The sequence below is a fragment of the Panulirus ornatus genome, chromosome 21, assembly GCF_036320965.1.
Source record: "Panulirus ornatus isolate Po-2019 chromosome 21, ASM3632096v1, whole genome shotgun sequence".
Classification (NCBI taxonomy): domain Eukaryota; kingdom Metazoa; phylum Arthropoda; class Malacostraca; order Decapoda; family Palinuridae; genus Panulirus; species Panulirus ornatus.
In genome coordinates, this window is record NC_092244.1 from 802606 (window position 1) to 868645 (window position 66040).

Consider the following 66040-nt stretch of genomic DNA (forward strand, 5'->3'; position numbering starts at 1 on the left):
AGGGCCACACCGTACAAGTTATACTAGTGCTACATCGTACAAGTTATACTAGGGACACAATGTACAGTGGTTACATTAGGGCCAAACCGTACAAGTGATACTTGAGCCACACCATACAGATTATACTAGGGCCACACCGTACAGGGGTTACATCAAGGCCACACCGTACAAGTAATACTAGGGCCACAACGTACAGGGGTTACATCAAGGCCACACCGTCCAGGTTATACTAGGGCCACACCGTACAGGGGTTTACATCAGGGCCACACCGTACAAGTTATACTAGGGCCACATCGTAAAGGGGTTACATTAGGGCCACATCGTACAAATAATACTAGGGCCACACCGTACAAGTTATACTAGTGCTACATCGTACAAGTTATACTAGGGACACAATGTACAGTGGTTACATTAGGGCCAAACCGTACAAGTGATACTTGAGCCACACCGTACAGATTATACTAGGGCCACACCGTACAGGGGTTACATCAAGGCCACACCGTACAAGTAATACTAGGGCCACAACGTACAGGGGTTACATCAAGGCCACACCGTCCAGGTTATACTAGGGCCACACCGTACAGGGGTTACATCAGGGCCACACCGTACAAGTTATACTAGGGCCACATCGTAAAGGGGTTACATTAGGGCCACATCGTACAAATAATACTAGGGCCACACCGTACAAGTTATACTAGTGCTACATCATACAAGTTATACTAGGGACACAATGTACAGTGGTTACATTAGGGCCAAACCGTACAAGTGATACTTGAGCCACACCGTACAGATTATACTAGGGCCACACCGTACAGGGGTTACATCAAGGCCACACCGTACAAGTAATACTAGGGCCACAACGTACAGGGGTTACATCAAGGCCACACCGTCCAGGTTATACTAGGGCCACACCGTACAGGGGTTACATCAGGGCCACACCGTACAAGTTATACTAGGGCCACATCGTAAAGGGGTTACATTAGGGCCACATCGTACAAATAATACTAGGGCCACACCGTACAAGTTATACTAGTGCTACATCATACAAGTTATACTAGGGACACAATGTACAGTGGTTACATTAGGGCCAAACCGTACAAGTGATACTTGAGCCACACCGTACAGATTATACTAGGGCCACACCGTACAGGGGTTACATCAAGGCCACACCGTACAAGTAATACTAGGGCCACAACGTACAGGGGTTACATCAAGGCCACACCGTCCAGGTTATACTAGGGCCACACCGTACAGGGGTTACATCAGGGCCACACCGTACAAGTTATACTAGGGCCACATCGTAAAGGGGTTACATTAGGGCCACATCGTACAAATAATACTAGGGCCACACCGTACAAGTTATACTAGTGCTACATCATACAAGTTATACTAGGGACACAATGTACAGTGGTTACATTAGGGCCAAACCGTACAAGTGATACTTGAGCCACACCGTACAGATTATACTAGGGCCACACCGTACAGGGGTTACATCAAGGCCACACCGTACAAGTAATACTAGGGCCACACCGTACAAGTTATACTAGGGCCACACCGTACAGATTCTACTAGGGCCACAGCTAGTGTCTCCAGTAGCGGTAACCAGCATATCACATCATCTGTAAATAATTATGAGTGTGGCCTTCCTTTCTAGGCCAGAAGATGGTTGGCCAGCCAGGGAGGAGTCTGCCATATTGGTCTATTTGTCAACAGTGGCCACACCCAAGGTATCATCACACAGTAAAGTTCACATAACAAATTAAACAATTTATAGTCCTGGTATTCAAAATACGCAGACGACATATTCTCTCTTAAATCTAAAGAAATATATGGCTAAAGTTCTTACTAGTAAATAAATCCAGATGCCGTCTTGTATGTTATGTGGGTTGTGCCCCATCCACAGCCAACAACACAACATTACACATGGTTCTTTTTCACATACATTCTTCATCATTTTTTCCACGACATTAAGTTTTCTTGAGTTATCATTACAAACATAAATTTCATCCATTATCATTACAAACATAAATTTGATCCATTTAGTACAAACACTTACATTTTATAAACAAAAGTTAAACTTGTTTAAATAGTCCAACAAATAAAGTGTACAAAAACATTATTTGCTGACCTATGATGTAATGAGTGGGAGGGAGGTGTCTAGTGGCATTATGTTCATCATTATGAGAGGGGTGTCTAGTGGCATTATGTTCATCATTATGAGAGGGGTGTCTAGTAGCATTATGTTCATCATTATGAGAGGGATGTCTAGTGGCATTATGTTCATCATTATAAGAGGGGTGTCTAGTGGCATTATGTTCATCATTATGAGAGGGGTGTCTAGTGGCATTATGTTCATCATTATGAGAGGGGTGTCTAGTAGCATTATGTTCATCATTATGAGAGGGATGTCTAGTGGCATTATGTTCATCATTATGAGAGGGATGTCTAGTGGCATTATGTTCATCATTATGAGAGGGGTGTCTAGTGGCATTATGTTCATCATTATGAGAGGGATGTCTAGTGGCATTATGTTCATCATTATGAGAGGGAGGTCTAGTGGCATTATGTTCATCATTATGAGAGGGAGGTCTAGTGGCATTATGTTCATCATTATAAGAGGGATGTCTAGTGGCATTATGTCCATCATTATGAGAGGGGTGTCAAGTGGCATTATGTTCATCATTAAGAGAGGGGTGTCTAGTGGCATTATGTTCATCATTATGAGAGGGGTGTCTAGTGCATTAGTTCATCATTATGAGAGGTGTGTCTAGTGGCATTATGTTCATCATTATGAGAGGGATGTCTAGTGGCATTATGTTCATCATTATGAGAGGGGTGTCTAGTGGCATTATGTTCATCATTATGAGAGGGGTGTCTAGTGGCATTATGTTCATCATTATGAGAGGGGTGTCTAGTGGCATTATGTTCATCATTATGAGAGGGGTGTCTAGTGGCATTATGTTCATCATTATGAGAGGGGTGTCTAGTGGCATTATGTTCATCATTATGAGAGGGGTGTCTAGTGGCATTATGTTCATCATTATGAGAGGGGTGTCTAGTGGCATTATGTTCATCATTATGAGAGGGGTGTCTAGTGGCATTATGTTCATCATTATGAGAGGGGTGTCTAGTGGCATTATGTTCATCATTATGAGAGGGGTGTCTAGTGGCATTATGTTCATCATTATGAGAGGGGTGTCTAGTGGCATTATGTTCATCATTATGAGAGGGGTGTCTAGTGGCATTATGTTCATCATTATGAGAGGGGTGTCTAGTGGCATTATGTTCATCATTATGAGAGGGGTGTCTAGTGGCATTATGTTCATCATTATGAGAGGGGTGTCTAGTGGCATTATGTTCATCATTATGAGAGGGGTGTCTAGTGGCATTATGTTCATCATTATGAGAGGGGTGTCTAGTGGCATTATGTTCATCATTATGAGAGGGGTGTCTAGTGGCATTATGTTCATCATTATGAGAGGGGTGTCTAGTGGCATTATGTTCATCATTATGAGAGGGGTGTCTAGTGGCATTATGTTCATCATTATGAGAGGGGTGTCTAGTGGCATTATGTTCATCATTATGAGAGGGGTGTCTAGTGGCATTATGTTCATCATTATGAGAGGGATGTCTAGTGGCATTATGTTCATCATTATGAGAGGGGTGTCTAGTGGCATTATGTTCATCATTATGAGAGGGGTGTCTAGTGGCATTATGTTCATCATTATGAGAGGGGTGTCTAGTGGCATTATGTTCATCATTATGAGAGGGGTGTCTAGTGGCATTATGTTCATCATTATGAGAGGGGTGTCTAGTGGCATTATGTTCATCATTATGAGAGGGGTGTCTAGTGGCATTATGTTCATCATTATGAGAGGGAGGTCTAGTGGCATTATGTTCATCATTATGAGAGGGATGTCTAGTGGCATTATGTTCATCATTATGAGAGGGGTGTCTAGTGGCATTATGTTCATCATTATGAGAGGGGTGTCTAGTGGCATTATGTTCATCATTATGAGAGGGGTGTCTAGTGGCATTATGTTCATCATTATGAGAGGGGTGTCTAGTGGCATTATGTTCATCATTATGAGAGGGTGTCTAGTGGCATTATGTTCATCATTATGAGAGGGATGTCTAGTGGCATTATGTTCTCATTATGAGAGGGGTGTCTAGTGGAATTATGTTCATCATTATGAGAGGGAGGTCTAGTGGCATTATGTTCATCATTATGAGAGGGAGGTCTAGTGGCATTATGTTCATCATTATGAGAGGGAGGTCTAGTGGCATTATGTTCATCATATGAGATGGGTGTCTAGTGGCATTATGTTCATCATTATGAGAGGGGTGTCTAGTGGACATTATGTTCATCATTATGAGAGGGTGTCTAGTGGCATTATGTTCAACATTATGAGAGGGGTGTCTAGTGGCATTATGTTCATCATTATGAGAGGGGTGTCTAGTGGCATTATGTTCATCATTATGAGAGGGTGTGTAGTGGCATTATGTTCATCATTATGAGAGGGAGGTCTAGTGGCATTATGTTCATCATTATGAGAGGGTGTCTAGTGGCATTATGTTCATCATTATGAGAGGGTGTCTAGTGGCATTATGTTCATCATTATGAGAGGGAGGTCTAGTGGCATTATGTTCAATATGAGATGGGTGTGTAGTGGCATTATGTTCATCATTATGAGAGGGAGGTCTAGTGGCATTATGTTCATCATTATGAGAGGGGTGTCTAGTGGCATTATGTTCATCATTATGAGAGGGGTGTCTAGTGGCATTATGTTCATCATTATGAGAGGGAGGTCTAGTGGCATTATGTTCATCATTATGAGAGGGGTGTGTAGTGGCATTATGTTCATCATTATGAGAGGGAGGTCTAGTGGCATTATGTTCAATATGAGATGGGTGTCTAGTGGCATTATGTTCATCATTATGAGAGGGAGGTCTAGTGGCATTATGTTCAATATGAGATGGGTGTGTAGTGGCATTATGTTCATCATTATGAGAGGGAGGTCTAGTGGCACTATGTTCAATATGAGATGGGTGTGTAGTGGCATTATGTTCATCATTATGAGAGGGAGGTCTAGTGGCATTATGTTCAGTATGAGATGGGTGTGTAGTGGCATTATGTTCATCATTATGAGAGGGGTGTCTAGTGGCATTATGTTCATCATTATGAGAGGGGTGTGTAGTGGCATTATGTTCATCATTATGAGAGGGGTGTCTAGTGGCATTATGTTCATCATTATGAGAGGGAGGTCTAGTGACATTATGTTCAATATGAGATGGGTGTCTAGTGGCATTATGTTCATCATTATGAGAGGGAGGTCCAGTGGCATTATGTTCAATATGAGATGGGTGTGTAGTGGCATTATGTTCATCATTATGAGAGGGGTGTCTAGTGGCATTATGTTCATCATTATGAGAGGGAGGTCTAGTGGCATTATGTTCAATATGAGATGGGTGTCTAGTGGCATTATGTTCATCATTATGAGAGGGAGGTCTAGTGGCATTATGTTCAGTATGAGATGGGTGTGTAGTGGCATTATGTTCATCATTATGAGAGGGGTGTCTAGTGGCATTATGTTCATCATTATGAGAGGGGTGTGTAGTGGCATTATGTTCATCATTATGAGAGGGGTGTCTAGTGGCATTATGTTCATCATTATGAGAGGGAGGTCTAGTGACATTATGTTCAATATGAGATGGGTGTCTAGTGGCATTATGTTCATCATTATGAGAGGGAGGTCTAGTGGCATTATGTTCAATATGAGATGGGTGTGTAGTGGCATTATGTTCATCATTATGAGAGGGGTGTCTAGTGGCATTATGTTCATCATTATGAGAGGGAGGTCTAGTGGCATTATGTTCAATATGAGATGGGTGTGTAGTGGCATTATGTTCATCATTATGTATCACACTGCTGCTGCTGCTGCCACCTGTCTGTATACCACCTGCTGTTGTCTCATCTATTGATAGTGTACCAATCTCAGAGAAGAGAGAGAGAGAGAGAGAGAGAGAGAGAGAGAGAGAGAGAGAGAGAGAGAGAGAGAGAGAGAGAGAGAGAGAGAGAGAGAGAGAGAGAGAGAGAGAGAGAGAGAGAGAGAGAGAGAGAGAGAGTAGCAGGTAGGGAGCCGTGTGTCAGTCAGTCAGTCAGTGAGGGATCGTGGTGGTGTGCAGCAGGTACGTACCACATAGATGGCTCGTCGTCTACCATGGCTTCTTGTATGTACCTTACCATCAGACCGACGCCTGATCTCTGGTCCACTACTGTACCACTCTAACCTACCATGTCATCCACTACTGTACCACTCTAACTTACCATGTCATCCACTACTCTACCACTCTAACCTACCATGTCATCCACTACTGTACCACTCTAACTTACCATGTCATCCACTACTGTACCACTCTAACCTACCATGTCATCCACTACTGTACAACTCTAACTTACCATGTCATCCAGCACTATACAGGTCTGTAGTACCATATCATCCCGTAATTAGGGACAATACAATTTCTAGGTTCATACGTTGTGTTTTGGGAAGTAAGTTCAAGAAAATTGTTGTTCTCCCAATGTCAATGTTTCTTGTGCAAGTGGAATGTTGTATACACATGACTGCCCTACTAACTCAAGTCTTGTGCTAGTGGAATGTTGTATACACATGACTGCCCTACTAACTCAAGTCTTGTGCTAGTGGAATGTTGTATACACATGACTGCCCTACTAACTCAAGTCTTGTGCAAGTGGAATGTTGTATACACATGACTGCCCTACTAACTCAAGTCTTGTGCTAGTGGAATGTTGTATACACATGACTGCCCTACTAACTCAAGTCTTGTGCTAGTGGAATGTTGTATACACATGACTGCCCTACTAACTCAAGTCTTGTGCTAGTGGAATGTTGTACACACATGACTACCCTACTAACTCAAGTCTTGTGCAAGTGGAATGTTGTATACACATGACTGCCCTACTAACTCAAGTCTTGTGCAAGTGGAATGTTGTATACACATGACTGCCCTACTAACTCAAGTCTTGTGCAAGTGGAATGTTGTATACACATGACTGCCCTACTAACTCAAGTCTTGTGCTAGTGGAATGTTGTATACACATGACTGCCCTACTAACTCAAGTCTTGTGCTAGTGGAATGTTGTACACACATGACTACCCTACTAACTCAAGTCTTGTGCAAGTGGAATGTTGTATACACATGACTGCCCTACTAACTCAAGTCTTGTGCTAGTGGAATGTTGTATACACATGACTGCCCTACTAACTCAAGTCTTGTGCTAGTGGAATGTTGTACACACATGACTACCCTACTAACTCAAGTCTTGTGCAAGTGGAATGTTGTATACACATGACTGCCCTACTAACTCAAGTCTTGTGCAAGTGGAGTGTTGTACACACATGACTACCCTACTAACTCAAGTCTTGTGCAAGTGGAATGTTGTACACTCAAGACTGCCCTACTAACTCAAGTTTTGTGCTAGTGGAATTTTGTATACACATGACTGCCCTACTAACTCAAGTCTTGTGCTAGTGGAATGTTGTACACACATGATTGCCCTACTAACTCAAGTCTTGTGCAAGTGGAATGTTGTATACACATGACTGCCCTACTAACTCAAGTCTTGTGCTAGTGGAATGTTGTACACACATGATTGCCCTACTAACTCAAGTCTTGTGCAAGTGGAATGTTGTATACACATGACTGCCCTACTAACTCAAGTCTTGTGCTAGTGGAATGTTGTACACACATGATTGCCCTACTAACTCAAGTCTTGTGCAAGTGGAATGTTGTATACACATGACTGCCCTACTAACTCAAGTCTTGTGCAAGTGGAATGTTGTATACACATGACTGCCCTACTAACTCAAGTCTTGTGCTAGTGGAATGTTGTACACACATGACTGCCCTACTAACTCAAGTCTTGTGCAAGTGGAATGTTGTATACACATGACTGCCCTACTAACTCAAGTCTTGTGCAAGTGGAATGTTGTATACACATGACTGCCCTACTAACTCAAGTCTTGTGCTAGTGGAATGTTGTACACACATGACTGCCCTACTAACTCAAGTCTTGTGCAAGTGGAATGTTGTATACACATGACTGCCCTACTAACTCAAGTCTTGTGCAAGTGGAATGTTGTATACACATGACTGCCCTACTAACTCAAGTCTTGTGCTAGTGGAATGTTGTATACACATGACTGCCCTACTAACTCAAGTCTTGTGCTAGTGGAATGTTGTACACACATGACTACCCTACTAACTCAAGTCTTGTGCAAGTGGAATGTTGTATACACATGACTGCCCTACTAACTCAAGTCTTGTGCTAGTGGAATGTTGTATACACATGACTGCCCTACTAACTCAAGTCTTGTGCTAGTGGAATGTTGTACACACATGACTACCCTACTAACTCAAGTCTTGTGCAAGTGGAATGTTGTATACACATGACTGCCCTACTAACTCAAGTCTTGTGCAAGTGGAATGTTGTACACACATGACTACCCTACTAACTCAAGTCTTGTGCAAGTGGAATGTTGTACACTCATGACTGCCCTACTAACTCAAGTCTTGTGCTAGTGGAATGTTGTACACACATGACTACTCTACTAACTCAAGTCTTGTGAAAGATAGACGACTTAAAGTTCATACAAGTAATTAGTTTAAAAAAAGAGAAGGTTAAGACATGATCTAAAAGAGGTATTTAAAACAAATCAAAAGCTTTCATGATCTCAATGTAAGAAATGACATAATAAATGATAACATTGTTAACATGGATGATATAATTTATAACTGTTACTACTACTACTACAAGGACCAAACCTTGGGCGGCTCCGCTACTCAAGTTTAACTAGTAATGCTGAACCTTCATATGACATGTCATGGTTGTTAACAAGTGTTGTTATACTAACAACAGGTAGTAAACCATCATCATGTGATGGTTGTTAACAAGTGTTGTTATATGAACACAAATGTTAGTTAACAAAGTGTTGCCATATGAGCACACATGTACAACATATGAGCACACATGTACAACATATGAGCACACATGTACAACATATGAGCACACATGTACAACATATGAGCACACATGTACAACATATGAGCACACATGTACAACATATGAGCACACATGTACAATATATGAGCACACATGTACAACATATGAGCACACATGTACAACATATGAGCACACATGTACAACATATGAGCACACATGTACAATATATGAGCACACATGTACAACATATGAGCACACATGTACAACATATGAGCACACATGTACAACATATGAGCACACATGTACAACATATGAGCACACATGTACAACATATGAGCACACATGTACAACATATGAGCACACATGTACAACATATGAGCACACATGTACAACATATGAGCACACATGTACAACATATGAGCACACATGTACAACATATGAGCACACATGTACAACATATGAGCACACATGTACAACATATGAGCACACATGTACAACATATGAGCACACATGTACAACATATGAGCACACATGTACAACATATGAGCACACATGTACAACATATGAGCACACATGTACAACATATGAGCACACATGTACAATATATGAGCACACATGTACAACATATGAGCACACATGTACAACATATGAGCACACATGTACAACATATGAGCACACATGTACAACATATGAGCACACATGTACAACATATGAGCACACATGTACAACATATGAGCACACATGTACAACATATGAGCACACATGTACAACATATGAGCACACATGTACAACATATGAGCACACATGTACAACATATGAGCACACATGTACAACATATGAGCACACATGTACAACATATGAGCTCACATGTACAACATATGAGCACACATGTACAACATATGAGCACACATGTACAACATATGAGCACACATGTACAACATATGAGCACACATGTACAACAACATAACAATACCACGTTATACTCACAACAAATTCTAAGCTTTGGTATAACCAGGACCTGTGACCTGGAGGGCAGACCAGGTATGACCAGGACCCAAGGCAAGAGCACCAGGACCTGTGACCTGGAGGCCGGACCTGGGACGACCAGGACAGAAAAGGAGAGCACCAGGACCTGTGACCTGGAGGCCGGACCTGGGACGACCAGGACAGAAAAGGAGAGCACCAGGACCTGTGACCTGGAGGCCGGACCTGGGACGACCAGGACAGAAAAGGAGAGCACCAGGACCTGTGACCTGGAGGCCGGACCTGGGACGACCGGGACAGAAAAGGAGAGCACCAGGTCCTGTGACCTGGAGGCCGGACCTGGGACGACCGGGACAGAAAAGGAGAGCACCAGGACCTGTGACCTGGAGGCCGGACCTGGGACGACCAGGACAGAAATGGAGAGCACCAGGTCCTGTGACCTGGAGGCCGGACCTGGGACGACCAGGACAGAAAAGGAGAGCACCAGGTCCTGTGACCTGGAGGCCGGACCTGGGACGACCGGGACAGAAAAGGAGAGGATCAGGACCTGTGACCTGGAGGCCGGACCTGGGACGACCACTACCGAAGAGGAGAGCACCAGGACCTGTGACCTGGAGGCCGGACCTGGGACGACCAGGACCTTTGAGGAAAGCGTTCAAGGCAACAATCATTTATGGTAAACAACTGTTGTTGTACTGTATCCCCAGTACTGTACTACCGGTACTGTATCACCAGTACTGTACTACCGGTATTGTATCACCAGTACTGTACTACTGGTGCTGTATCACCAGTACTGTACTACCGGTACTGTATCCCCAGTACTGTACTACCGGTACTGTATCACCAGTACTGTACTACCGGTATTGTATCACCAGTACTGTACTACTGGTGCTGTATCACCAGTACTGTACTACCGGTACTGTATCACCAGTACTGTACTACCGGTACTGTATCACCAGTACTGTACTACCGGTACTGTATCACCAGTACTGTACTACCGGTATTGTCACCAGTACTGTACTACCGGTACTGTATCACCAGTACTGTACAACTGGTACTGTATCACCAGCACTGTACTACCGGTATTGTATCACCAGTACTGTACCCCCGGTACTGTATCCCCAGTACTGTACTACTGGTACTGTATCCCCAGCACTGTACTACCGGTACCGTATCACCAGTACTGTACTACTGGTACTGTATCGCCAGTATTGTACTACCGGTACTGTATCACCAGTACTGTACTACTGGTACTGTATCACCAGTACTTTACTACTGGTACTGTATCACCAGTACTGTACTACCGGTTCTTTATCCCCAATACTGTACTACCGGTACTGTATCACCAGTACTGTACAACCGGTACTGTATCACCAGTACTGTACTACCGGTACTGTATCCCCAATACTGTACTACTGGTATTGTATCTACCGGTACTGTAGCCCCAATACTGTACTACCGGTACTGTATCACCAGTACTGTACTACCGGTACTGTATCCCCAGTACTGTACTACCGGTACTATATCCCCAATACTGTACTACTGGTACTGTATCACCAGTACTGTACTACCGGTGCTGTATCACCAGTACTGTACTACTGGTACTGTATCCCCAGTACTGTACTACCGGTACTGTATCCCCAATACTGTACTACTGGTATTGTATCACCAGTACTGTACTACCGGTACTGTATCCCCAGTACTGTACTACCGGTACTGTAGCCCCAATACTGTACTACCGGTACTGTATCACCAGTACTGTACTACCGGTACTGTATCCCCAGTACTGTACTACCGGTACTATATCCCCAATACTGTACTACTGGTACTGTATCACCAGTACTGTACTACCGGTGCTGTATCCCCAGTACTGTACTACCGGTACTGTATCCCCAGTACTGTACTACCGGTACTGTATCACCAGTACTGTACTACTGGTACTGTATTACCAATACTGTCCTACTGGTACTGTATCACCAGTACTGTACTACTGGTACTGTATCACCAGTAGTGTTCTACTGGTACTGTATCACCAGTACTGTACTACCGGTACTATATCACCAGTACTGTACTACCGGTACTGTATCCCCAGTACTGTACTACTGGTACTGTATCACCAGTACTGTACTACCGGTACTGTATCCCCAGTACTGTACTACTGGTACTGTATCACCAGTACTGTCCTACTGGTATTGTATCACCAGTACTGTACTACTGGTACTGTATCACCAGTACTGTACTACTGCTACTGTATCCCCAGTACTGTACGACTGGTACTGTATTACCAGTACTGTACTACTGGTACTGTATCACCAGTACTGTACTACCGGTACTGTATCACCAGTACTGTACTACCGGTACTGTATCCCCAGTACTGTACCACTGGTACTGTATCACCAGTACTGTACTACCGGTACTGTATCCCCAGTACTGTACTACTGGTACTGTATCACCAGTACTGTCCTATTGGTACTGTATCACCAGTACTGTAGTACTGGTACTGTATCACCAGTACTGTACTACCGGTACTGTATCACCAGTACTGTACTACTGGTGCTGTACCACCAGTACTGTACTACCGGTACTGTATCCCCACTACTGTACTAATGGTACTGTATCACCAATACTGTCCTACTGGTACTGTATCACCAGTACTGTACTACCGGTACTGTATCACCAGCACTGTACTACCGGCACTGTATCACCAGTACTGTACCACTGGTACTGTATCACCAGTATTGTACTACCGGTACGGTATCACCAGTACTGTACTACCGCTACTGTATCACCAACACTGTCCTACTGGTACTCTATCACCAGTACTGTACTACTGGCACTGTATCACCAGTACTGTACTACTGGTACTGTATCACCAGTACTGTCCCACCGGTGCTGTATCACCAGTACTGTACTACCGGTACTACCACCAGTACTGTACTACCGGCACTGTATCACCAGTACTGTACTCCTGGTACTGTATCACCAGTACTGTCCTACCTGTACTGTATCACCAGTACTGTACTACCAGTATTGTCACCAGTACTGTACTAACGGCACTGTATCACCAGTACTGTACTACCGGTACTGTATCACCAGTACTGTACTACCGGCACTGTATCATCAGTACTGTACTACTGGTACTGTATCACCAGTGCTGTACTACCGGCACTGTATTACCAGTACTGTACAACTGGTACTGTATCACCAGTACTGTACTACCGGTACTGTATCACCAGTGCTGTACTACCGGTACTGTATCACCAGTACTGTACTACCGGCACTGTATCACCAGTACTGTACTACCGGTACTGTATCACCAGTACTGTACTACCGGTATTGTCACCAGTACTGTACTACCGGTACTGTATCACCAGTACTGTACTACCGGTACTGTATCACCAGTACTGTCCTACCGGTACTGTATCACCAGTACTGTCCTACCGGTACTGTATCACTAGTACTGTACTACCGGTAATGTATCCCAGTACTGTACTACCGATACAGTATCACCAGTACTGTATTACTGGTAATGTATCAACACTTCTGTACTACCGGCACTGTATCACCAGTACTGTACTACTGTTACTGTACCAGTACTGTCCCACCGCTACTGTATCACCAGTACTGTACTACCGGTACTGTCACCAGTACTGTACTATCGGCACTGTATCACCAGTACTGTACTACTGGTATTGTATCACCAGTACTGTACTACCGGTACTGTATCACCAGTACTGTACTACTGGTACTGTATCACCAGTACTGTCCCACCGGTATTGTATCACCATTACTGTACTACTGGTACTGTATCACCAGTACTGTACTCCTGGTGCTGTATCACGAGTACTGTACTACTGGTATTGTATCACTAGTACTGTACTACTGGTACTGTATCACCAGTACTGTACTACCGATACTGTATCACCAGTACTGTCCCACCGGTACTGTATCACCAGAACTGTACTACCGGTACTGTATCACCAGTACTGTACTACCGATACTGTCTCACCAGTACTGTCCCACCGGTACTGTATCACCAGAACTGTACTACCGGTACTGTATCACCAGTACTGTAAAAGTGATAGCAATGCTGTAGTATGGCTAATGTAGAAATAGTGGGCTAATATGAGCAGTACGTGTTGATAATGCTGCACCATTACAGTACAGTACAGTATCGGTACTCTATCACCAGTACTGTAGTACTTATAGCATGAGTACTGTACTATCAGTACTATAGTCCAGGAATGCAGTACCAATATTGTAGCACCAATACCACAATACCGCTACTGCAGTACCTACCGCTACCGTAGAAACAGTAATGTAGTATCGTTACAGTATCACCTGTACTGCAGTATCGGTACTGTAGCAACAGTACTGTAGTACAGGTAATGTATCACCGGTATGTAGCAGTAATATTACAGTACCAGTATGTAGCAGTAATGTTATAGTACCGGTATTGAAGCACCAATACTGTAGTGCCGGTACTGTATCGCCATTACTGTAGTACTGGTACTAAAGCACCAGTACTGTAGTAACGGTATTGTAGCACCAGGACTATAGTACTGGTAATCTAACACCAGTACCGTAGTACCAGTAGTATAGCATAAGTACTGTAATACCGGTACTGTAGCGCCAGTGCTGTAATACCGGTACTCTAACACCAGCACTCGTACCCGTAACGTATCATCAGTACTGTAGTACAGCTACTGTAGCATCAGTATTGTGGTAAAGTTATTGTAGCACCAGTACTGCAGTGACAATACTGTAGTACCAGTACTGTTGTACCGGTAGTGTAACACAAGTACCATAGGAACAATACTGTAATACCAGTACTGTGGCACCAATTTGTAGTAACGGTACTGTAGCACGTTTGTAGTACCGGAACTGTAGCACCAGTTTGTAGTGCTAGAGCTGTAGAACCAGTAGTGTGGTACCGGTCCTATAACACCAGTATTGTAGTACCAGTACTGTAGCACCGTTACTGTAGCACTATTACTATAGTATCAATACTGTAGCACTAGTACTGTAGTACCAATACTGCAGCACTAGTACTGTAGCACCATTACTGAAGTACTATTACTGAGCACCAGCACTGTAGTACCGGTGCTGTTGTATCACTAGTATTAGAGTATCGATACTAAAGCACTAGTACTGCATTACTGGTACTGTAGTACTACTACCGATGTAACACTAGCACTGACAGTACTGTAGTATCGGTACTGTAGCCGGTGCTGCAGTAGCGATACTGTAGCACCAGTACTACAGCACCACATACTGTACTGTAGCACCAGTACTACATCACCACACACTATACTGTAGCACTAGTACTACAGCTCTACGCAATGTACTGCACACTGTATTGTATCACTAGTACTACATCACCACACACTGTACTGTATCACTAGTACTACATCACCACACACTGTACTGTAGCACCAGTACTACAGCACCACACACTGTACTGTAGCACCAGTACTACATCACCACACACTGTACTGTAGCACTAGTACTACAGCTCTACGCAATGTACTGCACACTGTATTGTATCACTAGTACTACATCACACCACACACTGTGACCATCATTACCACATACTGCCAGTCATCACCACACACTGTGACCGTCATTACCACATACTGCCAGTCATCACCACACACTATGACCATCATTACCACATACTGCCAGTCATCACCACACACTGTGACCGTCATTACCACATACTGCCAGTCATCACCACACAGTGACCATCATTACCACATACTGCCAGTCATCACTACACACTGTGACCATCATTACCACATACTGCCAGTCATCACCACACACTGTGACCATCATCACCACATACTGCCAGTCATCACCACACACTGTGACCATCATTACCACACTCTGCCAGTCATCACAACACTGTGACCATCATTACCACATACTGCCAGTCATAACCACACACTGTGACCATCATTACCACATAGTACCGGTCATCAGCACACACTGACCATCAATACCACATACTGCCAGTCATCACCACACACTGTAGGACCATCATTACCACATACTGCCAATCATCACCACACACTGTGACCATCATTACCACATGCTGCCACTCATCACCACACACTGTGACCATCATTACCACATACTGCCAGTCATCACCACACACTGTGACCATCATTACCACATACTGCCAGTCATCACCACACACTGTGACCATCATTACCACATACTACCGGTCATCAGCACACACTGACCATCAATACCACATACTGCCAGTCATCACCACACACTGTGACCATCATTACCATATGCTGCCACTCATCACCACATACTGTGACCATCATTACCACATACTGCCAGTAATCACCACACACTGTGACCATCATTACCACATGCTGCCACTCATCACCACACACTGTGACCATCATTACCACATACTGCCGGTCATCACCACACACTGTGACCATCATTACCACACTCTGCCAGTCATCACAACACTGTGACCATCATTACCACATACTGCCAGTCATAACCACACACTGTGGCCATCATTACCACACTCTGCCAGTCATCACAACACTGTGACCATCATTACCACATACTGCCAGTCATCACCACACACTGTGACCATCATTACCACATAGTACCGGTCATCAGCACACACTGACCATCAATACCACATACTGCCAGTCATCACCACACACTGTGACCATCATTACCACATGCTGCCACTCATCACCACATACTGTGACCATCATTACCACATGCTGCCACTCATCACCACATACTGTGACCATCATTACCACATGCTGCCACTCATCACCACATAATGTGACCATCATTACCACATACTGCCAGTCATCACCACACACTATGACCATCATTACCACATACTACCGGTCATCAGCACACACTGACCATCAATACCACATACTGCCAGTCATCACCACACACTGTGACCATCATTACCACATGCTGCCACTCATCACCACATACTGTGACCATCATTACCACATACTGCCAGTAATCACCACACACTGTGACCATCATTACCACATGCTGCCACTCATCACCACACACTGTGACCATCATTACCACATACTGCCGGTCATCACCACACACTGTGACCATCATTACCACACTCTGCCAGTCATCACAACACTGTGACCATCATTACCACATACTGCTAGTCATAACCACACACTGTGGCCATCATTACCATATACTGCCAGTCATCACCACACACTGTGACTATCATTACCACATACTGCCAGTCATCACCACACACTGTGACCATCATTACCACATACTGCCAGTCATCACCACACACTGTGACCATCATTATCACATACTGCCAGTCATCACCACCTACTGTCACCATCATTACACATACTGCCAGTCATCACCACACACTGTGACCATCATTACCACATACTGCCAGTCATCACCACATACTGTGACCATCATTACCACACTGTGACCATCATTACCACATACTGCCAGTCATCACCACACACTGTGACCATCATTACCACATACTGCCACTCATCACCACACACTGTGACCATCATTACCACACTCTGCCAGTCATCACCACACACTGTGACCATCGTTACCACATACTGCCAGTCATGACCACATACTGTGACCATCATTACCACATACTGCCAGTCATCACCACACACTGTGACCATCATTACCACAAACTGCCAGTCATCACCACACACTGTGACCATCATTACCACATACTGCCAGTCATCACCATACACTGTGACCATCATTACCACATACTGCCAGTCATCACCACATACTGTGACCATCATTACCACACTGTGACCATTACCACATACTGCCGGTCATCACCACACACTGTGACCGTCATTACCACATACTGCCAGTCATCACCACACACTGTGACCATCATTACCACATTCTGCCAGTCATCACCACACACTGTGACCGTCATTACCTCACTCTGCCTGTCATTATCATACACTCTCACCGTCATTACCACACACTTTGACCGTCATTACCACACCCTGTGACCGTCATTATCAAACTCTGCTTGTCGTCATCACTATGCACCAGTCACCTCCACAGTGTGCTAATCATCACCACACAGCGTGCCAGTTATCACCACACAGTGTGCTAGTCACCACTACACAGTGTGCCAATCATCATCATACAGAGTGACAGTCATGACCACACAGTGTGCCAAGTCATCACCCCATTCTATGCCAGACATCATTAAACTTTACCACTCTTCACCAAACAGTTTATGTCATCACCACACTCTGTCAGTCATAACACATTGTCCCAGTCATCACCACACCCTGTCAGTCATAACACATTGTGCCAGTCATCACCACATTATGCCAGTCATCATCACACAATGTGCCAGTCATCATCAAAGTGTGCCATTTATTACCACTCTCTGCCAGTCACTACACAGTGTGACAGTCATCACCACATGAGTCTCTACCATTAATCACCACACAGTGTGTTAGACAGTGTGCCAGTCATCACAGAGTGTGATAGCTTATATCACTCTGCCATTCATCATCACAGTGTGCCAGTCATCATCACAGTATGCAGTCATCATCACAGGGTGCCTGTCATCACCAGACAGTGTGCCAATCATCATCACACTGTGTGCCAGTCATCATTACAGTGTGCCAGACATCATCATACAGTGTGCCAGTCATCACTATACAGTGTGCCAGTCATCATCACAGGGTGCCAGTCATCACTAGACAGTGTGTCAGTCATCACAGTGTGCCAGTCATCATCACAATGTGTCAATCATCACAGGGTGCCAGTCATCACTATACAGTGTGCCAGTCATCACCACATAGTATGCCAGTCATCATGATCGAGTAACCATACCAACAGGTCATGGTTGTGTGAGAGGCTACGCGGATGTATGATGACGATGAATGTAGAAGAATGGTGTTACCATTGGGGTCACTTGAGCACACGATCTCCAACACGAACCATCTTGATGGCTTTGTTGATGGTGGTCATCCTCTCCCTGGGTCTCCTCCACCTCCAGCCAGAACTACGACCCTACCGACTCTGGCTTCCTCAGACCTCCTCCTTCACTAAGGTAAGTCATCACCATCCCCACCTCCTCCTTCACTAAGGCAAGTCATCACCATCCCCACCTCCTCCTTCACTAAGGTAAGTCATCACCATCCCCACCTCCTCCTTCACTAAGGTAAGTCATCACCATCCCCACCTCCTCCTTCACCAAGGTAAGTCATCACCATTTCCACCTCCTTCACCAAGGTAAGTCATCACCATCCCCACCTCCTCCTTCACCAAGGTAAGTCATCACCATTTCCACCTCCTTCACCAAGGTAAGTCATCACCATCCCCATCTCCTTCACCAAGATAAGTCATCACCATGCCCATCTCCTCCTTCACCAAGATAAGTCATCACCATCCACGGACCTACTCCTTCCCCAAGAAAAACCTTTCACAGACCTACCCATTTACCAAGACAGCCACACACATGGCTACTCAGTGACCTACATGTACACATGTAGGTAACTGTTATGTTGTGGTCTGTGTAACTGTACACGTGGGCAACTGTTATGTTGTGGTCTGGGTAACTGTACACATGTGGGCAACTGTTATGTTGTGGTCTGGGTAACTGTACACATGTGGGTAACTGTTATGTTGTGGTCTGGGTAACTGTACACATGTGGGCAACTGTTACGTTGTGGTCTGGGTAACTGTACACATGTGGGCAACTGTTATGTTGTGGTCTGGGTAACTGTACACATGTGGGTAACTGTTATGTTGTGGTCTGGGTAACTGTACACATGTGGGCAACTGTTATGTTGTGGTCTGGGTAACTGTACACATGTGGGTAACTGTTATGTTGTGGTCTGGGTAACTGTACACATGTGGGTAACTGTTATGTTGTGGTCTGGGTAACTGTACACATGTGGGCAACTGTTATGTTGTGGTCTGGGTAACTGTACACATGTGGGTAACTGTTATGTTGTGGTCTGGGTAACTGTACACATGTGGGCAACTGTTATGTTGTGGTCTGGGTAACTGTACACATGTGGGCAACTGTTATGTTGTGGTCTGGGTAAATGTACACATATAGGTAACTGTTATGTTGTGGTCTGGGTAACTGTACACATGTGGGCAACTGTTATGTTGTGGTCTGGGTAACTGTACACATGTGGGCAACTGTTATGTTGTGGTCTGGGTAACTGTACACATGTGGGCAACTGTTATGTTGTGGTCTGGGTAACTGTACACATGTGGGCAACTGTTATGCTGTGGTCTGGGTAACTGTGCACATGTGGGCAACTGTTATGTTGTGGTCTGGGTAACTGTACTCATGTGGTCAACTGTTATGTTGTGGTCTGGGTAACTGTACACATGTGGGAAACTGTTATGTTGTGGTCTGGGTAACTGTACACATGTGGGCAACTGTTACGTTGTGGTCTGGGTAACTGTACACATGTGGGTAACTGTTATGTTGTGGTCTGGGTAACTGTACACATCTGGGTAACTGTTATGTTGTGGTCTGGGTAACTGTACACATGTGGGAAACTGTTATGTTGTGGTCTGGGTAACTGTACACATGTGGGCAACTGTTATGTTGTGGTCTGGGTAACTGTACACATGTGGGCAACTGTTATGTTGTGGTCTGGGTAACTGTACAAATGTGGGTAACTGTTATGTTGTGGTCTGGGTAACTGTACACATGTGGGAAACTGTTATGTTGTGGTCTGGGTAACTGTACTCATGTGGGCAACTGTTATGTTGTGGTCTGGGTAACTGCACACATGTGGGAAACTGTTATGTTGTGGTCTGGGTAAATGTACACATGTAGGTAACTGTTATGTTGTGGTCTGGGTAACTGTACACATGTGGGAAACTGTTATGTTGTGGTCTGGGTAACTGTACACATGTGGGAAACTTATGTTGTGGTCTGGGTAACTGTGCACATGTGGGAAACTTAAGTTGTGGTCTGGGTAACTGTACACATGTGGGCAACTGTTATGTTGTGGTCTGGGTAAATGAACACATGCGGGAAACTGTTATGTTGTGGTCTGGGTAACTGTGCACCTGTGGGAAACTGTTATGTTGTGGTCTGGGTAACTGTACATATGCGGGCAACTGTTATGTTGTGGTCTGGGTAACTTTACACATGCAGGCAACTGTTATGTTGTGGTCTGGGTAACTGTACTCATGTGGGTAACTGTTATGTTGTGGTCTGGGTAACTGTACACATGCAGGTAACTATCATGTTGTGGTCTGGGTAACTGTACACATGTACGTAACTGTTATGTTGTAGTCTGGGTAATTGTACATATGCAGGTAAATGTTATGTTGTGGTCTGCGTAACTGTACACATGCAGGTAACTGTTAAGTTGTGGTCTGGGTAACTGTACTCATGTGGGCAACTGTTATGTTGTGGTTTGGGTAACTGTACACATGTAGGTAACTGTTATGTTGTGGTCTGGGTAACTGTACTCATGTGGGTAACTGTTATATTATGGTCTGGGTAACTGCACACATGTAGGTAACTGTTATGTTGTGGTCTGGGTAAACTGTTATGTTATGGTCTGGGTAACTGTACACATGTAGGTAACTTATGTTGTGGTCTGGGTAAATGTACACATGTAGGTAACTGTTATGTTGTGGTCTGGGTAACTGCACACATGTGGGTAACTGTTATGTTGTGGTCTGGGTAACTGTACACATGTGGGTAACTGTTATGTTGTGGTCTGGGTAACTGTACGCATGTGGGCAACTGTTATGTTGTGGTCTGGGTAACTGTACTCATGTGGGTAACTGTTATGTTGTGGTTTGGGTAACTGTACACATGTAGGTAACTGTTATGTTGTGGTCTGGGTAACTGTATACATGCAGGTAACTGTTATGTTGTGGTCTGGGTAACTGTACTCATGTGGGTAACTGTTATGTTGTGGTTTGGGTAACTGTACACATGTAGGTAACTGTTATGTTATGGTCTGGGTAACTGTATACATGTAGGTAACTGTTATGTTGTGGTCTGGGTAACTGTATACATGTGGGTAACTGTTATGTTGTGGTCTGGGTAACCATACACATGCAGGTAACTGTTATGTTGTGATCTGGGTAACTGTACACATGCAGGTAACTGCTATGTTCTGGTCTGGGTAACTGTACTCATGTGGGTAACTGTTATGTTGTGGTCTGGGTAACTGTACTCATGTGGGTAACTGTTATGTTGTGGTCTGGGTAACTGTACACATGTAGGTAACTGTTATGTTGTGGTCTGGGTAACTGTACACATGTAGGTAACATTTATGTTGTGGTCTGGGTAACTGTACTCATGTGGGCAACTGTTATGTTGTGGTCTGGGTAACTGTACACATGCAGGTAACTGTTATGTTGTGGTCTGGGTAACTGTACTCATGTGGGCAACTGTTATGTTGTGGTCTGGGCAACTGTACACATGTAGGTAACTGTTATGTTGTGGTCTGGGTAACTGTACACATGTAGGTAAATTATGTTTTGGTCTGGGTAATTGTATACATGTGGGTACCTTATGTTTTGGCCTGGGTAACTGTGCACATGTGGGTAACTTATGTTTTGGTCTGGGTAACTGTACACATGGGTAATTTATGTTTTGGTCTGGGTATGTGTGTAACTGTTATGTTGTAACTCATGTAGAGTACAGATGTTATTCATATCATTACAGGTGGATAAGTGGAGGGGAGAGCATTGGTGCCCAAGGGATAAGAGTGAGCGGCAGCAGGTGGTAGTATGGGAAGGAGAAGATAACATTCTTACGGCCCAAGCGATCCAGGCCATGTGGCATCTCCACCAGCGTGTGGCTAACCTAAACGGTGGCACCTGGAACCATGTGTGTGCTCGCCTACCATTGCTGCCCACTCCCTGGGCTGCTGCAGAGAGCTGGTGGTCAGGAGCCCCTAGGGGTAAGAGACGGCTGCCTCTTAGGGACTATTTGGCCCTTGGCATGGCCTACTGCCAAACCCTAGCAACCAGCCCTCGCTTGTGCCAAGAGCACAGCCTACTGGAGGTGTGGGGCTATGATCCTCAGGTCATCCTGTCTCTGACAGATGAACGTGTCCTGCATGATGTGAACCGTGCCAGTGTCAGTCATGTCTATGGTGGCCCACTGCCAGTCAGGCAGCTATTGGGTGGGGTGGTGCGAGATGCTACTGGCCGTATGGTGGGGGCACGTGCAGCCCTTCACACTTGGTTCACCACAGTGCAGGCCAATACCACCACCAAGCTGGATCTAGGCACCGGCCAGCCCGTGGACCTGGAGGGGTTAGCCTGGGAGGAAGCACTAGTGCAGGAGGTGCTGGGAGCCCCCACTCCTCCACAGATCACACTTCATGTGCATGCTGGCCACAGTTTTGGGGCGGTAAGTGCAGCCACCATGCTGGCCGATGTAAAGTGGGTGGTGTGTGGGTGGGTGGTGCTGGCCCTGTACGTGCTGGCCACGCTGGGTCGGCCACTCCCTGCCCTCATGGGTCTTGTAGCTGTGGCACTGGCTGTGGCTGCCACTTATGGCCTATGTTCGGCATTCGGTGTGCCTTATGGTCCCATTACATCAGTGTTACCTGTGCTGCTATTGGGTCTAGGTGTAGATGACATGTATGTAGTGGCGGGCGCCTGGGAACTGGCTAGTGGTACAGGTGCCAAGCGTGGTGGCCATACACTGCGCGCTGCTGGCATGGCCATCACTCTCACCACACTCACAGATGCTGCTGCCTTCCTGGTGGGGTCAGCCACACAGGTGCCGGCACTTCGCTGGTTCTGTGTGTATGCTGCTGTTGGTGTCACAGTTATCTACCTACTACAAGCCACAGTATTTCTGGCTGCCCTGGCCCTAGACCAGCACCACAAGAATGCTGGGGCCACCACTTGTGGTGTCAGACCAGAGCAGAGGAGTGCTGGGCTGCTGGCTCAGGTCATGCAGTGGTATGCAACAATTGTGGTAAAGCCAACCGTGGCAGTGATGGTGATGGTGGCAGCAGCAGCCATGGTGGCAGGAGGTGTGTGGGGGTCTACTAAACTGAGGCAGGAGTTCAGTCCCCTGTGGTTCCTACCACAATCGTCCTATCTCTACCAATGGTTCACTGCCATGGATCGTCACTTTCCAGAAGTGGGAGAGCCAGGAACTGTTTATTTTGCCAACGTGAGTCTCCCAGAAGAACTGCCAGGGTTGAGGGCCTTGACCATGACATTGCGCACCTCCCCTTACATCACCAGTGTGGATGCTTGGTTCTCTGAGCTAGACACTTACATGGAGAACAGCCATAGCAACCACAACCTTACACTTGAAGAGCTGCTTGAGGCTCTGGCCACCTTCTTACACTCACCTGTTGGTATCCACTTCAACAGTCATTTTGTGTTTCATGAACCACTGACATGTGGGGCCCCAGCTCCATCCTTCTCTATCTTCAAGGTTGATTTTCAGTACCGGCGGCTGAGAGCACGCGGGCTGCAGCAGGCAGCCATGAACGAGGTGCAGCAGGCAGTGGCCAACGCTAATCTATCTGGTTACCGTGCTGTGTGGGCCCACGTGTACAGCCAGTGGGAGACGGATTCTCACTTGGCTGGTGAAATGTGGTACAACCTGGGGGTGGTGGTGAGCATAGTGGGTGTGGTGACAGTGGTAGTGGTGGGAAGGGGGCTGGTAACTGTGATGATGGTGAGTTGTGTGATGGCCACATTACTGGAGGTTGCTGCCCTCATGCATGCCTGGGACCTCACCATTGACACTGTCACTACAGTTGCCCTCATCCTTGCTGTTGGCATCTGTGTTGACTATGCTACCCACATGGCACATGCCTTCTTAATGGGCCAGGGTGAAAGGCAGGCTCGGGCTCAGGCAGCTGTAGAAAGCATGGGTACACCCCTGCTACATGCTGGCATCTCTACACTTGTAGCCTCTGTTGCTCTCTCACCTTCTCATTCTCACCTCTTCCTTGCTTTCTTCAAGATCTTCACATGTGTGTCTATGTTAGGCCTTTTTCATGGGCTAGTAGTCTTGCCTGCCCTCCTCTCCTTAGTGGGACCTCAGTCCAACACCCTCTTTATCCTACCTACTGTGCCCCATCCCACCCACACCCTCTCTACCCCATCTACTGTATCCCATCCACTTTCTACCTCATCTACTGTGCCCCATCCCATCCACACCCTCTCTACTACATCCACTGTATCCTATCACACCCACACCCTCTCCACCCCATCTACTGTATCCCATCCCACCCACACCCTCTCTACTCCATCTCCTGTGCCCCATCCACTCTCAACCCCTTCTAATCCCGCCCACACCTCACCATATTACAGCAATGATGTACTCATTCCTCATCTTAAACAAAGTTCTGTGCCAGTCTTTGCTCAGAGTAAAGTTACAACCTTAGAGAAAAGCTTAAACAACATCAGAAAACAAGCAGGAAAAGGCTTGAATTCTGCAAACAGAATTTATAATAAACAACACATAGGTTAGAAAATGGAGGATTAAGAAAAAGTACACAGTTGCCAACAGACAGGACAAAATATGGGAAGTTCAAACTGTCTGCAAAAGCCAAGAGATGGAAGAAACCTAAATATTTCAGTCTCCAATAACTAATCAAAAGCCAAGAGATGGAATTAACCTCAAATTTAAGTTTCCAACTAACAGTTACAGCAAATTTTGAAAGTTTGGACTGAAATCAGCTCAACTAACAGACAAACAATAAACTGGATATTTCATATAAAGTCTCTGACAAAAGACTCATAGTACAGATCACAGAGCATTATACTACAGTTTACAGCTACCAACTGGCAGAGGAGAACTTGGCTGTTTGTGTGTTTCATAGCATTGCCAGCAGAACAGAACATGACACCGTGGAACATGACACTGTGTCTGTCTGCAACACCAGACAGAACAGAACATGACACTAAGTCTGTCTGCAACACCAGACACACAGAACAGAACATGATACTGTGTCTGTCTGCAACACCAGACACACAAAAGAGAACATGACACTATGTCTGTCTGCAACACCAGACACCCAGAACAGAACATGACACTATGTATGTCTGCAACACCAGAGACACAGAACAGAACATGACACTATGTCTGTCTGCAACACCAGACACACAAAACAGAACATGACACTATGTCTGTCTGCAACAACAGACACACAGAACAGAACATGACACTATGCCTGTCTGCAACACCAGACACACAGAACAGAACATGACACTACGTATGTCTGCAACATAAGACACACAGAACAGAACATGACACTATGTCTGTCTGCAACATAAGACACCCAGAACAGAACATGACACTATGTATGTCTGCAACACCAGACACACAGAACAGAACATGACACTATGTATGTCTGCAACACCAGACACACAGAACAGAACATGACACTATGTCTGTCTGCAACACCAGACACACAGAACAGAACATGATACTGTGTCTGTCTGCAACACCAGACACGCAAAAGAGAACATGACACTATGTCTGTCTGCAACACCAGACACAGAACAGAACATGACACTATGTCTGTCTGCAACACCAGACACACAAAACAGAACATGACACTATGTCTGTCTGCAACACCAGACACACAGAACAGAACATGATACTATACTGTGTCTGTCTGCAACACCAGACACACAAAAGAGAACATGACACTATGTCTGTCTGCAACACCAGACACCCAGAACAGAACATGACACTATGTATGTCGCAACACCAGACACACAGAACAGAACATGACACTATGTCTGTCTGCAACACCAGACACACAGAACAGAACATGATACTGTGTCTGTCTGCAACACCAGACACACAAAAGAGAACATGACACTATGTCTGTCTGCAACACCAGACACACAGAACAGAACATGACACTATGTCTGTCTGCAACACCAGACACAGAACAGAACATGACACTATGTCTGTCTGCAACACCAGACACACAAAACAGAACATGACACTATGTCTGTCTGCAACACCAGACACACAGAACAGAACTTGACACTATGTCTGTCTGCAACACCAGACACAGAACAGAACATGATACAGTGTCTATTTGCAACATCAGACACACAGAACAGAAGATGACATTGTGTTGTCTACTACACCAGACACACACAATAGAACAAACTCTGTCCACCTTGACCTCGGTATTAAGAAGGGATTTGGTACCAACTGGAAGCAGCCATGAACCTAATCTTCTTTTGAATGTTTACATTTTCACTCCATGTAAATTTCCATTATCATCAAGTATCGTATTAGATAATAATTCCAATTTCCTTTCTGGGCATTTGTGTATCTTTATCTTTTGCCATTTTGTTTCCAGGAATTTCTTGGCAATGATTTCTCAATTGTCCTTGCCAATTTGTAAAGCTCTAAATCTTTAATCTTTCATGGAATAAAGTTTTGCATGGTATGCTCCAGTCTTCTTAACATACTTTTGAAATGTTTCTGAATTCTCTTTATCTTATTTCAATCTGCTTTACTGCTGAACAAACACAAAACATTGTTTATGTATACTTGTGTGTTCATTAAACCTATGTTTGTATCTTGTTTAATGTTTTACACTTTGGTATGTTTCCTGTTATTTCTCAACATTGATTTCTCAATCATCCTTGCCAATTTGTAAAGCTCTAAATCACTTAATCTTTCATGGTACTTAGTTTTGAATGGTATGCTCTAGTCTTCTTAACATACTTCTGAAACGTTTCTGAATCCTCTTCATCTTGTTCATTTCAGTCTGCTTTACTGCTAACCAAACAACAAAACACTGTTAAAGTATAATTCTCATGTGTACATTAAAACTTATCACCACTGCCTGTATCTTGTTTTACTGAGGTTTTTAAAGGAAATTTATTTTTCTGAAAAAATACCAAAACTTGCAGGTAATAGTTCAGGGTATATTTCAGCTCATTTTTTTTTCAAAATTGAAAAATAACATTCAAACACTTCTATAATTGATATATATGTTTTCAACATCATTTTCGTCACTTTTTGGCTTAAGAGCAGCATCTTTTCAATGTGTTCTTTAAATTCAAGTTTTTCACCAATAATAATTCCCAGACCTTTAATGTTTGCATCATTCTTAATTAATTTTCTTGTTGGACCTCTGTACGAAGCATTCAAGTACTTGGGCAAGGAAATATTTAACAAATTGTTCATATCTTACATAAGGCCAAAACTAGAATATGCTATTCAGGTTTGGTCACGGCACCTAAACAAGCACAAAGAGGTAATAGGGAAGGTCGAGAAGAGGGTAACAAAGATTGTAGCAGAATTAAGGGAGATGAGTTACAGGGAAATGCTAAAAAGCTCTAAATTTACCAACCTTGGAAAAGAGAAGAGTGAGGGTTGACCTGATCACAAACTGTAAGTTTTTAAAACAGATTGATGATGTAGACTGAACACTTCTTCCAAGACATTTAAGGATACAGCACTAACAAGATATGACAGAAAATTAAATAAGAACCTTGTAAAAGAAATTTTTTCTTTTTCTTTTTTTTTTTTTTTGCTTTGTCGCTGTCTCCCGTGTTTGCGAGGTAGCGCAAGGAAACAGACGAAAGAAATGGCCCAACCCACCCCCATACACATGCCTTGATTCAATCCACTGACAGCACGTCAACCCCGGTACACCACATCGCTCCAATTCACTCTATACTTTGCCCTCCTTTCACCCTCCTGCATGTTCAGGCCCCGATCACACAAAATCTTTTTTACTCCATCTTTCCACCTCCAATTTGGTCTCCCTCTTCTCCTCGTTCCCTCCACCTCCGACACATATATCCTCTTGGTCAATCTTTCCTCACTCATTCTCTCCATGTGACCAAACCATTTCAAAACACCCTCTTCTGCTCTCTCAACCACGCTCTTTTTATTTCCACACATCTCTCTTACCCTTACGTTACTTACTCGATCAAACCACCTCACACCACACATTGTCCTCAAACATCTCATTTCCAGCACATCCATCCTCCTGCGCACAACTCTATCCATAGTCCACGCCTTGCAACCATACAACATTGTTGGAACCACTATTCCTTCAAACATACCCATTTTTGCTTTCCGAGATAATGTTCTCGACTTCCACGCATTCTTCAAGGCTCCCAGAATTTTCGCCCCCTCCCCCACCCTATGATCCACTTCTGCTTCCATGGTTCCATCCGCTGCCAGATCCACTCCCAGATATCTAAAACACTTCACTTCCTCCAGTTTTTCTCCATTCAAACTCACCTCCCAATTGAATTGACCCTCAACCCTACTGTACCTAATAACCTTGCTCTTATTCACATTTACTCTTAACTTTCTTCTTTCACACACTTTACCAAACTCAGTCACCAGCTTCTGCAGTTTCTCACATGAATCAGCCACCAGCGCTGTATCATCAGCGAACAACAACTGACTCACTTCCCAAGCTATCTCATCCCCAACAGACTTCATACTTGCCCCTCTTTCCAAAACTCTTGCATTCACCTCCCTAACAACCCCATCCATAAACAAATCAAACAACCATGGAGACATCACACACCCCTGCCGCAAACCTACATTCACTGAGAACCAATCACTTTCCTCTCTTCCTACACGTACACATGCCTTACATCCTCGATAAAAACTTTTCACTGCTTCTAACAACTTGCCTCCCACACCATATATTCTTAATACCTTCCACAGAGCATCTCTATCAACTCTATCATATGCCTTCTCCAGATCCATAAATGCTACATACAAATCCATTTGTAAAGAAATAAAAATATAAAAAATTGTTCTAATAAAACATTGATGGATGAACAGATTAAGATGACATGGGACATGGTTAGTACAGACTCCATACATATATCTAAGAAGTTGTTTGATAGTAAAGAATGTTCAAAAGATGGGATCTCACGAGTGTAAGACTTCCTCCCATACAGTACAAACAGGTAATTAGGTTATTACTGAAATCACATTAATTCCCCTGTTACTTATTTGATCAAAGTTACCTTCAACAAATTCCATTAAGTTTTCATTTAACATGACTAAAGATACTATCCAAAAGTCTTTGTACTTTTTCTAGACCTCCCACACTTTCTCTAACTTCCCCATCAATATGTGTGACATAATAATTATAAAGGTTATTGTGGTCACCCCTGATAATGCATCTTCTTCCTCAGATGTTTCCAATGGAAACTACTTTGACCTTCCTGTTGGTTGAAAATTCTTTTATCCATTTTCCTATTTTTCCTTTCATAATACGACTTGCCATTTTCTTTACCAACACTCCATAGTTCACTTTATCAAATGTTATGCAAAATGAACAAAAACAGTGCAGTTTTTCATTTATGTCATCATAATGAGCTAGCAGTTATGTTTGTGAGCTTTTACCAGGAGCAAATCTTTGCATCCTTCAATTATGAATCTAAATACGGTATCCCATTAGTTTTTTATTACTCTCTCAAGTATCTTAATCACTAGCAAAGGTAAACTAACTTGTCTATATCATTTTACAAGCAATTTGGATCCTCTTTTATGTACTGGCATTAAGTATGCCATTTTGCATTCATCTACAATGATCAATTGGTTTATGCTTTGTCTCAACAACTTTGTAAAAGGTCCGGCTATTCTTTGTCTCTTCAAGAAATATTGCTAGAATTCCATTTTAACATGGAGCTGAGTTTTCTTTAAGCTGCTCAATTTCTTCAATAATGTGTCTTTTTGAGGAATCTATATCTGTGAATGGATGCTCATCATAATCACTGTATAATTCATCATCTATATCTTCTTCCTTTGTTATCCTAAATATTGACTTATACTAGTTGATATTTATGAAGAATGAGCTGTGTGAGTTTAGTGTTGTCAAGTGTTATGTATAACAGGAAGATATTGTATGTTTGTGGAAAAAATGCAAGTAGTACATGTGTCGGTGAGGTGGAAAGAAAGACAGCTACCTCAGTCAGAGGAATGCAACTACACAACCACTGATGTGCTGGCTCACTATGCAGCCATCACTAACCCTCCCAATACCCAAGTGGGTAGTACTGGTAAAATACCTCCCTGGTTGTTGGCTGCCTACCAACTACTTTCCATCTACCTACTATCCCTTTCACTTCTCACATTCTCTTGAATGTTCAGGCCCCAAACACCCAGTATCTTTCACTCCATCTCCTTGATTTTCCCTTATTCCTTGTTCCTGCCACTTCTGACAAAGATATCCTCTTAGTCTTCCTTTCTATTAGTCCAAACCACTTCAAAACTCCCTCTTCGTCTCCAAAATTCCTCTTCCACCATGCCTCTTTTTCACCCTTTCATTCCTTATTCAATCAACCCTCCTCATACCACAAATTGTCCTAAAGGTTTTAATTTATAACACATTCACCCTCTTCTCTACCTAGTTATGTATGGCGCATGCCTCACATCCATGCAACACTGTTGGGATTATCATACCATCAAACATGCCCATCTTTGCTCTCATTTAAAGTAATCTCCCTTTCCATGGTTCAATTCTCTAACATGTCCACTCCCACGTACCTAAATCCCTTCACTTCCAATAAGATTTTTCCATTCAAACTCATACCCTGACTATCTTGTCTCCCTGCATTGCTAAACCTAATGACCTTTCTTTTTTCTACATTTACTCTGAACTTAATTCTTGCAAACACTCTCCCAAACTCAGAAACCAACTTCTGTAGATTCTCACATGAATCTGCCAACATCCCTGTGTCATCAACAAAACTCACTAATTTGCCTTCCCCCACCTAAAAAGAAAAAGAATGCATACCTACCCCTCTTTCCAGGAACCTTGCATTCACCTCTCTCACCATCCCATTCATAAACAAATCAAATAGCCAAATTGACACTACACACCCCATACAACATACCCACACTCACTTTGGACCACTCGCCCTCCTTTCTATCTATCTGCACACATGCCTTACGCTCCTCATATAAACTCTTCACTGCTTCTAGCACCTTTTAATATCCCCTGTTTTTTATGCATATTCACCATTTCCTGCATTAATAAGGTAGCATCAAGAACAGATGACTGTGCCTTATAGGGAAAAAGCCTCACTTGGCCTCCTTCTCTGTTCCTTCTATAGGGAAAGTAAAAGAGGAGGGTTGGATTTCCAGCCCCCCCCTAATCCCACCCCTTTTAGTCACCTGCTACGATACACGGGGAATATGTGGGCAGCATTCTTTCTCCCCTATCCCCAGGTCACTTCTTCTAGGACCTTATACTAAGTATCTCTATCAGTGATACTATATACTTTCTCCAGAGCCATAAATGCTAAATGTAAGTCCTATGTCTCTACTTCTTTCTTTCATGCATTCTTCAAAACAAATACCTGATCCACAAATCTTCTACCACTTCTGAATCCACATTGTTCTTCCCAATCTGAAGCTCTGTGAATGCCACCACCCTCTCAATCACCACTCTCATACACTGTAACAAGTCCACTCAAAAAACTGATACCTCTGTTAAGATAATCTTAACATTCACTTTTGTCAACCATGCCTTAATACAATGGTACAATTTAGGCATTTTGTCTGAAAATGCAGGATTGGCATTTTTCCTTATATGCTTTTCAATTCTTGAGATCTTTATTCACAAAAGTGGTTAAAATGTAATAAAAATGTCTCATCCATAAGGAAAGGGATAAAAAAAGGGGTTACATAAATATATTAATATTTATTAACCAAAATATATGAGCTAAACTGCAACATCTACCAAAGGTCCTTTACTAGCACTACTCCTTTAGCTGTGTTGCCTAACCTGGTTTATTAATAACTAGAAACACAATATACTCCTCACCTAGTAAAGTTCTCTCACAGCATGAACTATTCTGACATCACCTAAAATTAATCTTACTAATTCACAGAGGTAAAGCTATTCTATTAATTCAGTCTGGAATTCTAATTGCAACATATTTAAAAGTATGAACAAATTTACAGGAAATAATAAATATGATCATCGTTCACTTACAAAAAAAAAAGCCTTTATTCAAACAAAACTTGACTGCAGACCAAGTAATCATAAATGAGAAACTGATTCTGAGCTATCATTTTTAACATACAAACTCTACAATATCTGTAAAATAATGATCATCAATGCATGCAGAACATATTGGTGATGTGTAATACTACATTTACTACAGTAATACATAATGACAACTACAACTTATCCAGCTTCTGCATTAAACAAAATACAAATGAAAAACAAGAACAAAGTTGATAGGGACAAGCAAGATGCTGTGAGAGAAAGAAAACATAGAACCACAAAAGCATTTGTGACAAGTTTAGCATTAATGAGCTCAGTTAAAATTTTTGTTGACTAACAGCTATTGGCATATTGGCGACTAGAATGGTGGCAGTTGGTGTACAAGACTGCTGGTGCTGCACTCAAGATGGCATGTAGAGTGGTGGCAGTAGTGGTTGGTGTACAAGACTGCTGGTGCTTCACCCAAGTTAGCATGTTGGGTGGCAGTAGTAGTGGTTGGTGTACAAGAATGCTGGTGTCACACCCGAGTTAGCATGTTGGAGGTGGCAGGAGTGGTTGGTGTACAAGAATACTGGAGCTGCATCCAAGTTGGCATGTTGGATGGTGGTAGTATTGGCTGGTGTACAAGACTGCTGGTGCCACACCCAAGTCTGTCCATCAAAGGAGTTCAACTTGTGCAAGAGCAAAGTAAAACTAACTCTTTAGAAAAGATCATAAATGATTGGTAAAAACTTTACAAAGCTGCATTTTAGTCGGATCACAAATCTAACAGGGGAAGATCATTAGTTTAATCATTTCCAGAGATGAGAGGAAGGAAAAAAATTATCAAATTATGAAGACTACAGTTTGACTGATAACATTGGAGGGATTTCATAACAGCTATGGTATAAACATTGGCATAACATACTACAGCTGAATGACTAACAAATAAAAATCTGGCATCAATATTTAAAATATTATGCTGCCCAAAACCAAATTCTGAAGTAAATGAGGAAATTTAACTGAATTGAAATATCATCTGAGAATGACAAAGGCTGATGAGCAATTTAATGATACTATCCATTCAGAACACATGATCTACTTCATTCTATCATCAGACTAATGAGGCCTTCATTTTCTCAACAATATGAAATTTCAATAAGTACAACTTTTTTCTCTCACTTCTGCTGCTTCCAAATAATAAAATAATATTTTCTATTGTTTATCAAATTATGCAATCTTAGCTGTCTGATAGTTAGAAATAATCCTATAACCTTTACCTAATCACAAACACTTGCAGGTATCACTTATTTTGATCTACGGTGAAGGCAGAAGTGCAACAGATTCTGTACAAGTCATTTCAATAGTATCTACATATATTTCCCAGCACAAGTCTGATGTTTTTTAATAAGACTAAAAGTATGTGACACAGCATCTTGTACTTACAATACTCCATCATTTCCTATATCAAATCAATGCACAATTCTGCACTGTTTCCCACACCAAGCCAAAATTATTACATTTCTCAGTAAAAAGACCTTATTTACATCCTAATAAGCCAAAAAAGATGTCTTTATGAAAGTTTAGTCACAACCAACCCTACAGCCACATTCAACCAACCCTAATGTACCATTAGAATAAACATTGCAGTCACTTTTGACCAACCCTCCAGTCATTCCCAACAACCCTACAGTCATATTTGAATAACTTCAGTCACTTTCAACCAACTCTACAGTTATTCTCTACAAACCTCCTGTCATATCAAAATAACCTTACAGTCACATTCAATCGACCCTAAATCATTCTTGAAAACCCTACCACGACGACATTCAAATACCTTACAGTCACTTTCAACCAACCCTACAATCACTATCAACAACCCTACTATCATATTCAGTAACCTTACAGTCACTTTCAAGTAACACTGTAATTATGGTCAATAACCCTACCATCATATTCAAACAACCTATCAGTCATGTTTTATAAACCCTACAATTATGGTTGATAATCCTTACAAAACCAAACCAAACCTAACGTTAACCTCAACATAGCTCACAGTCATGATCAATAATCCTTTATGGTTAATAATCCTTCTATCACACTTGACTAATCATAATTCCATGATCAACAACCCAACCCTATAGTTATGGTTAACAACCCTTCTGTCACACTTGATCAATTATGCCATAATCAACAATCCTACTTGCATTCAATAACTTTAAGCACCAAATCACCCAACCCTTATCCCATACTAAACTAAACCTAGTCAGAGTAACCAACCCTTAATTGCTTTACCCAACTCTACAATCAAACTCAACAAACCCCATGGACATAACTAAATTCTATCATATTCAACTAACCACAAAAAAAACTCAATTAATCAGCCACATATAATGAACGCTACACTCAAATTCAATCAATCTCACTTTAAAACTACACATTGCTAGTTATAATCAACCAACCCTACAGCTATACTCTCCAAACCCTAGAACTAGACTCACCCAGACAGACAGCCAAACTCAACCAACTCTAAAGCTACACTCACCAACAGACAACAAAACTCAACCAACCCTAAAGCTACACTCACCCAAATGGACAACCAAACTCAACCAACTCTAGAGCAACACTTACCCAGACAGACAGCCAGACTCAACCAACTCTAGAGCTACACTCATCCAGACAGCCAAACTCAACCAACCCTAAAGCTACACTCACCCAGACAGACAGCCAGACTCAACCAACCGTAAAGCTACACTAAACCAAACAGACAACCAAACTCAACCAACCCTAAAGCTACACTCATCCAGACAACCAAACTCAACCAACCCTAAAGTTACACTCACCCAGACAGACAACCAAACTCAATCAGCCCTAGAGCTACACCCACCCAGACAGACAACCAAACTCAACCAACTCTAAAGTTACACTCACCCAGACAGACAACCAAACTCAACCAGCCCTAGAGCTACACCCACCCAGACAGACAACCAAACTCAACCAACTCTAAAGTTACACTCACCCAGACAGACAACCAAACTCAACCAACCCTAAAGCTACACTCATCCAGACAGACAACCAAACTCAACCAACTCTAAAGTTACACTCACCTAGACAGACTACCAAACTCAACCAACCCTAGAGCTACACCCACCCAGACAGACAACCAAACTCAACCAACTCCAAAGTTACACTCATCCAGACAGACAACCAAACTCAACCAACCCTAGAGCTACACTCACCCAGACAGACAACCAAACTCAACCAACCATAAAGCTACACTCACCCAGACAGACAGCCAAACTCAACCAACCCTAGAGCTACACTCACCCAGACAAACTACCAAACTCAACCAACCCTAAAGCTACACTCACTGACAGACAACCCAACTCAACCAACTCTAGAGCTACACTCACCGACAGACAACCCAACTCAACCAACTCTAGAGCTACACTCACCCAGACAGACAACCCAACTCAACCAACTCTAGAGCTACACTCACCTAGACAGACAGCCAAACTCAACCAACACTAAAGCTACATTCACCCAGACAGACAACCAAACTCAACCAATTCTAGAGCTACACTCACCCAGACAGACAGCCAAACTCAACCAACCCTAAAGCTACACCCACCCAGACAGACAACCAAACTCAACCAACCCTAAAGCTACACTCACTGACAGACAACCCAACTCAACCAACTCCAGAGCTACACTCACCCAGACAGACAACCCAACTCAACCAACCCTAAAGCTAAACTCACCCAGACAGACAACCAAACTCAGCCAACCCTAAAGCTACACTAAACCAAACAGACAACCAAACTCAACCAACTCTAGAGCTACACTCACACAGACAGACAACTAAACTCAACCAACTCTAGAGTTACACTCATCCAGACAGACAGCCAAACTCAACCAACCCTAAAACTACACTCACCCAGAGAGACAACCAAACTCAACCAACTCTAGTTACAATGAGTTACATTCACCTAGACAGACAACCATACTCAACCAACCCTAGTTACACTCATCAAGACAGACAACCCAACTCAACCAACTCTAGAGCTACACTCACCCAGACAGACAGCTAATCTCAACCAACCCTAAAGCTACACTCACCGACAGACAACCAAACTCAACCAACCCTAGAGTTACATTCACCCAGACACACAACCAAACTCAACCAACTCTAGTTACACTCACCCAGACAGACGGCCAAACTCAACCAACTCTAGAGCTACACTCACCCAGACAACCAACCCTTGAGTTACACTCACACAGACAGAAAACCAAACTCAACCAACCCTAGTTACACTCACCCACAGACAACTAAACTCAACCAACTCTAGAGCTACACTCACCCAGACAGACAACCAAACTCAACCAACCCTAAAGCTACACTCACCCAGACAGACAACCAAACTCAACCAACCCTAAAGCTTCACTCACCCAGACAGACAACCAAAGTCAACCAACTCTAGAGCTACACTCATCCAGACAGACAGCCAAACTCAACCAACTCTAGAGCTACACTCACCCAGACGGACAACCAAACTCAACCAACCCTGAAGCTTCACTTACCCAGACAGACAACCAAACTCAACCAACTCTAGAGCTACACTCACCCAGACAGACAGCCAAACTCAACCAACCCTAGAGTTACACTCACCCAGATAGAAAACCAAGCTCAACCAACCCTAAAGTTACACACCCAGACAGACAGCCAAACTCAACCAACCCTGGTTACACTCACCCAGACAGACAGCTTAACTCACCCAGCTCTAGAGCTACACTCACCCAGACAGACAACCACACTCAACCAAATCTAAAGCTACACTCATCTAAAAAGACAACCACACTCAACAGTAAAGGTCTGCTCGAACGTCCTTACAGCCAGTCACACATACTCTTACAGTCACTATTCACACACTGCCCTACAGTCATCAGTCACACACAACATTAGTAACCACTCACACACAGCCCTACACTCATAACAACATATCTCACACAGCCCTAACACAGTCATAACAACTTTTATCACACACAACCCTACAGGTACTAGTCACACACAGCCCTAAAGTCACCAGTCAAACACAGCCCCACAGCCATACCAACTTACCTCACACAAAGCCCTACACTCACCAGTCACACACATCCCTACAACTGCCAGTCACACATAGCCCTACAGTTATCAGGCTCACATAACTCTACAGTTACCAATCACAAAGTCATACAGCCATGACAACTAACCCCACACAGCCCTGCAATAACCAGCCACACAGCCCTACAGTTGCAAGTCATATACAGCCCTACAATAATTAATCATACATAACCCTACAGTCACCAGTCACACGTAGCCCTGCAGACACCAGTCACGCATCCTAACAATTGCCAGTCACACAGCCCTACAGTCACCAGCCACATTCAGCCCTACAGTCACCAGCCATACTCAGCCCTACAGTCAGCAGTCACAAAGCCTACAGAATTCAGTCTCACACAGCCTTATAGTCATAATATCCAGTCTCACACAACCTTCCAGTCATAATCATTAGTCTCATACAGCCCTACAATCAATAACCAGTCCTAAATAGCCTTAAACTTCAAATTACCAGTCTCATACAATCTTACACTCATAATCACAAGTCTCACACAGCCCAACAGTCACAATAACCCATCTCACACAGCCCTAAACTCATAATTACAAGTACCAAACAACCCAACAGTCATAATACCAAGTCTCACACAGCCCAACCGTCAACATAAATAATCTCACACAGCCTTAAGTCATAACAACCAGTCTCACACAGCCCCTCACTTAAAGTAAACAGTCTAACACAACCCTTCAATCATAATAACCAGTCTCTCACAGCCCTACAGTCAAAATAACCAGTTTTACACAGCCTTTCAGTTATAATAACCAGTCTCACACAGCCCAACAGTCATAGCCAGTCTCACACAGCCCATCAGTCATAATAACCAGTCTCACACAGCCCTTCAGTCATAATAACCAGTCTCACACAGCCCTTCAGTCATAATAACCAGTCTCATACAGCCCTTCAGTCATAATAACCAGTCTCATACAGCCCTTCAGTCATAATAACCAGTCTCATACAGCCCTTCAGTCATAATAACCAGTCTCATACAGCCCTTCAGTCATAATAACCAGTCTCATACAGCCCTTCAGTCATAATAACCAGTCTCACACAGCCCTTCAGTCATAATAACCAGTCTCACACAGCCCTTCAGTCATAATAACCAGTCTCACACAGCCCTAAAGTCACAAAGACCAGTCTCAAACATACCTATGATCATAATAACCAGTCTCAAATAGTCACAATAACCAGTCACACATAGCTCTACAGTCATCACGACCAGTCTGAAACAGCCTCACAGTCATAGTAACCAGTCTCATACAGCCATAAAGTCACAATAAACAGTCTAACATAGCCCTAAACTCACAAAAAACCAGTCTCACAGCCCTATAACCAGAATACCCAGTCTCACATAGTCGCAACGACCATCTTATATGAATAAAAATCAAAATATTCAGTCCACAAAAGCCCTTTAGTCATAATATTCAATGTAACATTTACATTCTAGTACCCCCAGTGTCACATTTTGCATCTAAAGTTAATTACCACAATTGGGATCTCAACAAATCTACTAATTTCAAGACGACTACAAGTGTCTTAGAATCTACCTATACTACTGTAGTTGGCTACAAGGCAAGCCACAGAGATTTTAATGTGCATACATTATCAGACCAGATGATGTCTGGTTTCAAGTATATCAAACATGATCCACGTTGTTTTAATACCACAACTGTGAGGATGAAGGACGTCTGAAATATTTGTGGGCCTGCCAAGTTACCACAATACACTCAATACTTGCTAACCAATACTATTTATAGTAGTATTTCTAAATACAATAACTTTTGTTTACTACTTCTCAAGATGAGGAACAACTCTACATAGAAAGAACAGTCTTGTCACAAATAACCTCTTGCTACAGAAATGTTTCATCTTTTCCTACATACATGCATTAAAACTAATCATTTTACAACTGAATGGCATGTGTGACAGTTTGAATCACTTAAAACCTTTTACTATATCATGTGAAAGCACCTAGTATGTTGCCATCATAAGCATCAGTATTAAGTCCTCAATCCAAGTATAGCAAGCTGTAGTACATCCCACATAAAAAAACATAGTTATCTTTCACTCTTAAAAGTTCAAAACCTATTTGGGGACATGTGAGGTACACTTACTGTTCTCATCACAGAGAACTTATAATTGCTTAATTTCATGGTATTAGGAGTTACTACAGTCTTACTGCTTACCATGCTTTTTCTTCTCAGAAATCTACACCAGACTGTATCTTACCAGACAAAAGCTAATCTATATCTGATACTGATAAAGAGCATAAAGGTACCTCAATATATAACACCTTGAATCATTCCTATGACCCCGTGCACCTCAAGTAATGAACTCAAGTCCCAGTGGTTATAAATACTGAGGAAAAAACCTAAGTAATGGAGTCTCTTCATCCCTGCTCAACGCCTGGTTTTCTTCCATGCAATTACTGTGAGGAAAGCTGTTCAGTATCTTATCACCACTCCTATGATAACCATAAACTACTTCTGCATTTAAAATTTTGAGTTCATCTGAAAGAGTACCTGGCTATCTGGCAAAGGCTATGGTGTTTGTGTGCATACATACATAGAAGCCATGGTACATATATACAAGGTTAAGGAATGGGGTAACATGAGTGTAAAACGCGAATAGTAATCACAAATGGTAATAACAATGAGATTTTGCTTGTGTGTGTAATTACCTATTTGTACACTATGGGGAGAGTTTCACACTTATATGCCCTATCTCTTAAACTTTCTTAACGATCTGTCAGCTTTTTAAACCTCTGTATGATACATCATACTGTTACTTAGCTTGTCCAGTCATCTACTACCCTGCTACAGAAGCAGTATTTTTCAACATTCTTTTTTCTAGGCTTTTGCTATGCCCTCTGATAGCTCTGTCACTGCATTCCACACAAAAAATTGTATTCTGTTTATGTCTTTCCTAAATATTTCCCTAGTGAATCTCTTTCCTAAATGTTTCCCTAATGAATCTCATTAGCACTGAGGCTATAATACCTTCCACAGTGAAAACACTCTTGAACTTGTCACTTAGTTCCTCATATTTTACATCATCCTCCACAACACTTTGCTCTGAATCCCTTAGCTTTATCAGCTACTCTTCAACCCACTCAACAACCAATGTGCTGCACACTATACAGTACACATCTGGCAACTGACTGCAAGTGTACTGTATATCATCAAGGAATTGGCAACTGATTGCAAGTGTATTGTATATCATTTAGGGATTCAAAAATCTGGGCACAGTAAGTATGAGTGTAGTGAGAGAAAACAATTATTGGAAACTCAGGATATGTTTCCATATCCTTTACCCTTATTTTTCCCATTCAAGTGGTCAGTACCCATCAAAATGCTGCAGAGGATAGAGCCAGGGCTGCAAGGAAAATGTTTACAAATAATGGTGGGAAATGTATACAGATAATGTATATAACAATTACAAACAATGAAACATATACTGATACAAATTAGAAAATATATAATTTGAAATGATTACATATTATGGCTTATAGAAGGATACATTATATGATTGGCACAGCTGCAGCCTAAACACTGATTCAACTGGGAAGCTCACCACACAAATAAATAAAGTTTACTATATTGTTATATATTTCATTTGTTTTAGAAAAATAACTCTTTCAGTAGTAAGCCATAAAATCAAATATCTCCTCTCTGAAAAGTGCCACACTGGGGTTCACTTGATATCTACAACAGCCACAATGGGTAAAGTTACAACTTACTCCTAATGAATCTATGGAAAAGTTTTGGAGGTTCAACTGTCTTGTCCAAAATATTCTTTTCCAAGTTTCTTTGTTTCTTCTTTTTTACTATACTTGTTACACTCATTCCTTACAAATGCTGGATGGCTGGGGTGCCACCTACATCTCAAAAGAACAATGCTAAGCTCCTTTGTCAACACAGATATGCTAAGCTCCTTTGCTTTTTTGACATCTTTTATCAAACCACACCTCCCTGTGTTTGAGTGTGTACTTACCTATACACTCTGCATGAGGTAGGAGTTTTATGATCTTGGGCCCCTTTCCTTGAGTATTCTCTACCATCATAATGTTTATATTTCTGAATGCTGTCTGCATTTGTAATGTCTTCATTCACTTCATTCCATTCATCTACCACTCTCATACTATAAAAGTACTTCACTTTTTCTGATATATTTTTGCTTAATTTTATGTTATTTCTTCTCTTTGTTCTATCCCTAGATCTCTTAAAGAACTGTCTATGTCATCATTCTGTTTTACAAATTTTGAGGTTGTGATAGGTCACTCTTCTCTCTTCCAAGGTAGGCAAATTCAAGGCTTCTTGCCTTTCCCCATAACTCAGCTCTCTTAATTTTGATATAATCTTTGTTGCTCTCATCTGGTCTTTCTTTATTAACTACTGGTGATCTTTCGGTAAGTTTACCAAATATGAAAAGCATATTCTAGTTTTAGTATAATGCAGGATGTGAACTACTTGCTGATTATTTCTATCCATAAGCTTGAATGAAATTTTGATATTTGCTACCAGACAGTTGGTCTCCTTAACTTTTCTCCTAATGTGGGAATCTGGTGACAGGTTAGGGATGATCTCAACTCCCAAATCACTCATGCCCAGAAATTTTTGCAGTTTATGTCCAGCTAGATGATAGTCATACTGAGACCTTTTGCCTTGACTCATCCTCAGGACTTTACATTTACTTGGGTTGAACTTTATCAACCATGTATCAGACCAACTTTGGAGTATGTCAAGGTCCTGTTGTAAATTGAAGCAATCTTCCACACTTTTCACTTTCCTCATAACCTTTGCATCATTTGCAAACAAATACAGCTAGAGGTCTATACCTTTCTGGCAAGTTAAGTACATAGATCAAGAGGGGTAATGATCCCACAATCCCAAAACAGAACCCAGGGAACTCTGCTGTTGATCTTAACCCATATAAAGAAGCCTCCTCTGACATGAGTTCTTTCTTCCCTTATACAAGGATAATTTCCTATTCATTGAAGAAGCCTCCCCTTTCTTCCTGCCAGATAATCCAGCTTTTTAATCATTCTCCCATGTAGTACAATGTAGCGTGCAGATACAAACAACTGACCCTTCCTTATCTTTTCTCCAAGACCAAGCTCACCCTCTCCGAGAAATGTAAGAGGCCTGTTACACATGAATTCCTTTCCCTAAAACTGTGCGCTCTCTCACATATGTAGTTTCTTCTTTGAAAACAGTTATCTATTTGCTTTCTGATTATCTTTTACAGAACACTGCAGACTAACCCTGCTCGGGAGACCTGTCTGTAGTTCAAAGCCTCTTTCTAGTCTCGTTTCTTATAGACTGGAATGATGTTTGCGTTTTACCATTCCCTTGGCAATTTGTCTCTCTCTCCAGTGACATCTTGAACAGTATTTCAAGAGGTTTATCAAATATATCGGTGAAAAGTTACAGCACATATGGTGAAAATTCATCAGGCCCTAGAGCATTGTATAGGTCAAGACCTTTTTGCATTCTGCTAACGTCTTTTCCAGATATCTAAATGTTTTCTAAAATCTCCAAATTCTAACTCAATGGTGTTGGGGCAATTGTGTCTTCCACTGTGAAAACACTTTGAAATTGTCACTCAGTTCCTCAAACATCCTTAAATCATTCTCTTCAATTTCCCCTTCTGATTCCCTTTACCTGATTAGATGCTCATTACCAGACAAATGACTCCTGATGAATTTATGAAAAAGTTTTGGATTTTTTCCTTCCTTGTCTATAACGTACTTTTCATAGTTTCTTTGTTCCTCCTTGTTTATCCTGATGTACTCATTCCATGCTCTCTTATACCTTGCAAATGCTGGCTGACTCGAATGCCATCTACTTTGCCAATGCATATCTCAAAGCTCCTTTATATTTTGACATCTTTTACTTCACCATTCTTTCCTCTTTCTTACCATTTTGTATTCTAAGCTTAAGACACCCATGTTCTTAATCCTTGGTTATAAATTTTAGTTTCTCACAACATACTCCTGGTTCTTGGGTACTGAATTCCGTTTACGATTCTATGTTACTATAGAAATTGTTACATTTTGTGTAGTTTCCATGATTATGTCTCCTCTTTATCTGCTGTCCCACTTCTCTTTTCATGTTCTCAATCACCACATAGTCAAACAGAAGCATTATGTGATCACTTTTCCCACTCACATATATATGATATTCTCAATACCCATACTAACACTGAGAAGGTATGATCTAGTAATGATGGTGTATCTGTCCCTATCAACCCAGTATGGTAAACGATATGTTGGTATACAAAATTTGCCAGTATACCCTCAAAAAAACTTGTGTTTCTATGAGTCCCTGTCACCAGGAGAATCCAAATACCCTCACTATCTCTTTATATTTGAAATTTACCATTGTCAGTACTATACTCTGAGAAGTGAGTCAGGATGGTATATGAAGTTGTAAAACTTCATGTAGCATCCTGACTGTTCCTTCATTGTAATCAATGTATATCTGTTCTATATCACTGTAATTCTTTTGAGGATTATACAACATTAATACCAATATGCACTACTTTCCTAGAGTTCCTCTTCCTATTATGTATTGCTTAAATGGGCCCATCACCATTTCTTGAAACTTACGGCTATCTTCCACTATGAGGTGTGTGTGTGTACGTGTGTGTGCGTGTGTGTGTGTGTGTGTGTGTGTGTGTGTGTGTGTGTGTGTGTGTGTGTGTGTGTGTGTGTGTGTGCTTTTCAGGGAGAGAATCTTTACACTCGTTTTGCTCTTTCTTATTAACCTTATATCTATGTACCATATATTTACTCCTAAATATGTATGCACATACACACACATCCCCTGTCTATGTTAGGTACCCATCATTCTAGCCAGTCCCTAAGGGAGGTTGAACTGCTGGGTGGACTATGGACAGCCAGCCACTACCATAATTCGAACCAATGGGGTTTGATCCCAGGTAGCCTGTGCATGCATGACAGGCAGTAACGCTAACCACTACAACTATTTGTACCATATGGGGAGGGAGTTTTGCACTCATGGGGCCCCATCTCTTAAAACTTCTCTTCTATCAGTCTATTTCTAATACTTATGCATGTTTCTGCATTAAGCATGTCCTCAGTCATTCTTTTACATTTACCCATCACTCTTATACTATAAAGGTACTTATTCAAATCCTTTCTTAAAAACTTAATGTTTAATTTCATGTTCAATCCTCTGATTACTATCCTACATTTGTTGAAGAACTGTTTACTGTCCACTTCACATGTCTGTCTTAAAAACATAAAAGTTGTGATAAGGTCACCCCTCATTCTTCTCCCTTCCAAGGCAGGCAAATGTAATGCCTCCAGTCTTTCCTTGTAACACAGTTCTCTTAATTCTCTTTGTCACTATCTTTATAAGCTCTTTGTGTATTTTTTGTGTAGTGGCCAGACTTCAGAATAATGTTCTTGTTTGGCCTTATGTTGATATGAACATGAACAGCTTGCTAAATATTTCCTTATCCATATTGAAAGCTAATCTAATATCTGCCAACAGAAATTTGTGTCCTTAACTGTTCTCCTAAGATGGGGCACTGGCAACAGGTTAGGGATCTTATCGAATCCTAAAGCTTATTTCCTGCTACATAATAATCATATCAGGGTTTTCTTTCACTCTCTCTCATCCTCCTTACATCATATTTGCTCAGTTTAAATTTCAATGACCATCTATCAGACCAACTTTGAAGTCTCTTCATGTTTTCCTGGAAGCTGATGCAATCCTCCTCATTTTTCACCTCCCTCATGACCTTTGAATCACTTGCAAACATATCTACAAGGAGTCCTTACCTTCTGGCAGGTCATTTACACAGATAAAAAAAAAGTAATGGTTCAAAAACAGAACCCTATGGCACTCTGCTGGTTACCTCCACCTTTTTGTTGAAGGTTTCTCTGACATGCATTCTCTGTTCCCTTCCACTGAGATAATAGCCCATCCAAGGAAAAGTTTCAGCTTTTTCCCAGCCTGGAGATTCAACTTTTTAATCTGCCTCCATGCATGGCAGTATCAAATGGTTTTTGGTAGTCCAGATACAAACAATCTACCTAGCCTTCCCATTTGTCTAAGACAGAGCTCACACTCTCATACAAATCTAAGAGGTTTGTTACATATGCCCCTTCCCTAAAACCATGCTGTTTTACCCTTAGGTAATCTATCATCTGTAGAAAGTCACCATTTGCTTTCTGATTACCTTTTCCAGAACCCTGCAGACCACACTTGTCAATGAGACCAGTCTATACTTCAGTGACTCTTCCCAGACTCCTTTCTTATGGTATGACATTCACCCTTTTCCATTCCCTTGGCACTCTACTTCTGTCTTTGAGCATCTTGAAAAGTATTTCAAGAGCTTTATCTAGTGCATCTGCAAACATCTTCAATACATAAAGTGAAATTTCATCAGGACCATGAGCTGTGTATAGGCCAAAACCTTTAAGTATTCTGTTGATATATTTTCGAGATATCTTAATGTTTTCAAAATCTCTCTATTTCATCTTTATCAGTGTTGGGGATATAGTGTCTTAACTATGAAAAAGCTTTTGAACCTGTTAATCAGTTCCTCACATATCCTTCTGTTGTCTTCAACAATTCTACCCTCTGAATCCCTTAGCCTGATTAGCTGATCTTAACTGACAATTAACTCCTGAAAAATTTAGGGAAAAGTTTCTAATTTTCCTCTGTCTCATCCATAATATTCTCTTCAAACTTTCTTTGTTCCTCCTTTCTTATTATGATATACTTGTTCCTTTCTCCCTTATGCTTTGTTAATGCTGGCCAATTGGAGTGTTGTCTATATCTTTCCTACTACATATCTCAAAGCTCCCTTGTTTTTTCACATCTTTTATTTAACCATTCTATCCTCTTACCATTCCCCTCTAAATTTGAAGCTATAGGTACCAATGTTCTGACTCCTTCATGGTAAATTTCACAGACTCTCTCACCATAAAGCCCTGGTTCCTGGATACTGGACTCCATTTCCCAATTTATGTTACTATAGATACTGCTCAGGTCTGCATAATTTCCATGATTATATCTTATCTTTGGGTCTTGTCTTACCTCTGCTCTTTTAATATTCTCATTTACCACACAGTTAAACTTGAGCATTACATAATCACTTCTTCCAATTGGTGTATCATATATAATATTCTGAATATCAATGCATGTGTGTGTGTATGAAGATAAGGTCTAGCAATGATGGTATATCAATCCCTCTCATCCTAGTCTGCTCTCTGAGATATTAGTAAAGGACATTGTCCTGAATACTCTTTACAAACTTGTAACTCCATGATTTCCCATCACCAAGTGAATCCAAATTCCCATTCTATGTATCTCTCTATAACTGAAATCCTATTATTAATACTCTGGCATCTCTATAAAGTGCCTGTCTTACTGCTTCACACACTTTCATGATAGTTCCTTCATGGTTAGCATTGTATATATGTTTCTGGTCAATAAAATTCTTTGGAGAATCATATAATTATACCACTATGTACTTCTTCCTCACAGTTACTTTTCCTATCATGTTTCATCTGAATGGGCCATCCTCCACTGTTTCCTGAAACTTAAGGCTGTCTTTTATTTAGAGGGCTAACCCTCAACCTCCTTCCCCTTTTCTCTCTCTCCTTACTATCATGTACCCCTATGAGTGGAATAAGTGATATCTTATCTCTTTAGTAAGCTTTGTTTCCACAACTCCAACAACATCAGGTGCACTTTCCGTTTTATGATTAGTGACTCCCAACTCTTTCCCATTAACTACTAATCTATCAACATTTCCATACAATCCTTTATGTCTGATTTTACCATCTCCTGGCAATTCTGGCAAACCTGCAGTGCTGTTGGGGCTTTTCCATCTTATTGCCTTGTTTGGCATCATCAGTTTTTGCCTTGTTATTGCATTCTTTATGTTTTTCTCTCTCCCTTTAATCTAGGACATTTAATGAATACTCAATAGAATTCCACTTTGATTTTAAATTTCTTTGCCTGTCTAAGTACCTCCTGGCTGGTCATCCTTACATCTTGATTATATTCACTAATTCTTCTCTCTTTTGTCACTGAAATTGAGTCTGGAAATTTTACAGCTTCCAGTAGTCTTTTAATAAACATTTCTTTTTTCTTTCCCCTTTGTGCAGTGGAAGTGTTGTAACCAGTGAGGTTAAGAGGTGCTGCTACAGTGGTGGGGTCCAAATTCCAATACCTCAAGGGGATATTCTAGTTCTAGAGTATCCAAATCTTACCCCGTCTTCTCAAGGTAACTTTGTTAATACACCCTTAAAGGTGGAAGTAAAGGGGGCAGCATTGCCCAACTAATCAGGGAAATAGTAGAGGTAGTTGTTCTTTCAAATACAGACACACACTTGAGGTGTGCTAGGGTTTTTAGTTTTCGGGCAATCTGGCAGTCTCGCTGCCTCTGGGAAACACTGCACTGGAGTTACCCTTTGCCAGTGTGGCCTGTCAAGGATGAGGCACAAAAGGATATGAAGGGGCACTGGAGTCTACCAGTTGTGCTGAGGAGCAAAAGAGACGAGCAATTGAGGGTGATGGAACTGAATGTAAATGGGAAGAATGGCGAGATTCACAGGAAGGAGCTTGTGGAGAAGTTTAAGTTATAGCCTGGATGTACTGGGGATTGAGGAGACCTTTATCCTTGGGCAAGGTGTATTTTCTCCATTCAAACTTACCTCCCAATTGACTTATCTCTCAACCCTACTGTACCTAATAACCTTACTCTTATTCACATTTACTCTCAGCTTTCTTCTTTCACACACTTTACCGAACTCAGTCACCAGCTTCTGCAGTTTCTCACCCGAATCAGCCACCAGCGCTGTATCATCAGCGAACAACAACTGACTCACTTCCCAAGCTCTCTCATCCACAATAGACTGCACACTTGCCCCTCTCTCCAAAACTCTTGCATTCACCTCCCTAACAACCCCATCCATAAACAAATTAAACAACCATGGAGGCATATATATATCATCAATTAACACGTAATCCAATAATGTTCTCTGACCATCTCTCCTACTTATATATGCATACTTATGTATATCTCTCTTTTAAACCAGGTATTCCCAATCAACAGTCCTTTTTCAGCTCATAAATCTACAAGCTCTTCACCATTTCCATTTACAACACTCTACACCCCATGTACACCAATTATTCCCTCAACTGCCACATTACTCACCTTTCCATTCAAATCAACCATCACTATAACCCAGTCTCGTGCATCAAAGCTGCTAACACACTCACTCAGCTGCTCCCAAAACACTTGCCTCTCATGATCTTTCTTCTCATGACCAGGAGTATAGCCACCAATAATCACCCATCTCTCTGCATCCACTTTCAGTTTTACCCATATCAATCTACTAGAGTTTACTTTCTTACACTTTATCACATACTTCCACAACTCCAGCTTCAGGAGTTGTGCTACTTCTTCCTCTGCTCTTGTCCTCTCACCAACCCCTCACTTTACTCCCAAGACATTCCCAAACCACTCTTCCCCTTTACTCTTGAGCTTCTTTTCACTCAAGAGCCAAAACATCCAGGTTCCTTTCCTCAAACATACTACCTATCTCTCCTTTTTTTCTCATCTTGGTTACATCCACACACATTTAGACACCCCAATCTGAGCCTTCGAGGAGGATGAGCACTCCCCACATGACTCCTTCTGTTTCCCCTTTTAGAAAGTCAAAATACAAGGAGGGGACGGTTTCTAGCTCCTCACTCCCATCCCCTCTGGTCGCCTTCTACGACACGTGGGGAATGCGTGGGAAATATTCTTTCTCCCCATCCCCAGGGTTCTGGGAGCGTTGAAGAATGTGTGGAAGGCGAGAGCATTATCTTGGAGAAGAAATATAGGTATGATTGAAGGAACAGAGGTTCAATGTTATATGGTTGTGAGGCATGAGTTATAGATAGGGTTGTGCAGAGGAGAGTGGATATGTTGGAAATGAGATGTTTGAGGACAATATGTGGCATGAGGTGGTTTGACTGAGTAAGTAATGAAAGGGTAAGAGAGATGTGTGGAAAGAAAAAGAGCATGGTTGAGAGAGCAGAAGAAGGTGTGCTGAAATGGTTTGGACATATGGAGAGAACAAGTGAGGAAAGATTTACAAAGAGGATATATGTGTCAGAGGTGGAGGGAACAAGGAGAAGCGGGAGACCAAATTGGAGTTCGAAGTATGGAGTGAAAAAGATTTTGAGTGATCAGGGCCTGAACATACAGGAGGGTGAGAATCATGCAATAAATAAAGTGAATTGGAACGATATGGTATACCAGGGTCGACATGCTGTCAATGGACTGAACCAGGGCATGTGAAGTGTCTGGGGTAAACATGGAAAGGTCTGTGGGGCCTGGATGTGGATAGGGAGCTGTGGTTTTGGTGCATTACACATGACAGCTAGAGACTGAATGTGAACGAATGGGGCCTTTTTGTCTTTATTCCTGGGGCTACATCACTGAAGCAGGGGATAGCGATGCTGTTTTCCTATGGGGAAGGATAGCAACAGGAATGGATGAAGGCAAGCAAATATGAATATGTACATGTGTATGTAATGTCTGTGTATGTGTGAGCATATGTATGTATATGTTGATATGTATATGTATGTACATGTGCATATGTGAGCATTTATGTACATATATGTGTATATGAGTGGTTAGGCCATTTGTTTGTCTGCTTCCTGGCACCACCTCGTTGATGTGGATAACAGCATTTATTTATAATAATAATAAAATCAATAATAATAATAATAATAATAATAATAATAATAATAATAATAATAATAATATTCATATGTCTATTATACTTAATCACCGTTTCCTGCATCAGCAAGGTATCACCAGGAAACAGACGAAGAATGGCCCATCAACTCATATACACAGATATATACATAAACACCCATACATGCACATATACATACATATACATACTAACAACACATACATACATACATACATACATATATATAGACATATACATATATACATATTCATAATTGCTTGCATTCATCTATTCATCACACCAACTGCCCCACAGGAAACAACTGCTATCCCCTGCTTCAGCGAAGTAGCACCAGGAAAACAGACAAAAAGTCCACATTTGTTCACACTCAGTCTCTAGCTGTCATGTGTAATGCACCGAAAGAACAGCTCCCTATCCACATCCAGGCCCCACAGACCTTTCCATGGTTTACTCCAGACGTTTCACATGCATTGGTTCAGTCCATTGACAGCACGCTGACCCTGGTATACCACATCATTCCAATTCACTTTATTCCTTGCATGCCTCTCACCCTCTTGTATCTTCAGGCCCTGATTGCTCAAAATCTTTTTTGCTATATCCTTCCACCTCCAATTTGGTCTCCTACTTCTCCTTGTTCCCTCCATCTCTGACACATATATCCTCTATGTCAACTTTTCCCCACTAATTCTCTCCATATGTCCAAACCATTTCAACCTATCCTGCCTGGAAAAACTACCTCTCAAAGAAAAAAAAAACCATGGTAGAAGACTTCAGAATTATGAACTTTTTTACAGGCCAAGAAAATGTAAAAATATATAAATAAAAGATTGGATATCAGGGCAAAATAAAGGGACCAAAAGAGATGGAGAGGCTTGACAGACCCAACAACAAATGTAACACTTCCTAACATGAGCAAACTGATGACCACAGCAGGCAGATTACAGTGGGAGTGACCAGCTCTACTGCTCAAGCCACAACTGTTCTCAGAAGCAATCTGTTTCATGCACTTGTCTGTACAAACAATAACCAATCATTATCTAATAAGTGCCACTATATCAAAAGGAGGACTTTATATACTACAATATCATTTAAGACCAATTCATGCTTCAATGACTATCCCCTGTCATAGCTCAACATGTGAAACTTTACAATCATATAAATATGTATCCAAATTTTTGTTATCCCTAGTATTTCTTTTCTTTTAATGAAACTATCATCTATATAGTCAAATAACTGTTTGTTTCATTCTTTTACAACTGCTGTCATTGTAATCATAAGAACTAATTTCATTTGAGGGCAAGCACTAGTATACATTGGTGAGGTATGATATGATAATAAGAAAAGAATATGGGCCAAAGTGATCAAGAACTGGTGATGTAAATCAGTGAGTTAATAGGTGAGATGCACCATATTAACACCTGTGTAAATATCAGAACATGTCTCTTATATCTGAGTTAACAGCTATGGTGCACCACATTACCACCTGCATATATATCAAAATTTGTCTCCTGTATCTAAAAGAGAGTACATCTAGTGTCCTATCACTTTTTATGACTGCCATCTTATACATATTTTACGAATATTCTACAATCATAGCAGCAAGTACATGAAGAAACTTCAGCAACAATTTGGTCATTGTACATAAACATCAATTCAAGAAAGGTGGAATGAGTACAGCCCACACCATTATTGATTACATTCACAACTGCAATGCAACAATGTCATCTGACATGTTGTGGCAACTCACTCCAAGGTAATATGAGTACAACAACTGATACACTAACATTTCAAGGGGCTGCACATCACATGTATTCAGTATCACACATCTAATGCAAAAAGTAGCACTACAAATAATGATTATGAATACAGGTACAACCCAACAATTAATGCATCATGATTCCAGAAATACAGAAATCTAGGAAGATTTTTCAACATTCATATTTTCTGTATTATATTCATCATTCTTATTCATTGAACAAGTTTTGTGTTATTGTGCATACTCCTAGTATAAGAAAAATAGCACAAAAGTATACTACTGTATTGGTATGATAGCCTATTTGAAACTTACCTGATGTACAGAAAATAAAATTTCTGAAAGCATTTTTGTTTTCAAATACACTCAGTAGTCATCAGAAATACAAACCTGGCATGTCCAGGTTCCAAACATTCTAAAGTATGTATGTTGTACCTGTTTTACAATCTTAACAGCGGTAACAGTGTCATCTAGAATTATATTCTTATAGCCTTATCTATCTGCACTAGTTTTTTAAAATCTTAAGATGATTGCTTACCATGCTTTCAAATTGAACCCTCAAATTTTTACAGAGTAAAGGTATATTTCCAGTAGAATTAGAAGTACAAAAAAACAGTACTTACTTAGTCAAAATTTCCTCCATCATCAGATAATATCAAAACCGATCAATCATGTATATTTCAAGTGGAATCAGAAGTACACAAAACAGCACTTACTGAGGCAAAATTTTCTCCATCATCAGATAATATCAAAACTGATCAATCATATAAGAAAACTGAGAGAGCATATTCCACTGAACAAAAACCCAAAGGCACTTGGTTTAAAATGTTTGTATCACTTCTAACCTCTGCTCTCTAGTCTTTATGTGATGGCCCTACCTAATATCCTACATTTCAAACATGTATTTGTTCAATTTCCAATTACAAATACTTATCTGATCTCTACAATAACATGTCATTTGCTATCAGTTCTTAAGAAATGAGGGGAATAATAGAATATTCAGTAGTACATAATATAAAACATTCTAAATTCCAAAGAATGAAAACTAATTTCTCTACCAAAGGCAGAGCTCCATAATCATCTCAAGATAGGACAAGACTTGTTACGCTTGTCATCAGGCCTCATCCACCAATCATCGACTTTTTAAGCCTTTGAAGTACCAACTATAGTCATCTCTGAAACATAAGCAGTAGATGCACCCTCAGATTTCTGCTGAACGGTGGCATCTGTCAAAGACTAGGTGCTGGTGGTCTTACAATTATTTTTCAAAATGGAAATAGAAAGACGTTAAAGGAAACAAGAAATCGTACTTGTGGGTACCCTGCTTTTGGCACAGGAATGGCTTTTCCTTCTTCAAAGCATACATGGTGATCCCCAGGAGCATTGGAAGAGCATACCCATATACAGGATGTGGGCTGGGAGAAAAACATAAATAATTTGAAAATGACTACAAAGATACACCAAGGAAAGCTTACCTCTAACAACAATCTGGGGTCTGTGCAGCACCATCATTTTCTGCAGGTAGAAATTCTACAGCCACATAAAGGAGGATCTAACAAAGGTATGTGATGAATGCTAATTTCCTCCATAGAAAGATGCCTTAAGAAAGACAAGGTAAAGGACACTTTCCAACATCATGGGCTCTTGCGGACAAATCAGGTTGTGCAAGCAGGACTAACTTCTTGATCCAGCATAACATTTCTTGCTGAAAGAGGTTTTGAGGGGCCTGGGTGAACAAACATTCTCCTTGTAAGTCTTTTGTGGAATCATGGAAATCCATGGGAATCTAACTGAACACAAGTATTGTTGCCTCAAAGGGGAAATCTTCTAAGATGTAACTGAAACAGAACAATTACTATACACATCAGTCTCATTTTTTTACCAAGAACTTTGGACACTGGTACTTGTCACCCATAAAACTGAATATCTAAATTTAACAACATTCTTATGCAAGTCATCACATGAATCTTACCATTCTTCCAGACCCAAAACAGTGAGGTTAAAGTTTTCATGAAAATATATTTTGAAGCCATACTGCCTTGAAGCTTTCTGACTGTAAAAGGCCCAGCCCCATCAATAACTTTCACTTGAGTTAAGATGAGGAGAGGAAATACAGAGGCCTTTGGAGTGAAAAATTCTTTGACAAGATTGTACTCACAATGATACAGCCTTGCCAAAGGTGACTTTTCACAAGTGGTGTAACCTTGAGTAGGTGGAGTCTGGTAATATCTTAGCCAGGTACCCATTTTATCGACCAGCCCCTAAGAGAGTAAACAGCTGGGTAAACTATGGAGTGGTTGCCATGAGCAGGATTAAAAAGAAAATGTGGACTCGACCCCTGTCAGTCCGTGAATAATCACAATGAGTAGTGCTAACTGCTACACCACAGAGGGTTATAAAAGCAAAGAATATAGTCAGACGACAAAAAGATGAAGATTCCAAACATGGCTGGAGGACAGAACAACTCTAACAGATCAAAAAGAGGGCAAGAATGTTATGGGATGGTAATGTCCAATTGAAAATAATATACACAAATGTTGATGGACTAACAGTTATTGGCAAAGATCTTGAATTCAAGAAATGTATTTGGGAAAAGGCACCTGACTTTGTTGAAGTCGTGGAAACAAAGCTTACAAAAGAGGTCATATCTCACCTGTTCTGCTCAGAGGGTTATATGATAATAGGAAAGGAAACAAAATGCAAAGGGGAGAGAGGAATGGCCCTCTTATAAAAAACAGCCTCAAGTTTTATGAAATTGTGAAGAGATAGCCCATTCACATAATATATAATGGTTAGAGTAAATCTAGGGAAAAAGATCACTGTGGATTTAATATAATATAATCCTTCAAAGAACTGCAACAATCCAGAACAAATATAAAATGATAGAACTGATGGAACAATCAGGATGATACAGGAAGCAGCAAAACATTCATGGTAAAGTGTTGCAAATGGAGGGTTTCAATTATAAAGAAAGAGAAAGAGGGAATTTGGATTCTCATGGTGATAGTGAGTCATGGAGACATAAGCTTTTAGAATGTAGAAAGGAACTTACCTATACTAACAAGTCAGTAATCACACTAAGATGAGAGGGACTAATACACTAACATGGCTAGATCTTATCTTCATTTAATAGTGAGTCATGGAGACATAAGCTTTTAGAATGTAGAAAGGAAACTTACCTATACTAACAAGTCAGTAATCACATTAAGATGAGAGGGACTAATACACTAACATGGCTAGATCTTATCTTCATTTACACTTGTAGGGATACAGAGAATATCATATATGACACATCAGTTGGAAAAAATGATCATATGCTCAAGTCAGACAGTGTGGTAATGAGGGCATTATAAGAGCAGATGTGAGACAAGACAAAATGTGTAGATATGACCATGAAAACTACAAACACTTCAACAATTTCTATAGTAACAAAGATTAGGAAATGGAGTTCAGCAGCCATGGATGCCACTACCGTAAAATACAGAGGGAATGGAAAGAAAGAGGAAAGAATAGTTTAATAAAAGATGTCAAAATGCAGAGGAGCTTCAAATAGTGTAGTGGCAAACTTACAGATGGCAATCCATCCAGCCAGCATTTGCAAAGTATGAGAGAGCAAGGAACAAGTACACCAGGATAAAAAAAGAGGAACAAAGAAAATTTGAAAGGAATATTGTGGACCAGGCAAAAGTAAGTCTAAATTTTTTTTGCAAATTCATCAGGAGTCAGTCATCAGTTAAAGAGCAGTCAGTCAGGCTAAAGGATTCAGAGAAAAATTGCAGATGATGATGCAATGATATATGAGGTATTGAATCACAAGTTCAAATTTGTTTTTACAGTGGAAGATGCTATGGCCACAACACTAGTGAGACAAAATTGGGAAGAGGTTTTAGAAAACACCAAGATATCTAGAAATGGCATTAAGAGTATAGTAAAAGGCCTTTAATCACACAAGGTTATGACAAAGACAGATGAAATTTCACCCTATGTGCTATCACAATGGATACATCAATCTCCAAGACTCACAAGACAGGGCTAAAGTGTGAAGGGAATGGAAAAATGAAAACTTCATAGCTATCTATTAGAAAGAACACCATGAACAAGCTCTGAACTACAGACCACTCCCACTGATGAGTCTCATGTGTAATGTTTTGGAAAAGATAATCAGAAACAAGTTAGATGACTTTCTTCAGGGAAGAAATTTCCTAATTTGGATACAGCACAGTTTTAGGGATAAGATATAATTTGTAACAAACATCTTACATTTTTACAAGAGAATGTAAAAATGTAAGATGTTTGTTACAAATTATATCTTATCCCTAAAACTGTGCTGTATCCAAATTAGGAAATTTCTTCCCTGAAGAAAGTCATCTAACTTGTTTCTGATTATCTTTTCCAAAACATTACACATGAGACTCATCAGTGGGAGTGGTCTGTAGTACATTTTTACAAGATAATGATCTCTTAGACAAAAGGGAAAGGTTGGGTGGATTGTTTGCATCTGGACTGCCACAAAGTATTTGAAATTGTACTGCATGGGAGGCTGATGAAGCTGGATCACCAAGCAGGAATAAGAGAGAAAAGCCTTTAATGGATGGAAGATTACCTCTAAGGAAGGGAACAAAGGACATATGTCAGATGAACCTTCTCCAAACAGGGTCACAGTAATATATGATCTATGTAAATGACTTCCCTGAAGGTATGGACTCCTGCCTGAGTATGTTTATGGATGATGCAAAGGTCAGGAGGGTAGTAAAAAGCCTGAAGGATTGCATTAATTTACAAAGGAACATAAACAGACTCCAAACTTGATATGATACATGCCTGATGAAATTCAACCCAAATAAAAAAAATGGGCATGGGAAAACTGAAGGGCCTCAATATGGTTATTATTTAGCTTCAGGATTCTGTGAGAAGGATTTGGGAGCTGATATCCTCCCTAACCTGTCACTAGAGTCCCACATCAGAGAAACAGTTAAGGAAAAACTGTCTGCTGGCAAATAACAATAGTTTTCAACTACATGGCTAAGGAAATATCTATTAAGTTGATCATATAAGGTCACATAAGGTCAAAACTAGAATAAACTTCTCAGGTATGTTCACCACACTAAAAGAAGCACTAATCACTTACACAGAAAGAGAAAGACAACAAAAATGGTACCAGAATCATGAGATCTGAGTTATGGGGAAAGGTAAGAAGCTTTAAATTTGCTCTTTGAAAAAATGTAGGGACATGACAACTAAAAGACAAAGTAAGCAAGAAACATGTTTAAAAACATGTAAAGAAGTGCTTTTATAGAATAAGAGTGCTGGATGAGTGAAAGAAAATGACTGAAGACATGGTTAATGCAGACAGCATGTAAGTATTTAAGAAGTTGTAAGGAGGTACAGAATGTTCAAGGAATGGAGCCTTAAAAGGGTAAAACCCTCTCCATACAGGACAAATGAGTAAACATTCACACACACAAGTTAAAAACTGGTCAGAATTTACTTTTAACGATACAAACTTATCTGAACACATTTTAACTTGAAAAGTATTTCAACTGTATAAAAATCATATCCATTCAAGAAAGTAAGTATAAAAACATAAAGTTCACACTTTACAGTACAGTCTGTTCCCGTCAGCCAAGAGTTATTCACTTCTAAAAGAATATCAGCTTACTTCTCTGAGATACGGTAAAAGTCTCGATAAAAAAAAAAGGAAATATTTACTCTAACTCAACAATACCACACATTTTACCAAAGCTAGGCTATATCTCAATACTGGAATTAAATAAAATCTACATATCTATTATACATCTATACCAATATGCCATTCTATCATACATCTATACCAATATACTATTTCCATGAAGTAAGGCATGATGTTGAACCAATACGCCATTTTCATTAAGCTAGGCATGGTGGTTTATGGTGAATTACAGACATAAATACAAGAATCTACATGAGGTATCAATTCAACTATCACAAACACAAATGACATGTCCTCAAGTCTTCAACATCTACTTGTCAGATATAGTATCCACTGCCAACTTACTGTATAGCAACAAAACTAATTAAAATATAAAGAGTGTCCTGGACAAGTATATAACAAAATCATGTTCTGAATTTTGATAACAATCTTTTTTAAACAAAGAAAGAAAGAGTTAAGGACTTGGGCTATTGGCAATCATTCGCAAAAAGCTAGATCATGTCTTGACAATCTACTACAAGTTGTCTTAACATCCATTCCTACTTCTATTCTATGACTGTTATATACCAACTCATACCCACCACAACGTACTACACATCTGGCTCGTCACATCTGAACAAAGTCAGGATTGATGGGCGAAAATATATCCTTGGCTCCCCATTTCTAGCTTCTGTAAAATCATATCCAAGATTCAAAAGCTGATGACCTTTGGATAATAACATATACCCCCACCCTGTTCTCTCTTCAAGATGGTGTTTGCAAGCATGAGATATATTCCCCAGGAATATAAATATTAGAACTCTTCCTACCTTCATGATTCTTGTGATAAGGCACCAGTCTTCGCACATCTTTGCAAACAGTTGAGCGTGACTGTAGCAGCTCACTTGTTATAAGCAGCCCACCCTCGGCCAACCAGCAACTGCTACTGAGCTGACATCATCGATTCACTCCCTACCAACCACTTAAGAGTTTATAATTCATATATTGCAGATGCCAACCCAAGACAATCACAGAAGACTTACAGAAAAAGGTTTTTGAAAAAGAAAAGTATGGTACAGCAGTATGAGAAAACCAACAAAAATGCATGCAGGAACTGCACCTCAAAGAGAATTTCTTCTGGAAATAAAGTGCAGAAATCTCTGAGGGAGAAAGATTTGCAAGCTAACATCATCCCTAACCTGTCATTAGAGTCCTACCTTATAAGAATAGTGACGGAGCTAAACTGTATGCTAGCACTGCAATCATGTTCATGAAAATTCATCAAGCTGCTCTCATCTTACAAGGGCCAAAACTAGAATATGCTTCTCTAGTTTGGTCACTGCAACTAATTAAAACACAAATTGTTAAACAGATGGTCCAAAGGAAAGCGACAAATATGGTATCAGAATTAAGAGAGCTGAGTTACAATCAATGGCTAAAGGCCTTGAAATTGCCTACCTTGGAAGAGAGAAGAGTGAGGGGAGACCTTATCACTAACTTTATGTTTTTAAAACAGATTAATATGTAGTCAGTGGAATAATCTAACTTGAATCTAATAATTCAAAAAGTATAGGAGTAAAAAACATGAAGACATAACATGAAATTATAAAAAAAACTTGCTATAAAAGATGTGAAGCACTTTTCTCTTATCAGACTAGTGGATGAATGGAATAAAATGAATGAAAACACAGTACATGCAGGCAGTATAGCGAAATGTGAAACGTTTTATGATAGACAAGATAGTTCAAGAGATGGGGCACCACAAGTATAAAACTCCTCTCCGTACTACAAAAATATATGAAAATATATGGAAGCGGAAGTGGATCATAGGGTGGGGGAGGGGGCGAAAATTCTGGGAGCCTTGAAGAATGTGTGGAAGTCGAGAACAGTATCTTGGAAAGCAAAAATGGGTATGTTTGAAGGAATAGTGGTTCCAACAATGTATGGTTGCGAGGCGTGGGCTATGGATAGAGTTGTGCGCAGGAGGATGGATGTGCTGGAAATGAGATGTTTGAGGACAATGTGTGGTGTGAGGTGGTTTGATCGAGTAAGTAACGTAAGGGTAAGAGAGATGTGTGGAAATAAAAAGAGCGTGGTTGAGAGAGCAGAAGAGGGTGTTTTGAAATGGTTTGGGCACATGGAGAGAATGAGTGAGGAAAGATTGACCAAGAGGATATATGTGTCGGAGGTGGAGGGAACGAGGAGAAGAGGGAGACCAAATTGGAGGTGGAAAGATGGAGTGAAAAAGATTTTGTGTGATCGGGGCCTGAACATGCAGGAGGGTGAAAGGAGGGCAAGGAATAGAGTGAATTGGAGCAATGTGGTATACCGGGGTTGACGTGCTGTCAGTGGATTGAATCAAGGCATGTGAAGCGTCTGGGGTAAACCATGGAAAGCTGTGTAGGTATGTATATTTGCGTGTGTGGACGTATGTATATACATGTGTATGGGGGTGGGTTGGGCCATTTCTTTCGTCTGTTTCCTTGCGCTACCTCGCAAACGCAGGAGACAGCGACAAAGCAAAAAAAAAAAAAAAAAAAAAAAAAAAAAATTAGAAATAGAAAATTTCATGCAGGACAGTGGAAGAAAACCTATAGATAAGACTAAACCTAAGGCAAAATAAATACTCTCCATGGTGAAGTGAAAGAAAACTGGAATCTGACTCTCTTGAAGGAGGAATCCTGAGAACCATATAGGATAGATCCACAATGTCTATACTAGGGTTATGCTTGACAATGGTAGAAAAAGAGTGCCAAAGACTGTTTGATCACATTTTCTCCATGGAAAGGTTTCTGAAGATCAAGGTAGTGGCCAGCTTTCTTACATCTTGTGTTCTAGCATAAAGTCCTGGTCAAGGATTTAAATAAAAGGGGTTCTTAATCCATGTACTGTAGAGATATACTTCATACGGAAAGGGGCATCAAAAACTAGGTTGTACAAATAAATAGTCCCAAAGCAATATCTAGTTAAGTCCAAGAGGTCTCTAAGAGAATCAGCTGGGTATAAAGTGAGATGCTCTGATGACGAAAACTTCGAAGATAGGATGAAAAACGGCTATATCTAAATTAAATCATTCCAATCTTAGATTTTTTTCTATCTAAAGTAGTAAGAGACTGTCATCAAGGACAAGAAAATCCAGTCTTGACACAGCATGTAATTCAGTAACTTTCCTCCCATAGAGCAAGCTGATAAGGACAAGAGTTTTAATAAGGAGATGAAGAGGAGCTAAACTGTTAGAAAACTAATAGACTGTTATAGGAAAAGGTAGCCTATCTTCTAACAAGAAAGTCTGTAAAAATTCAATCCACTTACAGCCTATTAGAAATGCCCAAACACAGAAAATAGGGTCTTGGGGACTTTTAAGAGGCAATAGTGTAAAGATTCTTATTCTTGTTATGATAAGGGGTGAAGAATGACTAAAAACATGAGACTTAAGTCACTTCTAGGATATCAGATTCTTGAAGGATGACAAATGTTTTTCAGATTGACTGCTACTGATTTCAACAAAAGAGTGAATGTTATGTAATGGATCATACGTTTGACATAATTCAGGCCTCTGCCAGTATAAGGCTTAGAAAAATCCAAGACTCATAGCCAAGATCTAGCAAAACCCAACATATAAGCAGGAAAGAAAAACTCTACCCCTGTATTCCCTGCATGTTGTTGAAGGTGACTAAAGAGGGGCAGGAAACCTTCCCTTCTTGTATTCCAGTTTCTAAAAGACAGAAGAGAAGAAGAAGCCAAGCAGGGAGTGCTCATCCACTTTGAAGGCTAAAGCTGGCAAGTCTAAATGTATGAGGATGTAAATAAGATGAGAAGAGAGGAGAGATAGGTAGAGCATTTGAGGAAAGAAACCTGGATGTTCTGGCTCTAAGTGACACACAGCTCAAGGGTAAAGAAAGAGAATGGCTTAGAAATGTCAAAGGAGTAAAGTCAGAGGTTGTTGAGAAAAGCTGAGGAAGGAGTAGCACTATTCCTGAAGCAGGAGTCATGGGAGTGTTTGAAAGAGTGAAAGGAAGTAAATTCTACACTGATGTAGGTGATTATTATAGATTATGCACTTGGTCATGAGAAGAAAGATATGAGAGGCAAGTGATTTGGGAGCAGCTGAGTGAGTGTGTCAGCAATTTTGATGAAAGAGAATGGAATACTCAGCATTATGAATGGAAATGGTGAGCAGCTTGTGGAGCTGTGTGCTGTAAAAGGAATGGTGACTGGGAACACCTGATTTAAAAAGAGAGATGGTCAGTAGGCATTACTGGATTACACTGTAAAAGAGGACTTTTGGATGTAAATGTGCTGAAAGGGGCAACTGATGAAATGCCTCATCACTATCTAGTTGAGGTAATGGAGAAGATTTGCAAAGATTTTCACAAAAGACGAAACAATGTCAGTGAGAAGAGAGGTGAAAGTCAGTGAGCTTGGAAAGGAGACTTAAGACTTGTGTGAAGAAATACCAGCAGAGATTGAGTGTAGAACGGCAAAAGGTGAGAGTAAATGAAGCAAGGGAAGTGGGTGAAAAATGGGAGGTATTTATAAAGGAAAGCAATTATGTCATATGTAAGAGAAGCATATGAGAGGCGGGATGAAGAAATAAAGCGCTAGTGAAAGAGAAAAGGGAGGCATTTGAGTGGTACTTACAAGAAAGGAGTGCAAATGATTGGATGATGTATATAAAAAGTGGCAGGAGGTCAAGAGAAAGGTGAAGGGGTTGAAAAAAAGGTCAAATGTGAGTTGGGATGAGCAAGTATAAGTAAACTTTAGGAAGAATAAGAAGTTTTAGAAAGAGGTCAATAATATGAAAAACAGAACAAATAGGAAAATCCATGAAGGGGACAAATGGGGATGCAGTAACAGGTAGTGATGAAGTGAGGAGGAAATGGAGTGAGTATCTTGAAGGACTGTTGAATGTGTTTGATGACAGAGTGGCAAATATTTGGGTCAGGGTGGTATATGAAGTGAGAGTCATGGGGAGTGGTTTGGTCATGAGGGGTTGGTAGTGGAAGCCTACATACGATAAAATGAGGAAAGGCAGCTGGAGTGGATAGTATTGCAGATAAACTTATAAAGAAAGGGGATAACTGTGTTGTGGATTGGTTGGTAAGGATTTTTAGTGTAGGTATGGATCATGGTGAGGTACCTAAAGATTGGCAGAATGCATATATAGTACCACTATATAAATGGAAGGGGGATGAAGGTGCACATTCAGACTATAGAAGTATAGGTTTGCTGAGTATACCTGATAAGTTGTATGGGAGGGTACTGAATAAGAGGGTGATGGCATGTACAGAGCATCAGATTGGGGAGGATCAATGTGGTTTCAGAAGTGGTTGAGGATGTACATATTAGGTATTTGCCCTAACAAATTTGTACATGAAGTACTTAGAGAAACAGATGAATCTGTTTGTGGCATCTATGGATCTCAAGAAAGCATATGATGTGGTTGATAGAGATGCCTTGTGGAAGGTCTTAAGAATATATGATGTGGAAGGAAAGATGCTAGGAGCAGTGAAAATTATTTTTGTCAAGGGTGTGTGGCATGTGTACAAGTAGGAATAGATGACAGAGAATGGTTTAAGAGAAGGTTGGTCTGTGGCATTGGTATGTCATGTCACCATGGCTGATTAATTTGCTTATGAAAGGAAAGGTGAGGGACGTAAAGGCAAGAGTCCTGGAGAGGAGGGGCGAGTATGCACTCTGTAAGAGAGGAAAGGGCTAGGGAAGTAAGTTGATGTTTGTTGATGATACGGCACTTGTGGCAAAAGGTTCTGAGAGCACTGAAGAGTGTGTGGAAAGAGCATTATCTGGGAGAGTAAAAATAATTAAGTTTGAAGGTTTAATAGTCCCAACAATATTATATGGATGTGAGACATGGGCTATAGATAAGGCTGTGTGGACAAAGGCAGAAGTGTTGGAAATGAAGTATATGAGGGCAATATGTGGTGTGACTGAGTAAGAAATGAAAGAGTAAGAGAGATGTGTGGTAATAAAAATAATGTGGGTGAGAAAGAAGAAGAGGGTGTTGTGATATGATTCAGACATATGAAGTGAATGCATGAGGAAAGGCTGACAAAGAGGATATATATGTCAAAAGTAAAAGAAATGGCAGAACAGGGAGACCAAATTGGAGATGGAAGGATGGAGTGAAAAAGATTTTGAGCAACTGGGGACTGAACATGCAGGAGGGTGAAAGTGTGCAAGGAAGAGTGTATTGGAACAATGTAGTATACTGGGGTTGACATGCTGTCAATGGACTGAACCAGGTCATGTAAAGCATCTGGAATAAACCATGGAAAGGTTTGTGAGGCCTGGTTGTGGAGAGGGAGCTGTGATTTTGGCAAATTACATATGACAGCTAAAGAATGGATGTGAACAGATGTGGCCATTCTTCGTTTGTTCCTGGCACTACCAAGCTAACACGGGAAACAGCGATCAAGTATGAAAAAAAACAAAAAAAAAAACAAGGTCTATGGTACAGATGCATGAGTCACTGGCACCGATTTTTGTGTCTGTCCCCCTTGGGGGCTACCAGCATTACTAAGCCCAAAAAACACTACTCTTAAGAAAAACTGGAGAAAAGATAAATATGATTCGAAAATTCCAAACCAGGCACTCAATGTCTGTCTCACCTGCATCTCAAACAGGGGAAATACGAATTGAAAAGAGCATACTGGTTCTGGTAGGAAAGAGATGCCTTGAGCTGCCACTCCCACGGAATGGAAAACCAACTAGGAAGCTCCCACCCTGTCAATAGTTCTGCTGATGTTAGGTCTGATTTCAGTAAAGCATCTACCCTAACATAACATACTCCTAACAGATAAGGAGCTTGGAGAAAAAGCCTCGGCACAAGTTAGGCAGAATATCTTCCCACAAATTTTAAGACAGAGAGGGATTTGCATGAACCTTCTTCAGTAGGAAAAAATCTAACCTTGGGATGTTCTGGGAAAAAAGAAAAAGGAAAAATGACTCTTTAATGTTGAAATGATAAAACCTCTATACCCATATATGAATCCCCACCTATATGACTGTCTCAACAATGGAAGTCCCATTATTGATTCAAAAAATCTAGTTAACTACAAAAGAAGTTGTTTAAGGTTTCCAACCTGGAAAGGGTTGGTGATTTCCTATGTTGGTCTACCAAACTAATAACTCAAAAAATTCCTAGGGAAGTGCTTTGTAAGATTACTAGCAGCAGAAAAGTGCTCATTCAGAAAATAATCTTTTGACTAGCATGCTCACTATGTCATGTACATGCTGCAAACCTGAACATCCCCAGAAGTTGTTCTAGCTGATGTCAAGACATCAAGATCTGGAACCTTAAAGTGACTAGCATTTGTGTAATTCTATGTCCCTGGAAAAATAAAGAATGCTACTCTGAGTGTTCCTATCTATTCCAAGTCATGTAAGACTGGGAAGTATGACTTCAAAAACTCACAGCCTGGTATTATCATGAACTGCCAGATTTGTGCACCATCAGAATGGCAAAAAATTTCTTCATCTTGCAATTTGTTGGAATGTGCAAGTCAACATCCTTGAATTCTAGGCTGATTCTTGAGTGCTTAAGTGAAGGTATGAGAAACACTCTGTATGTAGGCCATCTATAACCTTGAAATGTTAGGTTTAAATACCAATTTGAATAATACAGTGTTTCTCAACTGAGAATTATTGAAAAGTACACATAGGCATCTTTATGAAAATTCTACACTGATAATTCACTTGTCTAACTG

The 66040-nt window shown here is 41.2% G+C and overlaps 1 protein-coding gene across 1 annotated transcript; it reads left to right on the forward strand.

The window, feature by feature from the left end:
• Positions 1 to 10029: 10029 nt before the first annotated feature.
• On the forward strand, positions 10030 to 32682 carry LOC139756243 (NPC intracellular cholesterol transporter 1-like). Its single transcript, XM_071675423.1, has 3 exons — positions 10030 to 10685; positions 18893 to 19106; positions 22716 to 32682. Exons 1-3 carry the CDS (start codon positions 10069 to 10071, stop codon positions 25500 to 25502), a joined length of 3618 nt encoding a protein of 1205 aa, XP_071531524.1. The 5' UTR covers positions 10030 to 10068; the 3' UTR covers positions 25503 to 32682.
• The last annotated feature ends 33358 nt before the right edge of the window (positions 32683 to 66040 follow it).

Coding starts and splice junctions, on each gene's coding strand:
- LOC139756243 (XM_071675423.1), top strand. CDS start 10,069: ATGACCAGGACCCAAGGCAAGAGCACCAGGACCTGTGACCTGGAGGCC. Junction 10,686..18,892: donor CAAGGCAACAATCATTTATG/GTAAACAACTGT, acceptor CCATACCAACAG/GTCATGGTTGTGTGAGAGGC. Junction 19,107..22,715: donor AGACCTCCTCCTTCACTAAG/GTAAGTCATCAC, acceptor ATATCATTACAG/GTGGATAAGTGGAGGGGAGA.